Genomic DNA, 72,089 nt, shown 5'->3' on the forward strand with positions numbered 1-72,089 from the left:
CGTTCTTACGCTTTTGTTAAATTTTCGGATTTTTGCCTCGCAATAGACCCCGCTCGGCCATAAATATTTCGCTCCACTTACAGGTGTACCAAAAGTTAGGATTTGGGAAAGCACACACTGAGGGGATTATAAGACTTCCATAAAAAATTGAACTCATGTGGATTATTTGACACGCCGGCGCTGCAGTGTGTAGTAGTCGCGTCAAAAGGTGTGACTCGCGTTCATGAAGTCAAATTGCTTGTTTGTTGCCCTGCTCAACCACCAAGATATCCCCGATCTACCTTGATCCATTTCAGGCCTAAATATCTGGCCCCCAGACTAAAAAAATTCGATAATCCTTTGGGATTAATCGCGTCGACGGATTGAATCATTTGTTTCAGTTCAAGGGCGGAAAAGCGGGAAGCTACAGGTTCCAAAATTTCAGTATTATTGTAATTTTTTTTTTTATGTTTTTTTTTTCTGCATGTATGCCATGTATATAGTATTAGGAAAAATTTATGGATTATTATTTAAGTTTTAGCCTAGAATTATGCATGAATCAAGTTCGTATACCGGTAAATATTTATATACACGACATACGGATATGAATTGCATATTAATGTATATTTACATATTAATGGTACTGTTTTGCATGGGTATATGTCTTTCTAATGATAAATGTTTCTTGTTACATGTTTAATATTTCTCTACATATACGTACACGGTATTGTCTAATAAGTCGATTTTGTCAAGAAAGAGGAGAACATTCCAACGAAGGTTAAAATCTGAGTTGGGTAAGTTATTTCTAAACCCTACGGGGTAAAGTTGCTCTTTATATGACATTCGCAATCTCAATGAGTATTGTCGAAATCAAATTATTATGCAATACAAGAGTCGTATTTTAGTTTATATATAATACCTTGCATGTTTAGTTTTGTCGTATTTATCTGCGTATGTATACTATATCCGCATGCTTATGTATTTAGATACATATGAGTGATTCAAATTTGCCTGTTACTGTTGATATACGTTTACGTAATATCGATTTACAAATTAGCGCATATAATGATTATTCGATGTATATTTGCCTCAGACGCATGGAAATATTTATCGATGACACAAGCTTGCCTATTCGTGATAGCTATAATGCATGAGTAGAGTATCTTCACATGCTACTGCACCTAGTATTGTATGAGTAGATCGTATTTGCATGTTTGTATTTTCACCCGTGCATAAATCTTAAAAAAAAAAATAATAAATAAAATAAAATAAATTAAATTAAAATTAATACCGCCTTTCCATAAATTTTAATTCCATAAATTTTAATCATATTCCAATGGTGTCTAGGAAACTTGAAAGATTGAGGTTACTTAATTAGAACCGTGCTTGCACGAAAAGCCTCCCTCATATCTCTCTTGTGACCTGGCTGTTGGTTTATGCACACGTATTCCTAGCTTCACTGCTACGTTAACAGCAGCTTAGGCATATGTTGTTAAACTCTAATGCTTAAGATAATAATAAAATTCGAGTCCTACTAAATTTCTTCTGTAAGTTAGATCTAATTTTATGCTTGCATGAGATTAAGGTTTGGTTCCACTAAAGAAATTGAACATACCTATCGTCGAAAAAAATACGATAAGCAATTGCGTAAGCTCTCACCTAAAAATTGTTCTTCTTCTGCTAATTACCTTCATCACAATCCTTCGTCGCCATCAACTTCTGTCATTATGGCCGACGATCCTCCACCAGCAGAGAAGCCCCTCTCGGACTTCTATCTTCGTGACATGGGGAAGGACCTTCTTCCCCGTGATCAAACTTGAGGACATTGTCGGTGATTTCGTGATCCCACCAAACGTTTTTAGTTTGCTACCTATATATCATGGTTTGGAGCACGAAAAACATTACAATCATCTTCGTAGGCTTCAATAAGTGGCAACAACATTTAACCATCCAGCCATCTCTAAGGAACAACTCTTTGCTTCATTTGTTTCCATTCACTTTAGCGAAAAACGCCAATCGGCTAGGGGACAACAAGCCACAAATCCATAGATACATGGAATAAACTAGTTCAAGCTTTCATGCTTCAATTTTACACTCGAAGAAAAACAACCGAAATGCTTCGAGAAAATTCAATTCTTTCGTCAAAATCCTCATGAATCCTTTTACGTAAGCATGGAGTCGCTTTTATCGATCTTCGTTAGAATGTCCTCATCACCAACGGACAAAGCCGTCCTTGTTCGTTCATTCTTTAATGGTCTTTCCGATCATCAAAAAGAAACTCTTGATATAATGAACGGCGGTTGCTTCATGGACAAAGGAGCTATGAAGCTTATACTTTTCTCAAAAAACAAGCGAAAAAATGTACACACCGGGGTAACACCGAAGTCGCCTAGGTCATCAAAGGACAATGTTACAAAGGCCACATCTATTTTGAGGTAAAACCCGATCCCGAAATAAAAAGTTGATAGAATCCCTAACTAAAAAGTAGATGCCTTTGGTTCAAGTAAACGATCAACTACCAAAACCATGAACGTTGACACCGCCCTTATGTCCTTTGTCTTAGTCCCCGACCATCCCGATGCATATTGTCCCTTGTTATATGCTTCCCTTTACTAAACAATCGGAGGAGGCATGTGCATTCAACATTCCTAATGCACCGTGGAGACAACATCCGAATTTCGGGCTTTGGCCAAAATAACCAACAAATGGGGGCTCCTCCCGGTTTCGCTTAATCCAACTGCTCGACCTACCAACAATTTTATTCCATACCGCCAAGGAAATAATCAACAATACCAACAAGGTCAATTTCAAAATAATTCCAATGCTAATTATCAAACCAACCGCAGCCTTGTTCCAAATTTAATCCAGATCCCAACTATAATCAACAACTTCTCAAAGAATAATCGTGGAACTACTACTGTTGTAACAACCTCGCGAGAACCCGTTTCAGATAGGACAAACGAGACTTTCTTAGCTTACATGAACCAACAGTCTCAAATTTTAACGTCTATCCAACAATCACTTCAACAATTGGCGCAAGAAAAGAGTCAGAAAGGCGTGTTTCCTGCACAAGCAGTTCCAAACCCTAAACCAGCAAACACAGCCTTTGAACTCACCAATGCCCCTGGTACAAGCACCCCCAACCAAGGTGAGGTGCATGCAATCACTACTCTACGATCTGGAAAAACTATAGACAATCAAATACGTATGCCAGATGATCAACCAAAGGAAAAAGAGGGTTCCAAGGAATCTATTTCTAATAATGAACCTACGGAAGATTCCCCAGATTCAACAAAGTCAACACCTCCAAATGTAGGAAACAAGCAAGTAGACCCCTTTGCCAAATTCCGCCCTAAGGCACCGTTTCCTGCACGCTTGGCAAAGAATAAACCTGATGAGAATTTTCTTTGAAATTCGAGAGACTTTTCAAAATTTAACAATCAACTTACCTTTTCTCGATGCCTTAAAACTATTACCAAAACATGCAAAATTTCTAAAAGATATGTGCACCACAAAAAGGAGAACTAATGTTCCTCAACAAGCGTTCCTCACTGAACAGTTTCCCTCCATCACCGAACACAATGGTATAGTAAAATACAAGGACCCCCGGTAGACCAACGGTTCCATGCACCTTAGGTGACAAAACACACGGCCATCGCGACTACTAGACCTAGGAGCTAGTGTGAACTTACTTCCATATTATTTAATTAAACAACTAGGTCTTCATGAGCTCAAACCTACCACCATGACTCTACAGTTAGCCGATCGTTCCATAAAGTATCCAAAAGGAATTGTGGAAAACGTCCTTGTAAATGTCCATGATTTCTTCTATCCTATAGACTTTGTTATTTTGGATACAAAAGTTGCATGTGATTCCATTCCTATCATCTTAGGACGTCCGTTCCTTGCCACTGCTAATGCTCTTATTAACTGTAGAGATGGTTCCATGACCATGTCCTTCGGAAATCTTTCGGTCGAGGTGAATGTGTTCAAGTTGATGAAACAACTTCCAGAGCCTGACATTGATGGTGAGGTCAACAGGGTTGACAACATTCCGCAAGAGTATTTCACAAACTCTTTTCCTGAAGATGAAGTGTACCAATTTCTTTCCTTTAGCGAATCTGAGTTTGAGGACGATGATTATACACAAGAAGTAAATGAGTTATTAGAGTCAGTAATTATTTGACACTACAACAGTGATGTCAAGTAACTTGGATGATCATCAATCTGTTTACGGCATGGATGATGACCTTCCTCAAGAATCTTTAATACCCACTCCGCCCACCCCTGATTTAAAACATCTTCCTTCGGAATTAAAATACGTACAGCTTGATGCAGATGGTCGTCACCCAGTTATTATTTCTTCACAATTGACTGACGATCAGGAAGCTCGTTTAATTAATGTCATTCAACAGCATCGTTTTGCTATTGGATGGTCCCTCGATGACATTAAAGGCATTGAACCTAATGTGTGCACCCATCGCATACACCTGGAAGAAAATTCTAAGACGTCGCGTGAACCACAGGGTCGCCTAAACCCTACCATGAAAGATGTGGTCCGAGAGGAAGTGTTAAAATTACTAGATGTGGGTATTATTTACCCTATCTCCGATAGTGTTTGGGTGTGTCCTGCATTACGTGGTTCCAAAGAAATCTGGCATTACGGTTAAAGCGAAAATGATAAAGATGAATGCATTTCCGCCAGATCCCAATAAAATAGCTTAATATGCATTGACTATCGCGAAACTTAATGCCGCTCACTCGTAAGGATCACTTTCCACTTCCATTCATCGATCGATGCTCGAACGTTTAGCCGGTCATGCCTATTATTGTTTTCTTGATGGTTATTCAAAGTTATTTTCAGATAGTCATAGACCCCGCACGATCAAGAAAAGACAACGCTCAATCCGTCCATTTGGTACATTTGCATATAGATCTAATGCCATTCGGCCTTTGCAATGCACCGGTAGTTTCAACGCCGCATGCTTCATATTTTCAATTGATATGGTTGAACGGTTTATGGAAGTATTCATGGACGACTTCTCAATATATGGGGATTCTTTCGATAGTCTGTCTATCAAATCTTGAAAAGGTCTTTACACGCCAGAAGAGAAAACCTTGTTCTTAATTGGGAAAAATGTCATTTCATGGTTACTAAAGGAATAGTTTTAGGACACATCGTTTCAAAGGACGGAATCAAGCTTCGACAAAGCTAAGATAGAAAAAATTGCTTCACTTCCTATACCAAAAATAGTTCGAGACATTCAAGATTCTTAGGACACGCAGGTTTCTATAAGAGATTTATTCAAGATTTTCAAAGATTGCTAGACCTTTAACCAATCTTCTCGCTTTAAAGATGTCGCTTTTTATTTCAGCCAGGTTGCAAACAAGCCTTTGAGATATTAAAACCGCGATTAACTACCGCTCCCATAATTCAACCACCGATTGGTCTAAACCTTTTGAATTAATGTGTGATGCGAGTTTAACTATGATATAGGAGGAGTACTAGGGCAACGCCGAAGATAAGCCGCTTGTCATTTACTATGCGAAAGTAAAACCCTTAATGAAGCTCAACGTAACTATACCACCACCGGAGAAAGAGTTTCTCGCGTTATATATCGTTGGATAAATTTCGTCCTTACCTAGTGGGTTCTCCAACTATTGTCTACATCGACCACGCGCGACTTCGTTATCTATTAGCTTAAAAAAGATGCAAAACAAAGGTTGATCCGATGGATTCTCCTTTTGCAAGAGTTTACTCTCGAAATTAGAGATAAAAAGGTAGCTTAAAATGTGGTTGCAGACCATTTATCAAGACTTGTCGCTGATGTTGATATCGATACCGAACCTATCGCGGATTCCTTTCCCGATGAACACTTGTACTCTATTTTTTCGGCCCCTTGGTACCGACATAGTAAATTACTTAGTTACCGAGGAAGTCCCTTTATCTTGGTCTCGAATGACCGGAAAAAGTTTTTATCCACCGCGGAAATTCTATTTCTGGGATGATCCCTACCTCTTCAAGTATTGTTCGCACCAACTAATCCGCCCATTGCATTCCCGACCGGGAACACAATGATGTGGTTATCCTTCCGCCATGAACAATCTTGTGGTGGTCATTTTAGTGGTAAAAAAACTGCGGCCAAGGTTCTACAATGTGGTTTTTATTGGCCAACACTGTTTAGAGATGCACATGAGCATTGCAAATCATGCAATCGCTGCCAGCAGTTAGGTCGCATTACTCAACGCAATATGATGCCCTTAAATCCCATTCTAATTGTGGAAATCTTTGATGTATGGGGCATCGACTTCATGGGTCCATTTCCAAATTCTCATGGCTTCCTATACATACTTGTAGCAGTTGACTATGTGTTAAAATGGATTGAGGCATTGGCATGTCGTGCTAACGATCATAAAAGGGTCGTTTTGTTCGTAAAAGAAAATATTTTCTCTCGATTTGGTGTTCCAAAAGCTATAATTAGTGACGGGGAAAACATTTCGCAATAAAATTTTGAATCATTAGTAAAGAAATATGGAGTCACGCACAAAGTGGCAACTCCGTGATCATCCTCAAACCGTGGTCAAGTAGAAGTCTCTAATCGAGAAATCAAATCCATTTTGGAAAAACTGCCAATCCATCTAGGAAAGATCGGTTCTACGATTATCCGATGCCTTGTGGGCATACGTAACGCCTTTTAAGACACCTATAGGGATGTCTCCGTGATCGCCTCGCTTTTGGAAAACCTTGTCATTTGCCGGTTGAACTTGAGCACCGCGGCTCTATGGGCCATCAAAAGCCTCAATTATAACACTAACGCCGCAGCTTAAAAAGAGAAAATTGCAGTTAAATGAGCTTGAGGAAATTCGAGTGATGCCTATGATCTCGAAATCCTATAAAGCCAACATGAAAAGAGTGCATGACAAGCACATATTGAGAAAAGAATTCAAAGTCGGTCAAAAAGTTTTGATGTATAACTCAAGATTACACATTTTTCCGTGAAAATTAAAACTCGATGGTCCGGTCCTTTCATCGTCTCTGCTGTCCCCTTATGGGGCTATCTCGTGGAAAAATGTAAATGATGGTAGCTTAATTTCAAGTAAATGGCCAGCTTTAAACATTATCATGAGTTGCGCTTCCCGGATGTCAAAGAGACTCTTCTCAATGATCCGGTCTACGCAGACTAATAGATTCATTTGGTGTACTTCTTTCCATGTATTTAAACAGAAAAGTATACCATTAGGTAGCCAGGCCTCTTCTATTTTCTTTTCTAAAAATCCCTAGAGTGTGTGGTTGCAAGCCGAACCTTAGTCCACAAAACTCTACTTAACCGAAAGTATAAATGTCTTCCTCGATAATCGAAAGCAAACGCGTGCCTCCCGGAAAACAATGGGTACTAAAAATTTCAAATCCTTTTTCTCTTCCCTTTTCTATTCCCTTCCTCGCTAAGTCCAACTCATCATTTGGTGTAAATCTCACCCATCTCGAATTGGTAATGGTCATAGTACTTTTGCTCGAAAGCGACGTGCGCGAAGGATGGGGTGGTGTATGAACTGTCAAACTCCTTTCTGTCCAGGTCTTGATCTTCTATCCGAGATGAGCCGGTATAAGGTATATTATTGTCGACGACACCTCAGCCAGATAAATTTCGTCGTCGTCCGTTGCTCCCCACAAGGTGGGAATTCGCCTTGAGGATCTGACGTTAAAAGACTCACATTCGTCTTGTGGATCTGACATTAAAAGACTCACAATCGTCTTGAGGATCTGACGTTAAAAGACTCACATTCTTCTTGAGGATCTGACGTTAAAAGACACACATTCGTCTTGAGGATCTGACGTTAAAAGACTCACAATCGTCTTGAGGATCTGACGTTAAAAGACTCACATTCGTCTTGAGGATATGACGTAAAAAGACTCAACATGTATATACTCGTTTTTTTTAGCACCCAGCATGGTGCCCAAAGAGAGTCGTGATATGCACCATCGGACATTTCCCAGTTCGTACGGGCAATGGATTCCACCAGGCCAACCCCGATCAGTTTTCTATGTGACTATTTCGGGGCAGTTTGAGGCTATACCATATGTACTAAGGGTAATATTATTATTAGACCATTGCACATTAGTCAGGGATGGTACCGTCCTGAACCCTAGGCCCCCAAAACATAAAGGATAAGCCACAGTCTGGCTGGATTGGGTTCGCCCAGAGCCGACATGAAAGTTGCCTGAGTTAAGCTGTTTTGATGTGTTGTTTTATTTGGACTTCCGGTGTTGTTGACATGTTCTTCTCGACTTGTACATTTGTATATAAAAGTGTAAATAAATAAAAACCAAAGTTAAAAATGTTTAGTAAAAAATAAAAAATAAAAAATTGTTTGAATGTGATTTTTTTCATATTCTAGTGGATGGAAATTTTAATGCCGATCGTTTTGATATCTCATCCGTTCAATTTGGAGTTGAAACGAATCGAATTTACACGTTTGAAATTTCGAGACATAAGGGGAATTTCTGTTATTCATTTGGGCTTGGGCCAAAATTTTGACCCGACCCAAAAATCAAAAATCCGGTATTAAAGCCCACGCTGACGCAGGCACCCACGCCCACCCCTCTCATTTCTTCTTCCACAAAAACGGATCTTGGTCCCCCACACATCACTTGCGCGACTGACTAGGTGAATTTGACCCAAGACGCTGGGCCAAAGTCCACCAAACTCAACCCCTTCCTCCAAAGACCATCTCCTCCACCTCCTCTTGCTATTTGCACCCTCAAAAGATCATCTACACCGCTTATGGCAGCACGAAGGAGAATCACAGTTGAGCAAAATTTCGAAATCTCTACAATTAGGGATGTTTCACCCATTTTTCGATGACGAAATTGCTAGTAGAGAGTGGGAATATCTATTGCAACCAATTCCAGCTCAAGATACTCAAGATTTAGTGTTGAAATTTTACAACAATGGAGGTTTCCGGGGTGACGAATTTTGGATTACGGCGGATGGGTTGGAACGTGAACTCACGCTGGAGTTGATTTCGAATACCGCACAAATTCCGATAAACTCTGATAGTCCGACCCTGTTATTGTCAGAGTATCCGACCACGAGGGATTTGATGTTTGACACGCTTCTCGAGGGAGAGTACAACACTGGCTCGAACTGCATGTACCAACATTCGCTCAGACGTAACCAATTAGCCATCACTCAATGGTCGGGCGCATAACGCCATGGAACTTCAAAGACGCCCGACGTGAACAAGACTTTCTTGCACCTGCCGTGGATCCCTACAGAGAGGAAGACCACTTTCTCAGATGGTCCATTTCCGGGCCATATTCTTACGAACGCGCCAAACAAAGTCAGCTCCTCTTGTCAGACTTGTTACTAAGCTTATGCTTAACTTAGTGGTTCCAAATCCGCTACTCCTTTCATTGAAACAAGGTCTCTTTTGAGAATTTTGGAATTTTTGAGACTTGTGTTTTAGACCACTGGGACCCAGTAGCTAGAGATGACATTGAGCATGGTAACGTACCTCCTCCTCCTCCTTCACCACCCGACTGTTTTAATGAAGATACCATGCGCCGAATCAATACTCCTATGGACGCCTTGAGGCACATGAATACTAATATGCGCAGGATGTTTCTTCGCCAGGAAGAGATGCTTACTTCCCAGAATGACTTCCAGCAAGAAATGAGAAATCGCCAAGGCCGTTTCCAGAGAATGATGATGGCAACTCAGTAGCAATTCCAAGATCAGTTGCTACAGTCTATAGGCCACATTCCAGACCATTCAACTCAGCTTGAAGTTCGTCGTGGCAGAAAACGTTGAAACTCGGGTTCATCTTCTGCTAACCCGGAGGATTCCCAGTAGCTGTTTATTTCCCTTGGTTTAGAAATGACTATGTCATTTATTTCCCTTATGCATTGCATTTTTATTTTTTTAGTGCTAAAATTATTATATATCGGTTGATTTCTCATAATTTTGTATCTCCAGACGGTTTGAATGAGAAATTATTTATGTTATGCGAATATAGTACTTTCAAAAATATAAGTTTGCTCCTTGATTCATTGGGCCTACTCTCAAAGCCCAACGGACTGATCCAAACGGTCAGATGCCCAACGGTCAGAAATCTACTTATAAATACAACTCTCCTTTTCCACTTTCACTCAACCCCTTTCTCTCATTCTTCACAAATTCTTCTTCACAAATCCTCAATTTCTTGAACATAGTGAATCAAATAGACCGATGGGAAAAGGAGCAACGCAAATGGGCTATCACATTAATCGTGATAACAGTGTTTATCATTATTCTCTTGTCACTCATGCATAACATGATCCAGAACATCTAGATCTATTTTTTTTTTTTTTTTTTTTTTTTTTTTTTTTATATTAGTATGGTGTGTTAAATAATTCTCACACATTTGTATGGGTTACGATTAAATGGAGAAGTTTCAGTATTAAATATTTGTGTATATTAGTTGTCTTTTTCTCTCTAAAAAAAAAAAAAAAATAAAAAAATAAAAAATAAAAAAAATAAAAAAATAAAAGTTTGCATAAAAAATATATAAAAAATAAAAATAATAAAAAATAATAATAATAAGTAAATAAATAAACAAACCATAACAAAGAAAGGCCATCCAAAACTCACCAAAATAATTAATGGATACACATGGTGTGTTGGATAGAGAAAATCAAGACGCTTACAAGGTACACATATAACACTTGTCACAGATGCATTTCGATTATTCTATCCATATTCTATTACCGAAGTTATGATCATCATTTGAAATTACGTGTAAGTCTAACTACCTGTGAAACTTTCATCCGTATTTTCTAACATTAAACCATCTCATTAATTGTATTTGGATATCCGACATGACAAAGACTTCTTGTGGATCCCCTATGATGCTGTTCATAATCACATGGGTCATTAACTACACTTGGACTCCAGATTGGTATAGACTCATAGATTGGCTATAAATCTCTTCTTTTTCAGCCATTCTTATTCAAACAATTTTCACTATCCTTCCCTCAGTAATGGCTCAACCAAGAAAAAATAACGGCAGAGAAAGACTACCTGAAAACTTTCAAAGAGGGCCGGTTTTCTCCTTATTTTGACACCGAAATCATACGTCGCGGATGGACGCCTCTTCTATATCATTCAGCAGCTGGTTATTCCCGAGAATTGGTTTTGATGTTCTACCAATTTAGTGGATATGAAGATGGAAAATTCTATTTCAATTCCTATGGACAACGATTGGAATTGAATAAGGAAATGATCTCCGACATACTTCAAATCCCAATAAATACCTGTGAGTCCCTTTTTTCAAGAGTCATCATTTGATTGGTGGAATGAAAAACTTTACATGAACGCGACAAGTAGTAAGCTACCGTGATCTCATGGCAACGCCTTGTTAATTTATAAAAATACACATCACATTGTTCTTCAACGCTTATTTGAAATGTAATCAACGTGTTGTGCTCCACGGGTTGGGACATAATGTGGTAGGTACATCACACCAATCGAAGTCACAAAGCCTCAACTTCACCTACTTTGGATTTTGCAAACTCAAAGAGATGACTTTTGTCCGATCCAACACCTCGAACGTGAATCACCAAGAAAACAAGAAGGTCAAGACCCTACCCACTTTAGTAACGCTAGATTATGATGCGTTTGGGTTATCCAATAATTTCCAGACACACCCTTCAAAGAGCATATATAAAGGTACTCCAAACAGACTACTCGTTGGTTTTGGACCCCCCCGATACTCGATAGGTGAGCGTAACAACCCAAGCTCAAATTCGACCATTTATTTGATGAAAATGCCATGTCAATATTATTAATCCCATGGAAGGCATTAAACTTCTTCATCGTGGTTTGAGGGAACTACACGCGCTTCGTCAGAATATCATCATCACAACTCTCGAGATTTCCAAGATCGCCAAGCAACGATGATGTTGAACAGAGGAGATCTTGGAAAATCATTCTCAATCCTTGCAAAATCACGCCTCCTAATGGAAAATCAAACTCAGACTTCTCTCGCCCTACCTAAGGGGACATTCAGATGTCGTCCAACAAATAGAAGACCTAAACAGAAACGGTGCAAAATATGCATCTCCAAGATCAATATAAGAATCCATGATATTACTAAGTCAATAAATATATAATCATATATGTTATTACATTTTTCCCATCATACTATGTATTTTGTCTTATCTTTTTGTCTTCTTTTGTATGAAATGCTTAGTAGGATTGTCATCATTTCGTTGTGACTAATATAATTTTAACATGTGCTTCTGAGGGTCTATTTTCTTACATACTCATTTTTCCATCCAGTTGCCGGTATCGTTACCCATTTCTTTACTTCACCCACCATGGCATCTTCATCAAACATTGCATTTTCATCATCCATGGTACCTCCCAAACTCATTCCTGAGCAATCCTTTCAGTCTATGATGGATTCCAATGCCTATGGCTATCTCTTCCATGATTACATCACAAACATTGGGTGGTCTTCCCTAATTCTTCAACCTGACCAAACTTATTCTCCGAGTTTGGTTGCATACTTTTATGCTAATATGGAAGACACACCAAAGATTCAACCATGCGCATGGTTTCTACTTAGACGGGTTCACAACAATCCGAGTTGGTGACACACCTCATATCTTTTTCTGAACAACAACTTGCCCTAACTTTGGACCTTCCATACCACTTAACTCGCGTGATCTTGGCATTACATCTATCATAATTCTTATCGTTCCTTTCAGTGGCAAGCATTTCGCGACTCTTATGGTGATGGTCTTGAGATCAAACGAGAAGGAGATGGCCATGTGCCATGGCGCAACATCACCATTCCATTAGCAAGCATGACCATGAACATGGGGACTGCAATGTTATTTGTACTCCTGAACGTAATGGGAGATTGGCATTTTTCTACTGCCAATGAGGCTGCTTGCGTCGTATTTAGTGCACTAGCTCAGGGTCATGCATTATTTAACATTTTAGGTTGTGTTATCTACAGCTTGAAACGAGCTCGCAACTTTTAGGATCAGTATATACTTTTACCTACCACCGCCACGGATCATGAAGACACATTTCCCACAAATTTTGCAGCCACTTTTCATAACGGGGTCAAGGTGGATTCCATTTGCCCAAAGAAACGTAATCATTCGCCATTGAGGTTTTCATTAATAGAAGCGCCCCGCCGATACCGAGGCATGTTTGATGTTACCCAAAGGACTAAAAAGATGAAGACCAATTTGAGGGAATCTGAGACAAAGAATAGGCAGAAATTTGGCGGACTATTATCTATTTGATGCTAAGGAAATGCATTTCCTTAAAGAGGACGCCAGACCTTCACATCCTGCTGGATGGTAAACTTGAGTTTGCCATTGTACATATATCTAGCTAAACCTTATGTTTGGTGTACTATTGTTTTTCATGTTTCGTATGCTATGGTTTTTTATTTCGTGTGATATGTTTAGTGTGCTATTGAACATTTTCTTGTTCTTTCTGAATAATATATTATGATCTTCAACTTCTCTGTTCCAGCAATCTAGCCCTAATTTTGCTTACGGTTCTCAGGTACTTTCTCTCTTTAATTATTGATCCTTCGAGGACTAAGCATCATTCTGTTTGGGGGTGCTTTAAACCTGTAGCAAAAATTAGGCATCTTATAGCCCTCAGTATATAGTTTTATTTTCATATTAATAATTGTACTTAGTGACAAAGTCTTGTTTACTTTTCAATGATGAAAATTGTCTAGAAATCTCACATTAGTATCCGAATTAGGATTTGTTTTTAAGAAACTTTAGATAATACGTATGCAATAGTTTATACATCTTTTCATGAATATTCATGTACTGAGTATCATTGATTGTACATAGCAGTAAGTTTCTGGAACCAACGGTTAGTTATTTAAACTATAAATCCTGTGAGAATCTAACCAAAAACCTTGACACGAGTGATTTGTGTGTGATGACACCGAGGAGTAGTTTTTCTGATTAGAGAAATCACGCGTCTACTTACTTGATCACCATCCGAACCCTAGGCGAGAATTTAGGCCTTCTTTGGATCGACATAGCTAACAATTCTTACATGTTACAAATTTTACCGCTAGTCACTCCACTGAACCGTTCATCAAACCTTTCACTTTCACCAAAAAATTCCTTACCCATTTATTAAACCAAATAAAAGAACCTACCTAAGTGATGAGTATGAGAAATAGGATGAAATGTGGAAAGAATAAAGAGAAAGACTTGTCCCAAATAAAAGTCAGTTACTTGCTTCAGGAAAGAAAAATAGAATCATGTTTTTAAGCCATCTAAAAAAAAAAAAAAAAAAAATATAATAATAAAAATCCATTAGAGGCTTAAGAACAAGGTTATAAAACTCAGTTAGAAGAAGGAAAGAAAACAAAGATTTCTCTAGTGTAAATATATGAAGACCCTATTCTCTCATACTCATAAATTTTGATTATCCATTTCCATTTTCTTGTACACTATCCACCTAAGCCCCACAATACCTAATAAAGACCTCTAGCTCAATTAGGAGTAGGGTGGTGTGATAATAAGTAGTAGACGTGATTGATCGACATCGGCTCCTCCTCGATCGTCATGAGATGTAAGGAAACGCGGTGCCACTTTGACATTGGAGTTAACAAAACCCGAGTGGAAAATTTTTTGAGTGAATTTGTGTTTCGACACATACCTGAGGAGAACCCATTTAGGTACACTCTCCAAGGGATCCGTAAAACAACCCCGCTAGTATATTTCAATGAAAAGTTCACTGCATGAATAATCATATGTAGATGTTTTAATTATTGAATACATATTAACTCGAAGTTTCAAAGAAATCAATCCTCGTTCCTTGCTAAGGAGATGTATGGATATCCGAGATTAATTTAGGAAACGAAGTTTCTATCAATCGAAGTCGCCAGTAGTATAAATGAAGTTTGTGAGTATCTTTTCTGGAAAACTCTCACAAGGCTATAACTCGTCCACTAGGGAATTCCTAGTGGTTTAAGGCCTTGTTGCATATGGTCAATGCAACCGCATTCCGCGAAACGAGAATTAGTTTAGGACTACACATTTTTGGCCACTTATCTATTTTAGTGTCTCTTCTTTGCTTGAGGACAAACAAAGTACTGTTTGGGGGTAGTGTGATAAGCACCCAAAAGTGTATTATGAAACCCCATTGAGACATATAAATTTGGTTAATTATGTGTTTAATAATTGATAAAACATAAAATTGAATAGTTTACCTACGAAATGAACAATGAAACTCAAAACGTAAGTAAACTAAAACTATCTTATGTACCTATATTTATCAAAGATTTCTACTCTCAATCCTATGAGATATAGTGGAGTAGAGTGATTCGTTCCACTCCTAGTCCTTCCACATGCTGTGCTCTCTACGTATAAGTTCTCTTAACTCTAAAGTCTAATGAGAGATTTACAAAGTGGCAACTAGACTACGATGCAACTACCCACAAGATGCAACTAGTCGACTATTAGAACAACTATGGGAATGCTACATTGATTCTATGATAAGGAGTTAGAGGGGGATTGATTCCACCTTAACTCGACTTAATCCTACTATCCATTTAATCGTCAGAATCCGAATGAATTGAATCGCTTCGCAGAACAATATGGTTACTCCTAATCCCTAATTACACATGTCATTTCTACCAATTCATAACTAGTATGTGAACGATTAAACCCATTCTCATGGTGAACTAATCGTTTCTAGAGTGGAAAGGAAATTACAACGACTCTATGATAATCAGAATCAAACTTTCATCAAGGCTTCTCAATCCCCTCAATGGAGGTTTAGCCGAGAATCATCACGCTATCATTCCCAATGGAATTCAAACAAGACATGATAGAAAGATTGAAACTTTGCTTGTTTAAACCCAATTCAAAACTACTAATGCAATAATTGAATTAAACTAATAATGACAATTACTTAAATCTACGAATTGAAACTAAACAATTAATGGAAATGAAACTAACTTATGGAGAACACTATTTTATTAATCTAATGAATAATAAAACAATGATTCAAATACTAAATTAATAATCTAACTAATCTAAGTCTAGCTATCTACGTAATAAGGGAATTAGATCTAACAATTGTAAATGACAAGAATCGAAATTGACAAACTAGCTATTTTATTTATCAAACTAATTAAGAACAATGATTCAAAGACTTAATCTAAAACAAGAATTGAAAATGGAACTTAAACTTAATTACTCTACTGAAAACTAGATCTAGAATTCTATATAGTTTTAGGTCTAACTAGCTACCATTAACTATCTACCATTAACTAAGAGCTAAGCTTTTGTTTTTATACTTTCAGATCCAAAAATCGTGCATGGGCTTGGAGCCATGTTTTGGGCCAGAGAATCAGGCCCAAAACCCAATTCTTTCAGTCCAAAAAGGCCTCTTCAGCTGCAGTTGGCTTCAACAGACTTTTCATCCACTTCTGCTCCTCTGATTGGGTCATTGGAAAGCTCTTTCCGAGCCGGTCGTTTTGACATAAGGTAGGCCCCATTCCGAGGTCTGAGTCCAAAGATACGCCTTCCCGGAAGTTCTCACGACTTTTGTGCTATTTCGCCAAGCGTTGACTTTTCAGCTTTTGACCGGGCTTCAGAAAGGCTTTGTCTTCTTAAATCTTGGCCTTTAATCATGGAACTCCTTAGTAACCGACCTTTGCTCCTTTATCTCGCTAAAGTGGCACATTTCTGCATATAATGGACTTTGAAGACTGAAATGCATAAAAACACGTAATCAGTGTTAACTCTTAATTATTACTCACATAATTGGTCTAAAAGTATGACTGTTATAGGGTTAAGACTACAATTTTGGGCTCTTATCAATAATCATGAAATAAATATGTTTTCATACTTTTGCAGGTATTTGCAGTAAACATGGAAATATTGGTTAAACCTGCAATAAAGCACGAGGAACGGCGTATATATGAATTCTCCCAAATCCACACAGAAGCATCAAACTTCCAAAGCTCCTACCTCTCGAACCATGACTCCGAATGCGACAAGAGAGCTGCTCAGACAATCAGGGCGATGAACTCTACGCATAGGCGGGAAGTTGTAAAACTGCCCAAAAATACCGGACCGCCATCGATCGCATATGGACCCACTATGCGGGGCCACAAGATTGGATGAGTCATCAATCATGGAGCATATCAAGACAAAAATAACAAATTATTGGTGCAAAGTTTCCACCTTGCATGTAATAAATTAGATTAGGTGTTAATAGTGAAAAAAAGGCAAGATGTCACTTTGTTTTAATGTGGTGGATAAAAATGAATTAATGTGGTTTGATGATTCACGTGGGAGGAAATAAGATTTCTCTCAAATGGAGAAGAAATTAGACAAGTGTGGGGGACACTCCATTTACTCCCTTGACTTATTTTCCTTACATGGCATTATTTTAGTTCCTTAGTGAAAAAAACCATAAGTTAGTTTTAGTTTTATTAGAAAGCTTGTAATAGTTTTAATGGAGGAAACACTTGTTTTTTCTAGAAAATAAATAGAAGTGAGTTTGATTGTTTATCTTATTTCTTTTCTCTCTTTCTTTGTTTCTCTAGTTTAAATTCCTTGTCTCAAAGGATCATGAGCTAACTTCCTTTTGGGGAGTTAATCCAACTCATGTGAGGGAAAAACAATTGTTGTTGGTTTGGTAGGTTTTAGGAAGAACAACTAACTCTACATCCTATCCCAAAATGATAGTTGGTGTAGTGTCTAGTTAGGAATCAAGCAATGAGCTAGAGATAAGTCATTGCTTTGTTTTCATTTTGCTAGCATGTATGAGCTCTTTTTAGTGAGCCATACATGCTAGTGGATCAAATCTTTTTTTTCCATTAGGGACTTGTCTATGAGTCTAGGAAGAATCAATAAACCTTTTCAAATCAATAAACTAAATGTTAGTTTCACATGAGGAGGATTAACTCTCCACCTTTTTCTTAGTAATTTGTATTTTGTTTAAGTGCATGATTTCAAACTTTAATGTTTTTCTAAATGTTGTGTAGGAAAGAAAAACCTAGCATTAGTATTATAACCTTACTCCTTAGTTCCTTTATCAGGACAACCAATTTATAGTTGTCCTAGACTTTAGGTTGGTTGGTTCAATCCTTATTCCAACTCTACTTAAATCAAGATCGTGAGTAAGGACCTTGAGTTGCTTTTGCATCAATTTAGAGAGTTCAAACCTCTAAGTAGTAGTAAAGAAGCATATATCAATACGCCACGGTGAGATCTCAACAGATGTACTTTATGAGGGGTTGAAAGTGAGTGGTTGTGGACCTCGATAAATTGGCTGACGCTGTAACCCGACTTCAATTTATTCTTCAAAACTCCGACAATTTTGCCTTGCAAACCCTCACTTAACAATCCCCGTCGCCTTTTCTTTTTCTCTTATTTTTTGTTTAGGTTTCCCTTCTTTGAAACAACAAGATTCTTCCTAGTTATTTCATTGCTTTCTTTATCCTTCTTAGTATAATTACTTCGTATACTAAATCCAGCCACTTTTGCATAAGTGTTGTAAAATTCATAAGCTTCATCCAAAGAGTGAAATTCTTGTCCTATTTTCGGTTTGTAATCTTCTTTTACTTCAGGCATATAAATCATATCAGACTGTTCTTCTTCATCTGAGTCCAAATGTTCAAACTCCATATCCATTCAATAGATGCTACACATATCAATTTCAAAATATGAGCAACATTATAATTAGTTGGCATTTAATAATAATTCTTAAGAAATTAAATGTATATAAATTGAGCATACCACCCAATATGTTAAAAATGGAATATAATTAATTAACATTTAATAATAAAAAATTGAGAAAAAAAAAACAGTGAAAAAATTGAGCTTACTTGTGTACTGATGCTGAAAAGCAATAGTATAGTGTTGACTATTTTGTTCCATGTTGGAACACTCTTAAAATATAAAAAATAAATAAAAATGTGGTGGTGATATTGAGGTGAGAGTGTGAAGGTGGGGTTGGAAGTTGGGAAGTGTGGAAAAATAAATTAAAAGATAGAGAGGAGAGAAAAAATTGAGGAGAATGAAAAAAGCACGTGAAATTGTTAGATAAAGTAGAGAGAGAGAAGAGAGAAAGAGAGTGTGTGGGGTCAAAGAAAATCAATAAAGAGAGAGGAGAGAGAAAAGGTGGGGTTGAAGAAAAAAGTTGAGAGAAAGGAGAGAGAAAAAAAAGTAACTGAAATTGTTTGATAAAGTGGAGAGAGAGGAGAGAGAGAAAGAGAGTGTGTGGAGTCAAAAAAAATCAATAAAGTAGAGAGAGAGAGAAAAAGGTGGGGTTGGAGAGAAAAAGTGGAGGAGAGAAAAAAAGAAATTGTTTGATAAAAAAAAAAAAAATCAAAAAAATCAATAAGTAGAGAGAATTTGTTTAGTCAATGAATTGTTTTAGAAGATTTTTATTCGGAAAGTCCTAACTAGAGCAAATATATATATATATATATATATATATATATTTATTTATTTTTTTTTTCCTTCGATTCACTTTTGAGAAACTTTTCTTTATTGTCTATCTCCAATTTTGGGTATTTCTCTTTTATTTTATTTTTTTTTTATCAATAATAGATTAGAATATTAAAGATGTAGGATTAAAGTATTCCAGATATAACATAATTCATTCCTGAATTTTAATCCTTCTTATGAATTTTCAAAGATTAAGCATTCCGCGTATATTTTAGGGAATGTAATAAAGCTGCTTACTATATTGCAAAGTCGATCAGTAGACATGATGAGTCATAAGAATTAAGAATAACTCAGAATGTTTATATACACGTCTCACCATTGAAACACGGTTAGTGCGTGGTACACACTGAAGCTATTGGCATACATATTCCAAGTCATGCCAAAGCAATTCAAGAGGATACAAATTCGCTAATTCCATTAAACTAGGGTGGTCTAGGATTATATCATCATTTGAGAACCAACAAGAACTCAGAAAACATTCCCTAGGTGGAATCTCATTTGTGTTTGAGGTCTCAGCAACACTTTGAGAAAACTCATTCACTAGCAGTTCTACAGATCCACCATTACTATCATGACCTGAAACCATGAAATTTGAATCCTTTTCTTTCCTGTTGTCGTCATCTCCAGGGAGTCTTGATGAGGACGGCTTACCAACTTTTCTTTTTCTCTTATTGACACCGAGCTGCTTCTTGCTCAAATGCGTGTTCCAATGGTTCTTAACTTGGTTGTCTGTTCGCCCAGGTACTCGACCTGCTATTAGGGACCACCTACAAAGAAGGAATCACCAAATCACTAGTTTACAATCAGACAATTTCCATGACTGCCTCAACAAAGATCTACATCACTTATTAGGGACTACTGTACTGTTCAATAATCATTAATCTATAACCCGCAACATGTTACTGCGGTACTAATTAATCATAGTATATCTCGACACATCATAGTTAGACACATAGTTAAATGGACTCGAACTTTCAAAGTTTAGTTGAACAAATATGTAATATTTCAAAGAAAATAAAAGATAAGCGCAAGTGCTGAACCGGTTGCCAAGAAGCTTATGGAGTCTGGTTATGAGGTCTTCTTCTTCCTCTGTAAAATCACCTTTTTTCACATTTGGACTTAAGTAATTTATCCACCTTAACCTGCAACTCTTTCCACACCTCTTCAAACCTATAAGAAACAGATCGAGTGCAACACTTAATTAGTGCCAAAGAATAACATTATATTTTCACTATGAGGGTACATATAAATGTGTCTGTATCATCAAAATCTTATGTTAAGTTAGGTTGTTAGAGATAAACTTGTGAAATGCTACAAGCAGAAGTACATCTAATCTGCTTGGATAACATATATATTCCATAAATATAGTTAACATCGAACACCTGTCATCTTAGCTATACGATTCCATCTTCCTATACCATGCACTCTTATGTAATCCATGAGAATCTTGTCTTCTTCTTCTGTCCATAAACCTCTCTTATACTGGCCGCTGCCTTCCATTATTTGGAAAGAGAGATAGAAAGTTGAAGTTATTAGCTAGACTTTTGGAGGGTTTGGGCTATAGAGAAATAGAGAAATCTCTTGCAACGTTTAAATATAACTAACAAGTAGGAACGAAACAAAACATGTGCTTGTATGCCTTCCATGTGCATTATGCTAGTCGTTTTTTTATAGCAATCTCTCATGCATGAACCAAGTAATTAAGGGTATACATTTAAGACTCTGTGCCCTTTCTGAAAGGACGTACAAGGCTGTAGTTATTCTTATTTTTTCCACTCAATCGTCAACATTAACATGCAAAGCAAATCTGCAATCTTTGGCACATGACATCATCAAGTTGTTCATGTGCTATTCATACCCTTGCATAACCCTCCTCGTCATTTTTATTTAATTAATTGTTGTTGTGCCCTATTTGAACTGAAGAGCGACCTCACTAGATGCGTAAATCCTCACTAGGTCTGTGTTGTACTTGTATATGGGGATATATATGGTTCTTGGAACTATTAGAAGCCCTTCAATCACATTTCACTGTAGCATTTCAATCTTTTTTAATTTCCGATCCTTAAATAGAAACTTAACAAGAAAAAATAGAAATAAAATAAAAATTACAATAAATTGGCCAAAAAAGCCAATTTCGGGTTAAAATACTCTCTAGGACAGTCCAGTTTCAAAATCATTCAAAAAGGCCCATTTCAAATGCAAATAACTCAAAAGGGCACACTTTGAGTGAAAAATAACTTGCCCAAGGACAAATAACCCACTTTTGAAATATATTATCCTTAGGTCGTTTTGGTTTTGGTATGACAGAATGTGTTGTGCATACCCGGTATGCACATTTCATTTGCATATCTACATTTGGATTTAAAAATGGTTACCAATCAGCATTTATTGGCTATCTTGCTTGCATGCACAGTACATTGTTTACGCAGACCAGGTGCATATCTGGTATGCAGATTGTATATGCATATATGCATATGGGTCATTTTGGTTGGGCAGCTGTTTTTTATTCGGAAAATTACTTATGGTGGAACTTTTGAATTTCTATGACCAAAAACCAGGTGGTCTAATTTTTAGGACCATCAAATGGTAATCTACAATTTTTGTGACCAAAAACCAAACTAACTAGGAAGAGCCGAGTAAGACTAACTAAGAGAGCATAAATTCACACTTTTTTCCAAAAATACACTTCTTCAAATATTTTTTCCAATATTTTATTTTTGGTAACAACTAATAACTTTACTCATTTTCAAATCAAAGAATCCGGAAAGGTGATTCACTAAAATATTTTACCTCTACGTCCATTCTCTTCCATCTTTCTCTCTTAGTCAATCATCTCTTCTTCATTTCACCATTCTCCTTTTCTCCTATTCACCAAACCAATAAACACTCTAGTTAAAGGTATTTTCTCCAATTAAAATATTACTTTAAAATTTCCTCACAAACTCCAATTTTATTTTATTTTTATTAAAGATTTTGAAGTTATAGAACATGTTTACGTATAAGTAAAAAAATATCTAACGTGTAGGATGTCTTCCACCAGTACAAAGTCACTTATGTGTTATTGCTTGCTTTTTTGGAGGTTGGGTGACTCGCTCTCCAAATGGTACATACACGTACTTACGAAGGAAGTTCAACTGAGGAATTTCTTATTGATCCACTCATGAATTATGATTTATTTGCGAGTGAGGTTTGTGATTGCACAAAGATTGGGAGAGATAGAATTGTTATTAGGTACTCTATACAAAACCATCAACGCCCACCAATTATCATGCGAACGGAAATTGACTACAACAACTTTATCCGTTGTAATGAGGATGCAGTAGATATATATGTCTTTGAAATTGGCGACTGTTCAGATTATATCCATGCCACGATTAGGTACGATTGCATTTATTTATTGATACTTTAGTATCTAATGTTCCTTCTGTTCGTCTAATTGTCATTAGTTTTGGTTGTTGCAGGTCATCTCAAATTGCGGATCCTTCAACTAATGGTGTTCTTAACCAGTCAAGATCTCAAACCATTTCCTCGCATCTTCCACTAGAATTTGTAAGTACGTCGAGTTCTATTGCTAAGGGCAAAACGCTTTTATTGTCATCCATTTAGGCTAAATCACTGACTAAGGTTGGACAATTGTTCTTAACTGGGGTCGAATTTCGATTAAGTTTGAGAAAATTTGCTTTATCACACAAATTTTGTTTTCAATACAAAGATAATGACAAAATTTACATTAGGGCTTGGTGTGACATTGTTGAGTGCAAATGGAAAGCCAGTGCCAGTAGAATTGGAGATACAGATTAGTTTATGATGTACAAATTTGTAGAAGAGCATACACATACTGCAGCAGATAATTTCAATATCGATATGGGCATTTCCAAAAAACTTATTGCAGATATTATTTTAGAAAAAATCCGGGTGACACCTAGTTATTCTCCCTGCCAAATTGTGAAGGATTTCATGCATGACTACGATATAGAATTGCCTTACAAGCAAGCTTGGCGTGCTAAGGAATTAGCGAAGGAGCTAATTAATGGCTATATGGGTGATTCCTACAAGTGGTTGCCCTGGTATTGTGAAAGGAATAAGGAAAGCAATGCTAGGAGTGTTGCAAAAGTTACTTGGGACGAGCAGAACAGGTTTACACAGTGTTTTATTTCATTTTATACATCATTGCATGGGTTTTGAACTGGGTGTTAACCAATATTAGTTATAGATGGTACTTTCTTAAAGGATGGGTTCAAGGGCACTCTTTTATCTGCCATTGCAATAGATGCTGGTAATGGCATGTTTCCAATGGTTTTTGCAGTTGTTGTTGGTGAGACTTATCGTGATTGGCATTGGTTTTTAACAAATTTTATGTTTGCTCTTCAGTATCAGCATGATGATTTTATAATTGTGTTCGATAGACATCAAAACATAATTAGTACTAGTAGTGATGTATTTGGAAGTGTATATATTGCACGCTCATTGTTTTCGACATTTGGAACAAAATGTGTTAGCGCATATTAGAGGTGATCGTTTGGGGCCGCGTATGAAAGATGCTTTAAAGACTGCTCTATGGAAAACAACTTGTGCAAGGTTAGGTGTTGATTACGACCGAGGTTTGAATGAAGTGAATTGCATATCGAGTAACGCATATAGTTATTTGATTGATTAGAAACTGGAGCATTAGGTCGTTTCAAAGTTTCCACAAAGAAGGTTTAACTTGATGACTTCTAACCATGCTGAGTCTTTTAATATAGTTAGATTAGGGAGGCTCGTGACATGCCGATCCTTGCTATGATTGACACCATTAGGATGAAGATGATGAAACTACTAGATGATCGTCGTAAATGTGAATGGGAATACCCTGTGGGACTTTTGATAGATGAAGATCTTCAAGCGAAATTGGATCATTTAGTGGGTTTAACATATACACATTCCTCCACAACTGAATACGAGGTTCGTGGTGGAGAGGTAAACCATTGTGTTAACACGCAAACTAGATCATGCACATGCATGGATTGGCATCACAGTGGATTAATGCGTGCATGCATGCGCAGTACTGAAACGACAAAACTTAGACCCTTACTCCTATGTGGATGATTACTTCAAGAGAGAAGCACAAGAGAAGATATACTCTGAGGGTATTCGACCAATAGTGACTTAGGACATGCCATCTCTTACAGGTGATGAATTTTTAGAACAAGGTGCAAAGTTGAGTCCACAAGTAACTCATTTTTGCCCTGGACGTCGCAAGAAGAGACGTATTGAGTCACAAGATATAGAAAAGAGGCCTCTTCATTGTGGTCGATGTGGATTGGTTGGTCACAATCGCGCAACGTGCATGGCGGCCTTAAATTAGTAATCTTGAAACTAGTTCAATCATTGTTATTTTCATGCTTTAATAAATATTCCCACTCTTTTTGTTGGATTATGGGAGATTCATGTTTCATGTATGTGAATGGTGTAACTAGTTGTTGGTCCTTTGTGGCTGGAGATATGGTACTGGAATTTTATTGCTAGCTATTCTTAGTTTTTGCTTGATGAATATTATAATATTTGAGTACCCATTTATCTATTTTCATTAGGTAGTGGGATTGTTTAATAAATTAAGCAGACAGTACTAAGCTGCCTACTTCGTAAACTAGATTTACCGTCTCTGGAATATTGTAGAGGTACATTTTAGTCACGACCTTACAATCTCGGAGAATAGGGTTTGTATAAGATGTTTGACTGAACTCAGGTTGGTGTTCTGAGCTGCCTACGTATCCAGTTCTCTGATGAACTGGAATCAAGTCAGACGTAGTTCATCTTGAGTGATTGAGTTGGAGATGGAGAGAATGTGAGTCTCCTCTTGAGAATAGAGAAGACACTTCCTTTTGCGCTGTCTTGATGATTGTTTTTACTCCTTCTGTTACGAAGTAATGATTTGTCATTAATAATGTTGTTGACTAGCTTGCAGTGGTTATGTTTCCTAGGTTGTTTGGATGACCTGACCTTAGGTCGTATGCACGACCTACTTGTAGTCTGGACACGTGGTCTACCACGAGTGGTTGAGAGTGGAGGGTATTGACATAGCCCCTTTCTTTATATCATTATTTGTAGAATAGTGGTGTAAAGAAAGATAATAAAGGAGATTGCGTGTCTTACTTGGTTGAAAATGGAGATTGTTGCGAATTGAATTTTCTATGTTTGTAGGTTGGATGTCATTTGTTGCTTAGAGCTTTGTTGGGAGTTGATATAGTAGGTCCTACGTCGTAGTGCGCAAATCATAGCTCGTAGTACGTAGATCGTAAATCGTATGTCGTAGCTCGTAGTTCGTAGATTGGATTTGACTGATAATTAGCCTTTGAGTGGTAATTACAGTTGAATCAAGCTTAACCCTATCAGAGGTTTTAAGTTGATTTGTGGTCCTTTTTGGGGTATCGTGGATTGGATTTGACTGATAATTAGCTTTTGAGTGGTAATTACAGTTGAATCAAGCTTAAGCATGGCGTTGGTGTTAAGTTGATTTGTTCGCCTTTTGGGAGTGTTTTTGTTGATAGTTAGCCTTTTGGGAGGCGTCAATATGGTTGATAGCTAGTCTTTTGGGGGCGTCACTATGGTTGTTTCTCGTTGAGTGTCCTTGATTGCGATCTGACATCATAGTGCGTGGTTCGAACTTGATCCTTAGTAGGGCGTCAAGCTGATTAGTTGATAGCTAGCCTTTTGGGGGCGCTATTATTGTCGTAGATGCCATTTGAGTTGGCTGAATAGTAAGCCTTTTGGGGGCGTTACTATGATCATAGATGCCAATTTGGTTAGCTGATAGTAAGCCTTTTGGGGGAATTACTATATTGATAGTTAGCCTTGAGCTGTCGTGCTTATAGCTAGCCCCCAGTTCGTAGTAGAATCAGCCCTTTGTGAGGGTGTTAATGTTGTTTAGCCCCAATGTTGGAGCTTGGTTGACATGTTTAGATGGCAATAGCTTGTCTCAGTTCGGAGATGTCTATAGCTAGCCCCCATCTTGATTGACTTGTAATAAACTACAAGGAAGAGAGCTTCCATTTTGCAATTCGAGCAACTCACTAGTTTGTAGTATATGCAAATTGTCGAGGAGGAACTGCGTGCTTTGAATTGTTAATTATATCTTGTTCGGGAACACTTAGATGCTTCTCAGTTGGGAATTGTTGATTCCTTAATTCGACAAAGTATTGCTTCCCCTTGATTTGTTATTTCAATTGATGATGGATATGCTGGCAACTTTTTGTGTGTAGTATAACTCCATGGCGAGCGAGCTTTTTTAGATTGATTGACATCATCGACGCGAGTTTTGCGGTGTGGTTAGTCTGGGACAACCTGGAATATTGATGTTCGTTCAAGGTCCAGTGAACTGATGACAACCTGTGTACAAGCTGAACTGACAGTGATTGTGTTTGAGTTGAACTGATAGTTGGAATATTGGTTGCTTCTTCTAGGTTGTAGACCTACTTTGACCTGACTTGAGGATGACTTAATCTGAGGACGACCTAACCTGAGGATGACCTGAGCTGAGGACAACCTAATCAAAGGATGAACTGATATGAGGATAAGCTAATCTTAGGATGACCTGACTTGAGGACGACTTGACTTGAGGACGACTTGAGCTAAGGATGAGCTGATATGAGGACGACCTGTCTTGAGGACCTGAGTTGAGGACGACCTGATCAAAGGATGATCTGATCTGAGGATGACCTAACTTGAGGATGAGCTGATCTGAGGACGACCTGACTTGAGGATGATCTGAGCTGAGGACTACCTAACTTGATGATGACTTGAGCTGAGGATGACCTGATCTGAGGATAACCTGGCTAAGTGATGCAGGAGGATCTGAGCCAGATGATGCTGAGTTGTCAGATTGCACATTGATGGTACTAAAGTATCATGAGTTGGCGGATCAGCGCAAAGATGGCAAGTAATCGTGATATTTAGCTAATCGGAGTAAGTTTAGATGCGTTTTGGTATTTTGGCCATAACTTTGGCTACAGTTGTCAGAATCACGTGTGCGACCCAAATTTGGAAAGCTCTCGGCGGCGCGCATACTGTCACCATCCAGCTATGCTCTATGGTAGCCATTTTCGATGTCAAAATCCACTATTTTCTCTTGCAAATTCATTTTTTTCTATTTTTGTCTGACCTGAGCTGATGATGTGCTAATCTGATGGACGACTTGGCTGAAGATGACTTGGAGGAGGACAAACTAGAGAAGGATGACCTGGCTAAGGACGACTTGGCTGAGGACAACATGACTGATGACGACCTGGCTGATGGACGACTTGGCAGAGGTCTTTGCATGAGATCTGGCTGAGGTTTTAAATATAGCTCTATGATGAGTTGTGTTAGTGTGCACTTCTCCTCATTGATATAGGTCCATAGATTAACATGCTCTGAAATTTATGTTTGAGATTGGTTGAACCAACACTTTAGTTGACCTGGTAAGGAGCGACCTGTAAGTTGGATTCCTGGATCTATATTGTCACCGATTCGCCGTAAAGGAACGTGTGACATGGTAGTAGTTGCAACCCTTGGGTTGGTACTAGATCGACTGCAAGTGATCTGTAAGTATGAAGTATATCTTGCAACATAGAAGTGTGCACAGATTATCTGAACTGATCCAAAGATTAAAGATTAATATAAATGAAAGATAGTTGAATGTAGACTTATCTCTTAGAACGTTGACTTTTCGCTTGCTGCCATTGATAGTTGAATGGAAGAATGCTGATTGTTCTTCTCTGGTGGTTTTACCAAGTTTCGTGGGCTTGAGAAAATAGTGTGAATGCTTTTTCAAGAAAACGAACCGGCAGACGGCGCCAATGTAGAGGTACATTTTAGTCACGACCTTACAATCTCGAATAATAGGGTTTGTATAAGATGTTTGACTGAACTCAATTCGGTATTCTGAGCTGTCTACGTATCCAGTTCTCTTATGTACTATTGGAATCAAGTTAGACATAGTTCATCTTGAGTGATTGAGTTGGAGATGGAGAGAATGTGAACCTCCTCTTGAGAATGGAGAAGATGCTTCCTTTTATAGGCGTAGATCCCCACTTTTGCGCTGTATTGATGATTGCTTTTACTCCTTCAATTACGAAGTAATGATCTGTCATTAATGATGTTGTTGACTAGCTTACAGCGGTTACGTTTCCTAGGTCGTTTGGACGACCTGACCTCAGGTCGTATGCACGACATGCTTGTAGTTTGAACATGTGGTCTGCCACGAGTGGTTGAGAGTGGAGGGTACTGACAAATATCATGGCATCAAACAATATTATAATATAAATTTTGAACAAATTTGGTTGATCTGCACAGAGCTGTTACACGTTACCCCGTTGGTTATCCTTGCTCGTTAGTTACATTAATCCTTGTGTCATTGAACAGTACCACTTGTAGAATGTCTTTTGCTTGATATATTGTGCAATGGTACAGGACTATATGGCCAAGGAGCAAATAGTTTTTGTGAACTTCTGCAAAATCGTGTGAGTCAATGTGAAAATAGATCTCTGTAATATTACATGCATGTCTTGAATGCTGGAGTTTAACCTCTATGATAGTAGCGAAAATTTGCCTCCGATTCCGTGAGCCGCCACGATATTTTGTGCTTCTATCCTTCTATCAGCACTCAACATATCCGTAGTCTAAAAGTTGCCAATTATGCAGCTTCTTTTTGTTTATAGCAATTCTAGAGTACGCCTGCTGCACCGGTACGCATGAATTTGGGCCCTTGCATAGTACTTCGTGATGCAATACACATGCACCTTTTGCTGTGATGAGTGACCTACATTAACTATACCACTCTCTCTCCTGCGCACACTAGATTTTCTCTTTTGGTTATACGTGGCTATAGTAACCAAATCGGGCTAAGGAAATGGATAATATATATTAGGTATAAATGATGCAGCATTTATTATGTGGAGGGTATTTTTGGGAAAAAAACAATAATAAACACTTCATTGCATTAATATAACTGGGATCCTTGGTTAGTTTGGTTTTTGGTAACGAAAATTGTATATTACCATTTGACTGGTCATAAAAGTTAGACCACCTGGTTTTTGGTCATAGAAATTTGACAGTTCAGCCTATAGGTAATTTTCCGTTTTTTATTTAGCGTAAGGGGTAAACTTGACATTTTACGTCCCTGTCTGGCCTTTTCGGTAATTTTGAAATTAGGTTGCTTTTTCAAGTCATTTAAAGTAAACATTTGTCCTCACCGCTTGTTCTCATTACAAATTATACAAATTCAAACTTTAAGTGACATGTGTGCTCACTTTTACATATTCAAATTATTCATCACATCCCATTAGGTTGAGTCTAATGGTTGTCCACTTTCTATCTTCATTCCTCAAAAAAAGGGTCGCGGTATTGACACCCCATAAAATGGAACTAGCATCCCTTTCCCTAAATCTGTGGTACTAGCACCCCTCCATTTAATAAGACATTATTTTCCATACACCCCACCATCCAAAGCACCCCCACCCCACTTTTTGGAAATGACCACAACACAAAACAAAAAAGAAAAAAAAGAAAAGAAAAAGGAACTGGTGACTACTTCTTCTTCAAAATAGAAAACATTGGCGCTCTCTCCCGCTCCTCTTAATTTGCACCTTTCATCTTCTTTTTCAATTTCAATTTGGACATTTCGGTATTCATATACTCCTCTTGTCATTCATTCAATTTCTTTTTCAATTTCGACTTTTATTCTTCGCAATTTGTTATGTAAATTAAGTTGGGTAATTGTTCTTATGGTTTCTTGTAAATTAAATTGGATAAATTTGAAAAAACTAATTTGTATATTTGAAAAAACTTTAATTGTTTATTTTTAGTTTACAGTTTAGTTAGAGATTTACAGTATCGCCAGTTTCATAAAAATTTGTATTAATTGTTACTCTGCAATGGGGTTTGAATTTTTAGTGTTTGAATTTTTAGATATTCTTGGTTTAATGTTGATTTAAATTATTGTAAAGTGCATTGTTGTTTTTGATTAAATGCGTAAAAGAACTTCGAGCGATTGCGTAGATGAATTTGTTGATTATTTTGGATTGAAATGAAGTTGGTTTTGGTTGTATGAAATATAAGTTGGATAAAGTGCGTTAGATGTTTGATGAAATGCCTAAAATGATGTTTTTCTTGTAATTTTTTTTTGAGTTTGGTTTTATTGAAACTAAATAGATGTTGCATTTTTTGCTAAATATATATCGAATGTTTGAATTTTTTTATTTCATTTTAAATAATTGTAATGATGTTGTTTATACTGCATATCATTTCAAATCTGTTAAAGAATAAACTATGATTAGTTGTATGATTTTTGTAGTGATGCCTCCTAAAACTAGAGGTGCAAAGGCTTCCCAAGTACAACCTAGTGCTACAAAGTTGTCAAGAGCCAACAAGCAACCTCAAACTGCTTCTTTCTGTAAAAACCACAATCGAAGAAAGCGGGATAAGAATGTTATTGAAGAAGAAATTCCAAGTGTTTCTTTTTTTGAGGAAGAAAATTTTGAAGAAAGCAATTCCATAGACTCTCAAGAAGGGGTTCAAGAATACTCTGACAAAACTTTTATACTTTCTTTGAAAAAGAAGAAGGAAAAAGCCAAGGGTCCCGATGTAAGAGAAGAATATCCCAAAGAGGGTTCATTCCCTGGAGGCCCAACGACAATGATAGATGATAGAGATTCTATTTTGAGGTGGTATTATGAGCATGTATATTTCCTTGTATGGTTGGGAAAGGTGTGTTACTTATGCAATAAGGTATTTGTTTTATTATATATAACTCATTTGTGTTCGTTGTAATGAGAAAATACGTGTTTTGTAAGAGCGCGGAGTATTGAAAACTCACCAACACACAATGAAGATGTTGGCATGGGTTGTGGAGGGAAAATGCACAACATTTTGGCAAAAGGTTAAAGATTTAGACCTTTCCCCTTTGTTGCTCACCTATAGGTATGTTAACAGAGTCATTCTTTGTGCTTTCATCGAGAGATGGCATTGTGAGACAAACAACTTTCATCTCCCATTTTGAGAAATGACAATCACTCTGGACGATATTAAACAACTTTCTGGGTTTCAATTAGGGGTGAAGCGTTGGTTGGGAAAGTCAATATTAAAAAGGCATATGCTAAACAATTACTAGTGCAAGGGTTATCTCTAGCAGTAACAGAAGCTGAGATAGATGAAAAGTTAGACGATTGCGGTGGTGCTGGTAAGGCTATGTCTTTGGGTTGGCTTAGTTCTAAGTTGGCGGGAAAGGAAAATAGTAAAGATAGCGAAATAATTGATAATTGTGTGAGGGGTTATTTCTTATTATTGCTTGGATGTGTACTCTTCCCAAATAAGTCTGGTGATAAAATATTTGTGGCATACATGAAGTTTTTGTTGAATTTGGAAAAAGTGAAAGATTATGCTTGGGGTATGTCTGGCGGAGTGTATTTGTACAAGCAACTAAGCCTTGCTTCTTAGCATGACGTAAGACAATTTTGTGGTATTGCAGCTTTGGTTGAGGTATGTGTTAAAATGTTTTCTATTTTTATTTTTTTGATATTTTGTAGCAGTGGTTGTGGTATGACTTAAATATTTTCAGGCATGGGTGTATGAGCATTTTCCTTGCTTCTGGCCCCCTTATAATTCTAAATGTACTATAGACATGCCACTCATGAAAAGGTGGCTCGTTGGGATCAGTACAGGTGATATCATGACAAGTTTGGTTTCAGTTCGAGAGGAGCTTGATGAGTTGGAAGCAAGAGATGTAAGATTTAAATTCCATATATATTAAAAATCATGTTGGATTGTATAGATGTGCCTTTTTAAATATCAATTGTGATTTTCTTTTGTAGGTAACTTGGGATCCTTATAGAGACGTGCGGGCATCTTTTTCTTTTGATGAGGTTTTGTTCTTTAGTGGATACCTTTGTTGTCTTGATGATTTGGCGGCTTATCACCTAGATCAGGTATTGCGCCAATTTGGTAGGGTTCAAGGTATTCCACTCAAGCAACTTATATAGGAGCTTGACACGAGTACTCCTCATAATTAAAAAATCATTTACCCAAACATTCACTGGTCACAGTGGTTTAACCATGTCTTAAACGAGACAATGCGTGGAACGGATGTTGTTGATTCTTCATACTGCAATCCCAAATATATCGAGTTGTATTACAGTGTTAACCACCCTCGTGTTCAAAATCCTGTTAGGTGCTCTGGATTGTTCAAACGCGTTTCAATGGTTGCTCGACCTACCTATGATGAGTTGGTATGTGTTGTTTTTTTTTTTTTTTTTTTACCTCTGTGTTTCGTGTGAAATTTCTCTTTCATTACTTTTTTTTTCATGTTTGCTTAACATGTGAATGCAATCAAGTAGTAATGGACCATGTTCATTTTGGGTGTATATTATTCTTGCTTGCTTGTCAAATCGGTTTCGGCGAAACTCTATTCAGATGAGTGGATTCTTTTGTTTTATTTGCTAAAATTGAATTGGGGTTAATAAAAAGTTCCTAAAAATTTAGGAACTTGGGTTTGTAGAGTTTGATGTTATGATATAGGAGTTGATGTTATGATAAATAGAATGAGTTAGTTTTGTTTGTCTCTCATTCTGTGGCCTTTAGAATGAGTTAGCTGATGTTATGGAAAGAAGTCAATTTAAAGCACTAATTTTGTTCTTTGATCGGAGGTCTTATAGATCTTCTTCAGTGCCATCTCACTTAATGCTAACCGAGCATTCAAGCAATAGCGCTCATCAGGGTGGGTTGCTTGGGTTAGCCAATAAAGTCTTAGCGCGCAAAGGCATAGAGCTTACACACATGCTTAGTTACATAACAAATTCAAAGAGTGTAGTTAGCAGCCCTCGCTATGGGGATTCGGCTTAGTAACCATCTCCGTCCACCTTTTCGGCTTAGGTTACTCAGTCAACAGACTCAGCTTAGGGTTCCAAACCAGCCCTATGGTTTAAGAAGAGCTTCCAAAAGGAGTTGGTGATGTTAAACACCGATAAGAATTCATTCTAACTAGTAGCTAATCATTACACACAAGAAAGTAAGAGTTCCGGTTTCCATTTAGTCTACGGTCTCCCCACCGGCATTAGTACAGTGAGGAATGAACGGACTCAAATACAGTTGTCAGGTCCGACTTCTAAGGAATGAGAATCGGCATTGTTCCTGCCGTGAGAGCTTGACTGATGCTATTCTACCTTGCCTTTTTATTTACTGATGTAAAGTAGGAACACCCACTTAGAGGTTTTCGAACGGTCACGCTTTACCACGATGTGTCATTGGTAGGGGGCTATGAGCTAAGCTATACTTGTAATCAAAGGCTGACCCTGCAGAGAACCATCTAATGTTGTACTAGACTAGCTACTGTATGACACAAAAAAAAGCACTTAAAGGGAGTGCTTGGTGAATCCAAACGCTTGCGTGAAGCATCTGTTCCGCTTTATCCTTAACTCATTTTATGTAAAAAAATCATTTATCCATTGGTTATACTTAGGTTTTGAATCATTGTTGGAATCCTTAGGTTATACTTTGATTTTGAATATTTTTGGTATTTCATATATACTATGGTTTTAGGAAGTGAACTATTTGCTTTATTCTCAATCTGCCATGCCGACATACAACAGCTAGTTGACTGACTTTCCCATATTCAAATGATTCGAAATTTTTATGGTAGATATAAGACATGTAGACGAAACACATATCCAAAAATCATATCATTTGGGTGTGGGTGGAGAAAGATATGAGCTCCATAAGTCTACGCGTCAAAAATTTGCGCTTCAGGAACAGTTTCTGTGCACTGTATTACAGTCTAGTTTTTATATAGTTTGGATGAGAGTTTGGTGTTCAGGAAAACATAAAAAAGTAAGGTTTGCGAGTATGCTTTCCATCCCAATTGGCCTCATTGCATTCTGAGGCCTATAGAATTAGTTATGATGTCTAGAAGTTTGGATGGCAGAAAACAGTGCGTCAAAAATCAGTTTCTGCGTTATGTGTTCGAGCCTAGTTTTAATATATTTAGAATGAGATTGAGAGTTTTTGTAAAACATAAGCAAGTAAGTTATATGTGTTAGCTTTTCAACGCAAAAAGCCTCGTTTCTTTTGGATACATGTGGAAAGAGTTGTACCATTTGGAAAATAGCTCTTCAGAAATCAAGTTTGCTGAAAATCAAGATTTTTACCATTTTTGACTTAAGTTTTCTTCTAGATGGGGCTGAGATTTTGTCGTAAGTTAAATCGTGTTATGAAGATTTTTTGAGTGGGAATCCGCTTTGGAAATCTAAACAGGAACTATAATATTTTGAGTCTAGATTCTAATATAATTTGTCCCCATGCAATTGTGAGTTACAGAGATAAATTTGAATTTAAAGAAAGTTTCATGTCTTTTTTTTGGAAGTTGGCTTACGGACAACTTTTACCTTTTTGTGTTTTGAGAAATATATGTTTGGCCTAGACTTTTAGCTTGTCTTTATTTTATTGATCATATATTCAAATTTTTGTCTACTTTTAGATCCTATTCTTGTCATGGTTTATTTTTTCTTCTAAAGTATATGAATTGATGAAATTGCAGATTTCTCGTATATCAAAAGCAAAGAGCATTTTCAAGACTGTGATGGATGGGGAAGTGCTATTGCGCAAATAACTGAAGCATACCAAATACTTAAGATTGATGATTCTTCTGCGTCTTCTGCATCCAAAGATCCGGTTTATGGTTCTTCTGCGTCTTCTATATCCAAAGATCCGGTTCATGATTCTTCTGTGTCTTTGTATCTACAGATCTGGTTGGTGGTCCTAAGTATGAAGGTTGTGCTGCGGTTGTTTAGAATGATGGCAGTCCTGTGAATGTGATGAAAAGAAAGACTACAGGTCCAGGTCCAACGAACTCAAGGTCGAGGGTGAGGTCGAGGTCGAGGTTGAAGTTGAGGTAGTAGAAAGAAAAAGTTCTGATGAGTGTTGGAATATGTAATGGTGCACAAAACTTGGGCTCTTCAAATATTTGCGAAACTTGTTTTCACGTATGATAGATTTTATGATTTAATGTTAAAAATATAGACGAAACTCTGCTAAAATTTGTTCTTGATATGAAAAGTGTTGGAATATTGTGCAGTTCCTTTTAAAGTGTTTGAAGCGTAAATACCAAACATAACAAATTCTAATCCGCCATGAAAAATTCTAATCCAAACTCTCAATTTAATAAACCAAGGATAAGCTTCTTGATTTAAGAATGTCTTAAAAAAGTTGGGATCTTATTCTGCTTACGGAAAACTAGCCTCAAGTCTTTTGGATTAGGAGCTTGCTATTTTGAGTAAAAAATGAGCTACGGCAGTTGATTGTCGTCCATGTGGTCTTTAGGCGGCACCCTTATGTCGCAGGTTTGTTCTGTTGGCGGCATCTGGTTGCCGTGGCATTATAATAGGGGTTCGATCATTTTCAAGTTAAAAATGAGCTACAACAGTTCATTATCGCCCATGTGGTCTTTTGGCGGAACACTTGTGCTGTGGGTTTGTTCTGCTAGAGACACCTTGTTGCCGTGGCATTCTAGTAGGGGTTCGATCATTTTCAAGTAAAAAATGAGCTACAACAGTTGATTGCCGTCCATGTGGTCTTTTGGCGGCACACTTGTGTCGTGGGTTTGTTTTGCTAGTGGCACTTGGCTGCCGTGGCATTCCAACAAAGGTTCGATCATTTTCAAATTAAAAACGAGCTACGACAGTTGATTGCCGTTCATGTGGTCTTTTGGCTGCACCCTTGTGCCGTGGGTTTGTTCTGCTGCCAGCACCTGGCTGCGTGGCATTCCAACAAAGGTTCGATCATTTTCAAGTTAAAAAGTGAGCTACGACGGTTGATGGCCGTCAGTGTGGTCTTTTAGCGGCACCCTTGTGCTGCGGGTTTGTTCTGTTGGCGGCATTTGGCTGTCGTGGCATTCCACTAGGGGTTCGATCATTTTCAAGTAAAAAATGAGCTACGACAGTTGATTGTCGTCAGTTTTCCACGTTTATGAGTTGCCGTGAGATTCAATCTTCTTCGGTAGGTGCCTGTTGTCAATTAATCTATCTCACAGTAGGTACCTGTCATGAGTGCTTGTTTTGATACATTTTAAAGTGTTAATTTTTTATACTCTTAAACTTAACAAGGTAGAGATATACAAGTGTTTTCCTTCAAATTTCATAGTTAATAAACAAAGTAAAGATGATTAACATTTGAATATATTCATAAACACACTCGATCTCTTCTGCATTTAACATTTGAATCCATAAACATGCGTGCAATCTTAAAATCGAGTATCACTTGGTCATTTGGTCATTTATATTGTTCCATTTCGATAATTCATATGGGGTTTGCTTGGTACAATTCAATCTTAGCGAGGTGAAAGACATTAAATCTGTGACATTTGCAAACACATGCACACTATATTTTTTGATACTCTTAAACTTAACAACATAAAGATATGTAAGTGTTTTCCTTAAAATTCAACGTTTAATCAACAAAGTAAAGATGATTAACATTTGATCTTCACTTTTTCATTACATTCTCGTCATTCCAAAAAATTACAAGTAACCACCATTTACACAAAATTATAAGTAACCACCATTTACACAAAATTACAAGTAGCCACCATTCAAAAAACGTTACAAGTAAACATCATTTTACAAAAGTTTAGCCTTACATTCACTGAAAAACTACATCAAATCGTCATCATCATCATCAATGTCAGATAGGATAATTGCATAGTGTTCAACTCCAACATCTGTCAGAAGTTGAAGGTTCCTAAAAGCCTCCGTGTATGCATCGACTCTAGGTAATGCCCAATCTCTCCATTCACCACCTCCTTGAAAAACAAAATCTCTCCATGAAGTCACAGGTCTAGGGAATAGACAATTCTGGTAGAGTTTTACATTGACATAATGGTTATTGTCTTTGTCGCACAAAACAATAACCATTATGTCAATGTAAAACTCTACCAGAATTGTCTATTTCCTAGACCTGTGACTTCATGGAGAGATTATTGTCTTTGTCGCACAAAACACCAATTATTTTAGGATTACGTGAAGGACTTGGGTGCAATGGAAGGAAAGAATGTATGCCACTATGGGGGATAAAAAACTAAAACCACGTTATACTTACTAGCAATTAAATAACTGGTTTCGGGCATCAACATATATTTCGAGGAATAACACGGGCTTTTATACCAATCGATGATGTACGAAGTTTTGAGGCTCCATCATCGTGCCACATTTTATCATATAAATCGTGCCTCCATGTGTCAATCTCTTCAACCAAGTCTTGCCTCACTTGTATCCACCCCATCTCCTTATCAAATCCCATACCAACTGCAACTACCCGAAAACCACATTTTCCATCACCGCTCACAATTTCAAAATCTTCTACATATTGGCGAAAAGATTTATGCACAAGTGGAAGATATTTTTCTTTCGTACTTATCGGAGCAACATGATTCTTTGGAGCTTTTTCAAAGCAACAACCTTTTTCGGAGCAACAATATTTTGTGAAGCCTTCTTCAGAGATTCCTTAGGAGCTTTCTGCACTGAAGATATTTTTCACTTTTTCGGAGCATGTTGCACAGAAGCAACTGATTCATTGGTTGGTACTATAAGAGGTATCAATCTCTCCCAAGCCGAAGGATATCTTTTTGTTGAGTCTTCATCTTTACTTTCATTTTTCGTTGACCCTTTAGTTTTTTTGCCAAGACTACCAACCGGTCTTCCCGTTGGTTTCACTTTTCTTTGAGGAGGGATCAACAAAGTATTTTGCGAACAACTTATTTCCCTCAATCTTTGCAACAATTTTTTTTTTCTGATCCACAAAAGAATTTTGGTAATGGTCAACAAACAAAGCAAATTCATCTTTGTAGTCTAGGTCACCTCAATCAATTGGGTTAGGTGTTGCACTTAGCTTCTCCCAAAATGGGTGAATCAGATTCATAGTAAGCTTTTCCCCCCTCTTAGAAAGACCATTCAATGAATGGGCACATGGTAACCCATGTGTGCGACGGAGAACACAACCACACTTTTTTGCAGAACTTCCTACATTTTCACATCTTTCTCTTTCTTCAAGCAATAGATCCATCGCTTTCCTTGACACAAAGCCTCAAATTTCACTAAACAAAGCAATCATATGTGCATGCTTAATGTTGTTTATGCTTTGCTAAAATGAAGCTCTAATTTTGATAACTTGAGCAACGACATTAGGATGGATCAATTCCCACATGTCAAGGAATGTATGATTTTTTCTTCCATTCAAGTTTTGCTTTAGTAAAGCTTGTGCACCTTCGGCTCGGTTTGTGGTTTTCTCACCAAAGTTCACGCAACGATTTGACCAAGCATAAAAAATCTCTGCAAGACATCCATGTGTTTTGAAGATAATCAATCAAATCTGGAAACTCCTTGAACTTCTCGACAATATAATTTTATTGCCACTCCACCTCCGCATCAGTTGTAGAACTTACTAATACGATCCCATAAACTAGAAATTTTTTGGCACGATTCCACATTAGGAAGCTCTTTTCTTGTCCTATGTGCAACATTCATATTTATGTAAAATCGGCACACCAATTTAGTAACTTGAGGGAAAACAACTTCCAAAGCTTTCATTAAAGCAGCATCAGCACAGTTAGCATTACCAAAGGTGTCAAGCCATCTAACATTAACTTAAATTTCTCTAGTGTCCAACTAAAGTCATATGTAGTTTCTCTCTGCATTAGACAATAAAATGCCGAAAAAGTCTTGTGAGTAGGGGTGACACCTACTATCTCGAATAGTGGGTAGTCATGCATATTCATCTTGTAGGTGGCATCCATGATGAAGACATATGGGAAACACTTGGACAAAGATATGTTGTCTGGATGCACCCAACACAAATCCCTAACCTCATTTGTACTGTCTACACATCTAACATGGTGAATATAGCCTTCCTGAGAAATCAAATGTAAAAGCTGTTGCATTTCTGTTCTACCTGCCATGACTTCTACTTTGTTTTTCTTGCGAAAGTTGTATGAAGTTTGTACGGTTGATGTATTATCTGGAAAATTTTCATTAAGGTTCTTAAGAGTATTCTTGGGTCTCATCCCTGCTTTCATCAAATCAGCGACTAAAGCTTTCTCTTCAACTCTTAATCTATTGGCATATGAGTGGCCCTCTAGCTGTACAGCAACAGAATGATTGTGACGACCAAAAACCACCTCAATTTTCCAACAATCTTTTGAATAAGGAACAAAAACTCCTCTTATTTTTAATCAACAACCACACTGTCTCGTTCCCGCATTTCTCTTCCTCTTGCTTGATTTTCTTTACCATTTTTTTTTCACATGCACTCGATACTCACCAGAGCGCTGACATTCCAAAAAAATTCTTGGAGTCCTTCCACTGGTATTTAGATCCGACCTCCCAGTAACAATAATCATGCCCAAACCTCTCCCCACTTGTTGGACCCAATTCACCATTTCTTTATGAGATGGGAACACCTAAATTCGCCAAACAAAAAATCACATGTAATAATATCATTAACTCAGATAAAGCAAACATTTCTTTGATTAATAAACTAAAATTTTATGGCTTACCACATCTGTAACAAATGAATCACTAAAATCTGGGTATTCCATCCCGCTACTTTGATCATGGAGCTCATCATTCGAAACATCTTGTTAATTCGATAAAATATAGAAATAAAGAAAGTGATACATTGGCAAATAAAAAAAAACAATTATGACCAAACTTGAGAAACTAGCAAATCCTCTTCAATCTTCATAAATTCACTTGTATACTCATTCGCTGGTAACTAAAAAGCAATAAAATAAAAATGATTAAAAAAGTTATAAATTCACATGTTTTGTGCTTGTCACGCCCCGAGACCCAACACACATCCCGAGGACGTGGAATGAATCTCGAGGCAGACACCTATCCCGATTCTACCGAAATTTCGGCAGAGTTTCCTTTGTTTGATCGACGTTCGTAAACCCTAAAAACCTGTCATAACCTGTCATAAACCCTGGACATCTTATAATTCCCTTCCAACAACCATACATACATCCAACAACCATATATACTACACTTAACTCTAACTACTACAGGGATATGACGATATAACTACAACACAAGGAGAACCGTTGCCAAATACGATTATTACATCAAAATGACCTAGCTCTCTATATATACAACAAAAGAAACTAGTCTCTTTCTATACAACCAAAGGAAAAGAGCTAGGCTCATTATATACAGCAAAAGAATAACCTAGGTCATCTCTATACAGTCCAAATATAACCTTGACTCTGCCTCTCGTCAAGCATAAGGGAATCCTCCCAAATCCCCATAACCCTCCTCGCTAGGGTTAGGAAAAGCCTCCTCCGCAACTGGCTCGTCTGAAATGTTAGGTAGGATGAGCAAACAACTATGCCCAGTAGAAACGCACATAACCAATAATAGTTTACTTATAGAAAACATTTAAAACATGCAGGGTTTCTATAATAGTATTCAAATATTGTGACTATGTATATATACATCACTAACTAGCATAAATCACATCGGCATGCTTCATTGATATACAAAATATAGTTTTCACAATCAGCATACAACTATCGTGGGCATTTGTGATCCTATTAGAATGGTGAGGGTACGACCGGTACTTTTCGGCCACAGTAAGGCAATCTCGTTCAAGATTTCCCAAAGGTGAACCATGCACCGATTGTTTTCCTGATTTTTTACCGAGGAGCTGAAATGCCGTTGTTGTGTTTCAGACACACAAAATCCCCAAAGCTTTTAGGGCTCGGGTGGGCCTCGTGACCACGACCCCCATACGGCTGTCACCTAACTTTACGGTGGTCAACCGCTCGACGACCGCAGATCGCTTTCGGGATCGACACATATCCGTGGAGTGGACTAAACTCTCACTCCTCGCGTCTAAACCTCATCGAGGTAACATGTAACCCCACTCAAGCTAATCACCATACAGCGTGACACTACAAGCATGGTTATCTAGAAAAGTAGAAAAGGAATTCCCGGACTACATCCAGTGATGCATCCCTTTAAAGGTGGCCCACCACCTCGAAAGGTGTACACCACGTTTGAATCCTAGAGTTTAATCGCCGTCTCCGAAATGCGACAACAGTTCCTTCTTTATAGGAATTCACGGTTCCTTTTCTAAATCCCTCGTGATAAACATAGTAATATCTATATATATATATACTGTATGATACCGATTGTTTTCAAATACTCTAGTTACATATCTAGTTTTTCTTTTAAAACCGTTGATTATATAGGTGTGAGTTCCCGGATTTTAAATCGAAAGGTAACAAACCTATGACTCCCAAACGGGCGGCCATAATAAATAACAACCGATGATTCCTAAACGGCTTAATCATCGTGAAATAATATTCGACCATCCGGGACCAATCGTAACTTCGCGACCTAGTTACAAACAACGGGTAATCCTTACCGCGATTACAAAATCCATCTCTCGCCTCCTTACCGAGACAAGAGACGCTTAACCTTTCCCCAAAACCAGTTTTTCACTTTTAACCAGAAAACAATCCCTCGCTACCCCCGATTTTAGAAAACCATTTTCACGAAAAGCTATCCATATACTTAATTCATATCGAGGAAAACTACAATGCAAAAAACATGAATATCATATATACATGCATGGTTGATAATGCAAACTATTTCTTAACATTTTAAACAACTCAAATCATGCATGAAAATAAGCAGACTATATATTGGTATGTAGGTTCCTACCTTAGCAAGCTCCGTTCTCCTCAAGCCCACTTAACCGAATTGAGCCCGCTTTAACCGAATCCCCTCAGATTTACTCCTACACATCATATATATATATCGTCGACCATTAGAAGTTATCAAACTAACGAGAATTTTTATATATCTAAGCGTCGAAAAGAATCTCGACGCATTTAAGCATTTGGTTTCGTAATTTTTTATCTAACTAAGTTATCAGAGCTCTGAGGCCATTTTCGGCCTTTGTTACTCGACGGTGTCTCTACGGCTATTTCGACCATGGCAGGCCCTCATATCGACGCCAATCCTATCCATCCCTCAATTCAAATTCCAAATTTTAACTACAAACAAATTCCACTCTTCAATTCAGATTTAATCCTATTCTACTAAAGTGGGTGTTCTTTTTATCCCTCACTCGATACTCAAAGTCTTAAACAAGTGTGAACTAACATCAATGCTCTAAATTAGATTGAATATTTAAAATTCTTACCGAAGTCAAGAACCAAAAATCGCTCCTAGCTTGTCGCTTCCACCGAAAATCGCTTCAACTCATTCCTCTCCAAACCGAAGCATTGCCGACATTCAACACCCAATTCCAATTATTATTATCATTTTTTTCCAATACATCACAATCCCATCCAAATTTCAACACTCCAACCATAATAACTTCATCAAACAGAGTATAGAACTAGAGAATATCAAAATCTCTTACCAAATTAGTAAGAATGCTTCATTCCGCTTTCTTCTCGGCTGATTTCGTCAAGCCATTCCTCTCCAAATAGCTACTGTCGACCTAACAACCACCCAATTTTAATCATCCTTCATCAATACAACCAAATAGAACGAAATCGAGTTCAAATTATTTGATTGAGGCAAAACTAACTCACCTCTTATCTCGATTTCGCTTCGGTATGCTCGAATTCACTTCTACTCCAACTGCTACTGCTGAAGTATACACCCACCCCATTCAATATCTTCAGTAACACATCCAATCCATCAAAACGAGTTTAAACTATCGATTGAAGCAATTTAAACTCACCCCGGCGGCGGTAAATACGACGACACAATCCAATAATTTTTGAATTCCCACGCTTGGTTGAGTGTTGCTAAGGTTTGGGGTTTCAATTCCTTGTTTGAATCACTGAATTTGGGGAAGAAGAGAGTTTCTCTCCCTAGGTTTTAGAAAGGGCTTAAAAATGGGGAAGAAGAGGTCGCGTTTTTTCGTTTAGCGATTTTCGGTTTTGCGTTTTTCGATTTTTCAGTTTCAGCGATTTTGGGTTCAATTTGGGTCGATATATTTGGGCCCAAGCCCAATATATCATAATTAGCCTTAACGCCCTACTTAGACTCCTAACCCCACTAATTTCGACTTAGCGTCTTGATTATTTTTCGCCCATCCCGCTAAATTTAGTCTTCTATATTCTATCTCACCGTGCTATACAATAACCCACTCCCGCGCAGAATCGGTAACTCGTGCCTTTCAAGACGCAGAACAACCGCTTAACCGGCATTTTATCAAATCTTTTGCATATGGGTCGCTACCTAACGCGGACTTATGAGTCGGAGTTAAGTTTCCTTAAGTTACGACGCTTGAAAAATAAACCCGACAACCAATTTACATAACCTAACCCTAGAGTTGATATGAAATTTACAAAATTACCCTTAATAATAATTTCGTGCCTTTACATCCTACCCTCCTTAAAAGAAAATTTCGATCCCTCGAAATTAAATCATACCTTAGTCCTCGAACAATTCTCGATATTGTTGCCTCATATCGGCTTCTTTCTCCCATGTTGCTTCCTCCACGCCAGGATTTCTCCATAAGACCTTTACCAATGGAATGACCTTGGACCTCAATCTCTTCTCTCGATCTAGGATCTGAACCGGCCCCTTCCGATAGGTAATGTCTTCTTCCAACTCCAACGATTCCAAATCGACAACATGTAGTGGATCCGCTCATACTTGCGTAGCATCGAGATATGGAACACGTTATGAACACGCGATAACCTTTTCGGTAGCTCGAGCTTATAAGCTAGCTCGTAGATCTTCCTCAATAATCAGGAATGGTCCCACATATCTAGGTGCAAGTTTCCTTTCATCCCGAACCTCTCAATACCCTTCTTCGAGATACTTTCAAGAATACCCCGTCACCTTCATAAAATTCCAAGGGACGCTTCTACGCCTATCCGTGATAGCTTTTCTCGACGACTGGGCTGGAGCAACCGATTCAGATCACTCTGATCTTCTCGGTGGTGTCACTAACCATCTCGCCCCAACATAATACTATCTCCGGTTTCACAAAACAGAGAGGTGTTCTCGCAAGGTCCGCCATACAACGCTTCAAACGGAGCCATACCAATACTAGATTGGTAATCGTTATTGTAGGCAAACTCAGCCAATGCCAAATGAGTCTTCCAACTACCCCCAAAATCAAGCACGCAAGCCAAGCATATCCTCTATGATTTGATGACTCTTTCCGATTGCCCATCGGTTCATGGATGAAATGTCAGATCAATTTCAGTTTGGTCCCCAATTCCCTTTGAAGACTTCTCCAAAATGAACCGTAAATTGAGTACCTCTATCTGAAATTATAGAGAGTGGTGCCCCATGCAACCTCAAGACATCCGACACGTAGATCCTACTTAGCTTTTCAGCAGAGTAAGTAGTTTTAATGTGTATAAAATGGGCGGACTTGGTTAGTCTATCAACAATGACCCATATAGAATCCATTCCCTCATCGGGGTCCGGTAACCCGGATACAAAATCCATGGTTATATTCTCCCACTTCCATTCCGAATCTCCAGAGGTTTAAGAAGACTGTGTGGTCTATGGTGTTCGGCTTTCACTGTTGGCATGTGGCACACTTCTTAACATATTCGCGAATGTGTCGCTTCATGCCCGCCACCAAAACCGACGACGTAGATCTCGACATTTTGGTACCGCCAGGATGAATGGTATACTTCGATCTATGGGCTTCACTCAAGATATTATTCCGCAAAGAGTGATCAAACGGTACCCAAATTCTTCCTCTGAATCTGATGCTTCCATCCCCGGATTTTTCCCAATCAACATCCTCAGGATTATCCACATATCCTCGGTATTTCTAGGTCCATCCCTCGATGTATTCGAAAGCATCTACAATCTCCCCGAACCAAGGTGTTTTCTGTCACACCGCTATCATCCGTAGGCTAAATAACAAGACTTATGAGGATCTCCACCTCCATTTCCCGCGGATCTCAAAACCATAAGAAGCAACAGACTCCAAAGAATTGCCAATTCTTCATCATCATCCCGAGCACGGACATGTTCTCGCTTCCTACTCAATGCATCGCAACTACATTTGCTTTTACCGGATGGTATTGCAATGTGAATGTATAGTCCTCCATGTACTCAACCCATCTCCTCTCGCCTCATATTCAAATCTTTCATGAGAACAAGTACTTGAGACTCTTGTGATCGAGAATATCTCAAACTTCTCACCATACACATAATGCCTCCATATCTTTAGAGCATGAATGATCGCCGCTAACTCCAAGTCATGAGTAGGATAATTCTTCTCATGGGCATTCAATTGCCTAGAAGCATACGCTATCACTTGGCCTTCTTGCATTAAGACACATCCTAACCCGTGTTAGAGGCATCGAGATAAATCACATAGCTCTTCTCCGGATCCGAATAGTCAAACCGGCATTTGTTACCAATCGCGTCTTTAGCTCTTGGAAAGCTTTCTCACATGCTTCTGTCCATTCAAACTTCACATCCTTCTGTGTCAATCTAGTTAAGGACGATGCTATGCTAGAGAATCCTTCTACAAAACGACGGTAATAACCCTGCCAATCCCAAGAAACTTCGATTTTCGCCGACGCCGGGTCTCGCCAATTATTCATCTGCTTCTATCTTTGAACGATCAACTTTGATTCCATTCTCCGATACAACATGCCCTAAGAATCTCATTTCATTCAACCGTAACTCACACTTGCTGAACTTGGCATAAAGCCGATGATCAACTAATGTTTGGAAGACAATCCTCAAGTGTTCCTTGTGTTCCGCCTAGTCTTGAATAAATCAAGATGTCATCTATGAATACGATAACAAATTGATCTAGGTATTTCCACATCACTCGGTGCATGAGATCCATAAATGCAGCCGGAGCATTGGTCAATCCAAATGGTAACACCAAAAACTCAAAATGCCCTAGCCGGTAAAGCGGAAAGTCGGTTTCTCAGATATCTTCTTCTCGAATTCTCATCTGATGGTAGCCTGTTCTGAGATCTATCTTCGAGAAATACTTGGCACCCCTTAACTGATCAAACAGGTCATTAATCCTAGGCAACGGATATTTGTTCTTGATAGTCACATTATTCAAATTAGATAATCCACACATAGCCTAAAATGACCCATCTTTCTTCTTCACAAACAACACCGTGCTCCCTAAGGTGATCGGCTTTCCCTTATAAACCCCAATCTTTTCAATTCATCTAATTGGGACTTGAGTTCTCTCATTTCGAGAGGAGCCATTCGATAAGGAATCATCGAAATAGGCGACGCCCCCGCATTAGATCTATTACAAAATCTATCTCACGCCTGTGGAGGCAATCCCGCAATGCATCCGGGGAACATCACAAGAAACTCACTAACTACAGGAACAAGCTCGGAAGATTCAAACTTCGCCCTCGAGACTAAGACCAGCTAACAATCCAGATCTATCATACTTGAAGTCGACTTGGCCTTCACCACTCGAGATACCGTGTATTTCTAATCCCTCAAACACAACCTCAGTCCGTCCCTGCACTCTAAGCGCCACCGCCTTTGGCAAAACAATCTACATGGGCATGATACTTCCCTAACAAATCCATCCCTACGATGATATCGAAATCTTTTAGGTCCATCACCGTTAGATCGACTATCATCTCCCCTATCACCTATCTTTATCACACAATGGTGACAAACTTCAAAGAACATAGTTTCTTTCCTAGAGGAGTAGATAGAATAAGCTTCCTCCCGTATTAACTACATCCAAACCAAGAATCTCCACCATATTTTTAGCAATAAAAGAATGAGTAGCACCAGATCAAACCAAACATGCACCTTATGAGTAAACAAACATATCATACCTTCCACCACTTGATCGGTAAAGACTGATATCTGCCCCCATAGCATTATATACCGCGGGCTTCCTCTTGACCGATGCGGGATCCACAACTTCTTCCTCCGCACTAGATAATACACCTTGCCTCGGTGGTCTCTGCTCCACCCCTGAAGTGGACTTGGGACAAAACCGCTTGATATGCCCAAACTTCACCCGCAACCATAGCAAACCACACTCTCTCCCCGACCGTGGTAATTCGGGGTATTACAGATTGCAATCTAGCTCTCTCGAACCCCGAGGCCTCAAATTCTCGTGACGGGTGCTCGGGTCCGAGAAGGAGCAGGTACCCTCGGTGGCCTCTCGCGGATCCACTCATCGGTCTCGCGAGGTGGTAGACTCTCGGTGGCCGGGCCTAACCACATTCAAAACCCCGTGTATGCCTGGTGCCCTCCACATCGTGGTGCCTCGCCGAATGACCGCCTATACATCCGTTGTGACCCCGAACCACCACCCTTTGGTAAACCCGCCTCTTTCCCCGTGATCCCGCCTACTCGAGATGCCGACCGCCTTACCCTTCCAACCTCTTGCCCTCAGAGAGCAATAACTCGATCATCAACTCTTTCAATTCCTTTTGAGCTCTTTCTCACAGCCTCAAAGATAAGTATCGACCAAGGACCGACATCTTGCTCTGATATACGGTTTCAAACCGTCAATGAATTTCCGAGCCTTTAGCTTTTTTTCGCGGAAATCATCTCCTTCCCCAGATCGTGGAAAGAACAGTGAATCTCTTCATATCGTCCCCACGGTCATGTTTCCTTGTTCTAACTTGAGGAATTTCATTCGCTTCTTATCTCTCGCTTCGGTGACATACCTCAAAAGGAAGAGTTCCTCAAACTTAGCCCAACTCATAGGAAACGTCTCCACATCCTTAACATCGATCCACAGGTGTTTGGCTTCACCTCTAAGCATGAAGGCAGCCAAAGTAACCCGCTCCACATCAAGACACATCATGGAGTCCAAAGATACTAGACATATCTAGCAACCAGTCTTGGCTACTTTAACCTCGAAGACCCCACAAATTCAGGTGGACGAATCTCGATGAAATTTGCCGCCAGAAACCCCGATTGACTTTGCATCGGTGGCCTGAACTCCTCAACTCTCACGCGGGTGGGGATGCTACCCTCCGTGTTACACCGTGTGGAATAACAAATGGATGCTAGAAGAGGTTGGGGCTCGTTCCGACTAGCCCTCAAACTTTCGATCTCAGCTCTCATCTCATTTTGTGCTTGAGCCATTTGATTCATCATAGCAAGGAGCCTATCCATTCGGTCCTCTCGACCACGATCCATAGTATCATCACCACTAGTACTTTCCGGATCCATGGTAACAATTCTGCACATATACACAGAGCCAATTCAGTGTATGATAAATGAGAGAGAATTTCTCAAAATTATGCAAGAGCATAGGCCGCGCCCTATTGAATTCACATGCATAGAATGAGCGTGAGTAGAATTTCAAAGAGATGAAGGCAGCCGCTACCTACCGCACCTCGAAATGAAAAATTCTCTCGACCTAATGGTGTCCGATTCACAAATTCCTCCCACACGGTCCACACTCGACATTGCTAAACTAGTATTAACGCTCGACATTTAACGCATAACTAGGGTAGTGTATCTAGGGTTTATCGGGTTCCGATGAAACTTTAGAACGCTGTCATGATCGAAGTCCCCACTACAGCCTCCCCTGACGGATCTAATAGTGGACGCCTCGATAATTATCGTTTTTTGTCACTCCGAGACCCAACACACATCCCGAGCGTGGAATGAATCTCGAGGCGCATAACACCTATCCCGATTCTACCAAATTTTCGCAGAGTTTCCTTTGTTTGATCGACGCTCAGTAAACCCTAAAACTCTGTCATAACTGTCATAAACCCCCGACATCTTATAATTCCTTCCAACAACCATACATACATCCAACAACCATATATACTACACTTAACTCTAACTACTACAGTGGATATGACGATATAACTACAAAACAAGGAGAACCGGATTTGCCAAATACGATTATTACATCAAAATGACCTAGCTCTCTATATATACAACAAAAGAAACTAGTCTCTTTCTATACAACCAAAGGAAAAGAGCTAGGCTCATTATATACAGAAAAGAATAACCTAGGTCATCTCTATACAAGGTCAAATATAACCTTGACTGCGCCTCTCGTCAAGCATAAGGGAATCCTCCCAAATCCCATAACCCTCCATCACTAGGGTTAGGAAACCCTCCTCCAAGAATCGCTCGTCTGAAATGTTAGGTAGGATGAGCAAACAACTATGCCCAGAGAAACGACATAACCAATAAATAGTTTACTTATAGAAAACATTTAAAACATGTGGTTTCTATAATAGTATTCAAATATTGTGACTATGTATATATACATCACTAACTAGCATAAATCACATCGGCATGCTTCATTGATATACAAAATATAGTTTTCACAATCAGCATACAACTACTGTGGGTCACGTGATCCTATTAGAATGGTGAGGGTACGACCGGTACTTCAGCCCCACCACAGTAATCTCGGTTCAAGATTCCCAAAGGTGAACCATGCACCGTTGTTTTCCCTGATTTTACCGGGCAGGAGATGAAATGCCGTTGTTGTTCAGCATACACACAAAATCCCCAAAGCTTTTAGGGCTCTGGGTGGGCCCGCGGACCACTAATTCCCCATACGGCCGCCACCTAACTTACGGTGGTCAACCGCTCGACGATCGCAGACCGCCAGATCCCCGACACATCCAGAGTGGACTAAACTCTCACTCCTCGCCTAAACCTCATCGAGGTAACATGTAACCCCACTCAAGCTAATCACCATACAAAGGACACTACAAGCATGGTTATCTAGAAAAGTAGAAAAGGAATTCCCTCGGACTACATCCAGTTGATGCATCCCTTTAAAGGTGGCCCACCACCTCGAAAAGGTGTACACCACATTGAATCCTAGAAATAACCGCCTCCGAAATGCGACAACAGGTTCCTTCTTTATAGGAATTACAGTTCCTTTTCTAAATCCCCTCGTGATAAACATAGTAATATCTATATATATATATACTCAGATACCGATTATTTTCAAATACTCTAGTTACATATCTAGTTTTTCTTTTAAAACTGTTGATTATATAGGTGTGAGTTCCTGGATTTCCAAATCGAAAGGTAACAACCTATGACTCCTAAACGGGCTACCATAATAAATATCAACCGATGATTCCTAAACGGCTAATCATCGTAAATAAACACCCACCATCCAGGGACCAATCTTAACTTCGCACCTAGTAGTTAAAACAACCGGGTAATCCTTACCAAGAGATATACAAAATCCATCTCTCGCTCCTTATCGAGACAAGAGATTTAACCTTTCCCCAAAACCAGTTTTTCACTTTTAACCGAAAACAATCCCTCGCTACCCCCCGATTTTTTACAGAAAACCATTTCACGCGAAAAGCTATCCATATACTTAATTCATATCGAGGAAAACTACAATGCAAAAACATGAATATCATATATACATGCATGGTTGATAATGCTAAACTATTTCTTAACATTTTAAACAACTCAAATCATGCATGAAAATAAGCAGACTATATATTGGTATGTAGGTTCCTACCTTAGCAAGCTCCGTTCTCCTCAAGCCCACTTAACGTAATCAAGCCTCGCTTAACCCAATCCCCTCAGATTTACTCCTACACATCATATATATATACGCCGACCATTAGAAGTTATCAAACTAACGAGAATTTTATATCTAAGTCCGAAAAAGAATCTCGACACTACTTAATTTGGTTTCGGTAATTTTTTATCTAACTACAAGCATCAGAGCTACTGTGCCATTTCGCATCGTTACATTCGACGGTCTCTACGGCTATTTCGCCATGGCAGGCCCTCATATCGACGCCAATCCTATCCATCCTCAATTCAAATTCCAAATTTTAACTACAAACAAATTCCACTCTTCAATTCACATTTAATCTCTAATTCTACTAAGTGGGTGTTCTTTTTCCTCACTCGATTACTCATTCAAGTCTTAAACAAGTGTGAACTAACATCAATGCTCTAAATTAGATTGAATATTTAAAATTTTTACCGAAGTCAAGAACCAAAAATCGCTTCCTAGCTTGTCGCTCCACCAAAATCATTTCAACTCATTCCTCTCCAAACCGAACCCGCCTTACATCAAACACCCAATTCCAATTATTATTATCATTTTTTCCAATACATCACAATCCCATCCAAATTTCAACTATCCAACCATAATAACTTCATCAAACAGAGTATAGAACTAGAGAATATCAAAATCTCTTACCAAATTAGTAAGAATGCTTCATTCGCTTTCTTCTACACTTGATTTCGATCAAGCCATTCCTCTCCAAATAGCTATCACCTTCTAACCTAACAACCACCCTAATTTTAATCATCCTTCATCAATACAACCAAATAGAACGAAATCGAAGTTCAAATTATTTGATTGAGGCAAAACTAAACTCACCTCTTATCTCGATTTGGCTTTCCCCGATGCCTTCAAATTCACTTCTACTCAATTAAAATCAAGATATCGATACACCCACCCCATTCAATATCTTCAAGAACACATCCAATCCATCAAAACGAAGTTTAAACTATCGATTGAAGCAATTTAAACTCAAGAAATTCAAAAGAGTCACGACACATTCCAATAATTTTTGAATTCCCACTTGGCTTGGTTGAGTGTTCTAAGGTTTGGGGGTTTAAATTCCTTGTTTGAATCACTGAATTTGGGGAAGAAGAGAGTTTTCTCTCCTAGGTTTTAGAAAGGGCTTAAAATTGGGGAAGAAGAGGTGTTTTTTTCGTTTTCAGCGATTTGGGTTGGTGCGTTTTTTTCGATTTTTCAGTTTTCAAGCGATTTCGTGGGTTCAATTTGGGTCGATATATTTGGGCCCAAGCCCAATATATCATAATTAGCCTTTAACGCCCTACTTAGACTTAACCCCTAACTAATTTGACTTAGCGCCTTGATTATTTTTCCGCCCATCCCGCTAAATTTAGTCTTCTATATTCTATCTCACCGCATGCTATAACAATAACCCACTCCTCACAGAAGCCGGTAACTCGCGGCCGTTTTCAAGACGCAGAGAAACCGCTTAACCGCATTTTATCAAATTTTTTGCATATGGGTCGCTTACCTAACGCGGACTTATGAGTCGGAGTTAAGTTTCCTTAAGTTACGACGCTTGAAAAATAAACCCGACAACCAATTTACATAACCGAACCCTAGAGTTGATATGAAATTTACAAAATTACCCTTAATAATATTTCAGGCCTTTACATCCTACCCTCCTTAAAAGAAAATTTCGGCCCTCGAAATTAAATCATACCTTAGTCCTCGAACAATTCTCGATATTGTTGCCTCATCATCGGCTTTTCTCCCATGTTGCTTCCTCCACATTGTGATTTCTCCATAAGACCTTTACCAATGGAATGACCTTGGACCTCAATCTCTTCTCTCTCGTGATCTAGGATCTGAACCGCCCTTCCGATAGGTAATGTCTTCTTCCAACTCCAACGATTCCAAATCGACAACATGTAGTGGATCCGCTCATACTTGCGTAGCATCGAGATATGGAACACGTTATGAACACGCGATAACCTTTTCGTAGCTCGAGCTTATAAGCTAGCTCGTAGATCTTCTCAATAATCAGGAATGGTCCCACATATCTAGGTGCAAGTTTCCTTTCATCCCGAACCTCTGAATACCCTTCTTCGAGATACTTTCAAGAATACCTCGTCACCTTCATAAAATTCCAAGGGACGCCTACCTATCCGCGATAGCTTTTTCGACAACTGGCTGGAGCAACCGATTCCAGATCACTGATCTTCTCGGTGGTGTCACTAACCATCTCTCGCCCCAACATAATACTATCTCCGGTTTCAAACCAACAGAGGTGTTCTGCAAGGTCTGCCATACAACGCTTCAACGGAGCCATACCAATACTAGATTGGTAATCGTTATTGTAGGCAAACTCAGCCAATGCCAAATGAGTCTTCCAACTACCCCCAAAATCAAGCACGCAAGCCCAAGCATATCCTCTATGATTTGATGACTTTTCCGATTGCCCATCGGTTCATGGATGAAATGTCAGATCAATTTCAGTTTGGTCCCCAATTCCCTTTGAAGACTTCTCCAAAATGAACCGTAAATTGAAACCTCTATCTGAAATTATAGAGAGTGGTGCCCCATGCAACCTCAAGACATCTCGACACGTAGATCCTACTTAGCTTTTCAGCAGAGTAAGTAGTTTTAATGTGTATAAAATGGGCAGACTTGGTTAGTCTATCAACAATGACCCATATAGAATCCATTCCCTCATCGGGTCCTCTGTAACCCGGATACAAAATCCATGGTTATATTCTCCCACTTCCATTCCGAATCTCCAGAGGTTTAAGAAGACAGTGTGGTCTATGGTGTCAGCTTTTCACTGCTGGCATGTGGCACACTTCTTAACATATTCGCAATGTGTCGCTTCATGCCCGCCACCAAAACCGACGACGTAGATCTCTCAGACATTTTGGTACCACCAGATGAATGGTATACTTCGATCTATGGGCTTCTCCTTCAAGATATTATTCCAAGAAAGAGTGATCAAACGGTACCCAAATTCTTTCCTTCGAATCGATGCTTCCATCCCCGGATTTTTCCCAATCAACATCCTCAAAGATTATCCACATATCCTCTGGTACCTAGGTCCATCCCTCGATGTATTCTCGAAAGCATCCACAATCTCTTGAACCAAGGTGTTTTCGTCACACTGGCTATCCGTGCTAAATAACAAGACTTATGAGGATCTCCACCTCCATTTCCGTGATCTCAAAACCATAAGAAGCAACAGACTCCAAAGAATTGCCACTCCTTCATCATCATCCGAAAGCACGTACATGTTCTCGCTTCCTACTCAATGCATCTAAGAACTACATTTGCTTTACCCGGATGGTATTGCAATGTGAATGTATAGTCCTCCATGTACTCAACCCATCTCCTCTGCCTCATATTCAAATCTTTTCTCATGAGAACAAGTACTTGAGACTCTTGTGATCCGAGAATATCTCAAACTTCTCACCATACACATAATGCCTCCATATCTTTAGAGCATGAATGATCGCCGCTTAACTCCAAGTCATGAGTAGGATAATTTTTTCTCATGGGCATTCAATTGCCTAGAAGCATACGCTTATCACTTGGCCTTCTTGCATTAAGACACATCCTAACCCGTGTTAGAGGCATCGAAGATAAATCACATAACTCTTTCTCCGGATCTCGAATAGTCAAAACCGGTGCTGTATCAATCAATCGTCTTTAGCTCTTGGAAAGCTTTCTCACATGCTTCCGCCCATTCAAACTTCACATCCTTCTCAGGTCAATCTAGTTAAGGACGATGCTATGCTAGAGAATCCTTCTACAAAACGACGGTAATAATTCGCCAATCCCAAGAAACTCCTGATTTCCGTCGCTGACGTCGGTCTCGGCCAATTATTCACTGCCTCTATCTTTGAACGATCCACTTTGATTCCATTCTCCGATACAACATGCCCTAAGAATCTCATTTCATTCAACCAGAACTCACACTTGCTGAACTTGGCATAAAGCTGATGATCAACTAATGTTTGGAAGACAATCCTCAAGTGTTCCTTGTGTTCCAATTCCTAGTCTTGGAATAAATCAAGATGTCATCTATGAATACGATAACAAATTGATCTAGGTATTTCCACATCACTCGGTGCATGAGATCCATAAATGCAGCCGGAGCATTGGTCAATCCAAATGGTAACACCAAAAACTCAAAATGCCCTAGCCGTGTGCGGAAAGCTGTCTTCTGTATATCTTCTTCTCGAATTCTCATCTGATGGTAGCCCTGCTCGAGATCTATCTTGAGAAATACTTGGCACCCCTTTAACCGATCAAACAGGTCATTAATCCTAGGCAACGGATATTTGTTCTTGATAGTCACATTATTCAAATTCCGATAATCCACACATAAATTTAAAAGACCCATCTTTCTTCTTCACAAATAACACCGGTGCTCCCTAAGGTGATCGGCTTTCCCTTATAAACCCCAATCTTTTCAATTCATCTAATTGGGACTTGAGTTCTCTCATTTCGAGAGGAGCCATTCGATAAGGAATCATCGAATAGGCGACGCTCCCCGCATTAGATCTATTACAAAATCTATCTCACGCCAGTGGAGGTAATCCCCGCAATGCATCCGGGAACATCGCCAAGAAACTCACTAACTACGTGAACAAGCTCGAAGATTCAAACTTCGCCCTTGGAGACTAAGACCAGCTAGCAATCCCAGATCTATCATACTTGAAGTCAGACTTGGCCTTCACCACTCGAGATACCGTGATTTTAATCCCTCAAACACAACCTCAGTCGTCCCAGACTCTAAGCCGCCACTGCCTTGGCAAAACAATCTACATGGGCATGATACTTCCCTAACAAATCCATCCCTACGATGATATCGAAATCTTTTAGGTCCATCACCGTTAGATCGACTATCATCTCCCTATCACCTATCTTTATCACACAATGGTGACAAACTTCAAAGAACATAGTTTTCTTTCCTAGAGGAGTAGATAGAATAAGCTTCCTCCCGTATTAACTACATCCAAACCAAGAATCTCCACCATATTTTTAGCAATGAAAGAATGAGTAGCACCCAGATCAAACCAAACATGCACCTTATGAGTAAAACAAACATATCATACCTTCCACCACTTGATCGGTAGTACCGATATCTGCCCCCATAGCATTATATACCGCGGGTTTCCTCTTTGACTGATGCAGGATCCACAACTTCTTCCTCCGCGCACTAGATAATACACCTTTGGCCTCGCGTGGTCTCTCGCTCCACCCCCTCGAAGTGGACTTGGGACAAAACCGCTTTGATATGCCCAAATTTCACCGCGAACCATAGCAAACCACACTCTCTCCGACCGTGGTACTCGGGTATTACAGATTGCAATCTAGCTCTCTCACCTCGGAGGCCTCAAATTCTCAGACCGGTGCTCGGGTCCGAGAAGGAGCAGGTACCCTCGTGGCCTCGCGGATCCACTCATCGGTCTCAAGAATGGTAGACTCAGGTGGCGGGCCTAACCACATTCAAACCCTGTACATATACCTGGTGCCCTCCACCGTGGTGCCTCGCTGAATGATCGCCTATACATCCGTTGTGGGACTCTCAACCACTACCCTTGGTAAACCTCGCCTTTCCCCAGATCCCGCCTACCCCTCGAGATGCCGAATCGCCTTACCCTTCCAACCTCTTGCCTCTCAGAGCAATAATCGATCATCAACTCTTTTTCAATTCCTTGAGCTCTTCACAGCCTCAAAGATAAGTATCGATCCGAAGGACCGACATCTTGCTCAGATATACGGTTTCAAACCACAATGAATTTCCGAGCCTTAGCTTTTTCCGTGGAAATCATCTCCTTCCCAGATCGCGGAAAGAACAGTGAATCTCTCTTCATATCGCCCCACGGTCATGTTTCCTTTGTTCTAACTTGAGGAATTTCCATTCGCTTTTATCTCACGGCTTCGGTGACATACCTCAAAAGGAAGAGTTCCTCAAACTTAGCCCAACTCATAGGAAACGCCTCCACATCCTTAACACCGATCCACCGGTGTTTGGCTTCACCTCTAAGCATGAAGGCAGCCAAAGTAACCCGCTCCACATCAAGACACACATCATGGAGTCCAAAGATACTAGACATATCTAGCAACCAGTCTCTGGCTACTTTAACCTCGAAGACCCCACAAATTCAGGTGGACGAATCTCGATGAAATTTGCCGCCAGAAAACCCCGATTGACTTTGCACCGGTGCCCCGAACTCCTCAACCCTCACCGTGGGTGGGGATGCTACCCCGTGTTACACCGGGTGGAATAAACAGGGATGCTAGAAGAGGGTTGGGGCTCGTTCCGACTAGCCCTCAAACTTTCGATCTCATCATCTCATCTCATTTTGTGCTTGAGCCATTTGATTCATCATAGCAAGGAGCCTATCCATTCGGTCCTCCCGACCACGATCCATAAGATCATCACCACTAGTACTTTCCGGATCCATGGTAACTATTTGCGCATATATACACAAAGAGCCAATTCAGTGTATGATAAATGAGAGAGAATTTCTCAAAATTATGCAAGAGCATAGGTCGCTACTCTATTGAATTCACATGCATAGAATGAGCGTGAGTAGAATTTCAAGAGATGAGCGCAGTCGGCCTACCGCACCTCGAAATGAAAATTCACTTATGGTGACCTAATGGTGTCCGATTCACAAATTCCTCCGACACGGTCCACACTCTCGACATTGCTAAACTAGTATTAACGCTTTAACGCATTAACTAGGGGTAGTGTATCTAGGGTTTATCGGGTTCCGATGAAACTTTAGAACGCTGCCGCATGACCGAAGTCCCCACTACTCCTGGACGGATCTAATAGTGGACGCCTCGATAATTATCGCCACATCACGCTCGAGACCCAACACACATCCCGAGGACGGAATGAATCTCGAGGGCATTAACCTATCCCGATTCTACCAAATTTCGGCAGAGTTTCCTTTGTTTGATCGACGTTCAGAACCCTAAAACCCGCTATAACCTCGTCATAAACCCCCGACATCTTATAATTCCCTTCCAACAACCATACATACATCCAACAACCATATATACTACACTTAACTCTAACTACTACAGTGGATATGACGATATAACTACAAAACAAGGAGAACCGCTTGCCAAACGATTATTACATCAAAATGACCTAGCTCTCTATATATACAAAACAAAAGAAACTAGTCTCTTTCTATACAAACCAAAGGAAAAGAGCTAGGCTCATTATATACAAAGAAAAGAATAACCTAGGTCATCTCTATACAGTCCCAAATATAACCTTGACTCGCCTTCGGCCAAGCATAAGGGAATCCTCCCAAATCCCCATAACCCTCCTCGCTAGGGTTAGGAAAAGCCTCCTCCAAGAACCGCTCGCCTCGAAATGTTAGGTAGGATGAGCAAACAACTATGCCCAAGAGAAACGCACATAACCAATAAATAGTTTACTTATAGAAAACATTTAAAACATGCGGGGTTTCTATAATAGTATTCAAATATTGTGACTATGTATATATACATCACTAACTAGCATAAATCACATCGCATGCTTCATCGATATACAAAATATAGTTTTCACAATCATCATACAACTATTGGGTCACGTGATCCTATTAGAATGGTGAGGGTACGACGGGTACTCAGCCAAATCCACCACAGGCAATCTCGGTTCAAGATTCCCAAAGGTGAACCATGCAACCGTTGTTTTCCGATTTTACCGGCAGGAGATGAAATGCCGTTGTTGTGTCGTCAGACACACAAAATCCCCAAAGCTTTTAGTGGCTCGTGTGGCCCCTCAGGACTACTCTAATTCCCCATAATGGCCGCCACCTAACTTACGGTGGTCAACCGCTCGACGATCGCAGATCGCCAGATCCCGACACATCCAGAGTGGACTAAACTCTCACTCGCCTAAAACCTCATCGAGGTAACATGTAACCCCACTCAAGCTAATCACCATACAAAATGGACACTACAAGCATGGTTATCTAGAAAAGTAGAAAAGGAATTCCTGACTACATCCAGTGATGCATCCCTTTAAAGGTGGCCCACCACCTCGAAGGTGTACACCACGCTTGAATCCTAGAGCTTAACCGCCGCCTCCGAAATGCGACAAAGTTCCTTCTTTATATGAATTCACAGTTCCTTTCTAAATCCCCTCGTGATAAACATAGTAATATCTATATATATATATACTGTATTAACATTATTTTCAAATACTCTAGTTACATATCTAGTTTTTCTTTTAAAACTGTTGATTATATAGGTGTGAGTTCCTCGATTTCCAAATCGAAAGCGTAACAACCTATGACTCCTAAACGGGCTACCATAATAAATAACAACCGATGATTCCTAAACGGCTAATCATCGTGAAATAACACCACCATCCCGACCAATCCTAACTTCGCACCTAGTTACAAACAACCGGGTAATCCTTACCCAAGATTACAAAATCCATCTCTCTCGCCTCCATCGAGACAAGAGATTTAACCTTTCCCCAAAACCAGTTTTTCACTTTTAACCAGAAAACAATCCCTCGCTTACCCGATTTTCTTAGAAAACCATTTCACGCAAAAAGCTATCCATATACTTAATTCATATCGAGGAAAACTACAATGCAAAAACATGAATATCATATATACATGCATGGTTGATACGCAAACTATTTCTTAACATTTTAAACAACTCAAATCATGCATGAAAATAAGCAGACTATATATTGGTATGTAGGTTCCTACCTTAGCAAGCTCCGTTCTCCTCAAGCCCACTTAATGTAATCAAGGCCGCTTTAACCTAATCCCCTCAGATTTACTCCTACACATCATATATATATATCGCCGACCATTAGAAGTTATCAAACTAACGAGAATTCTTATATAACTTAACGTCGAAAAAGAATCTCGACGCTAAGTATTTGGTTTCGGTAAATTTTTATCTAACTATCAGCATCAGAGCTACAGCCATTTCTCGCATCAGCATTCGACGGTCTCTACGGGCTATTTCGACCATGGCAGGCCCTCATATCGACGCCAATCCTATCACGCCTCAATTCAAATTCCAAATTTTAACTACAAACAAATTCCACTCTTCAATTCGTGATTTAATCCTATTCTACTAAGCTGGTGTTCTTTTTATCACTCACTCGATACTCAACAAGTTTCGTAAACAAGTGTGAACTAACATCAATGCTCTAAATTAGATTGAATATTTAAAATTCTTACCGAAGTCAAGAACCAAAATCGCTTCCTAGCTTGTCGCTTCCACCAAAATCGCTCAACTCATTCCTCTCCAAACCAAATCATTTACATTCAACACCCAATTCCAATTATTATTATCATTTTTTCCAATACATCACAATCCCATCCAAATTTCAACACTCCAACCATAATAACTTCATCAAACAGAGTATAGAACTAGAGAATATCAAAATCTCTTACCAAATTAGTAAGAATGCTTCATTCGATTAATTTTCTACTGATTTAGATCAAGCCATTCCTCTCCAAATAGCTACCATCGACCTAACAACCACCCAATTTTAATCATCCTTCATCAATACAACCAAATAGAACTTAAATCGAAGTTCAAATTATTTGATTGAGGCAAAACTAACTCACCTCTTATCTCGATTTCGGCTTCGGTATGCTCGAATTCACTTCTACTCCAATCGCATCACGGAAGTATACACCCACCCCATTCAATATCTTAAGAAAGACATCCAATCCATCAAAACGAAGTTTAAACTATCGATTGAACAATTTAAACTCACCCGCAGCGGGCAATGCGACGCATGACAAACAAATCCAATAATTTTGAATTCCCACGCTTTGGTTGAGTGTTCTAAGGTTTGGGGGTTTCAATTTGTTTGTTTGAATCACTGAATTTGGGGAAGAAGAGAGTTTTCTCTCCTAGGTTTTGAAAGGGCTAAAATTGGGGAAGAAGAGGTGTTTTTTCCTGTTTCAAGGATTTCGGTTGGTGCGCTTTTTCGATTTTTCAGTTTTCGCGATTTGTGGGTTCAATTTGGGTCGATATATTTGGGCCCAAGCCCAATATATCATAATTAGCCTTAACGCCCTACTTAGACTCCTAACCCCCACTAATTCGACTTAGCGCCTTGATTATTTTTCGCCCATCCCGGGCTAAATTTAGTCTTCTATATTCTATCTCACCGCAGCTATACAATAACCCACTCGCCAGAACCGGTAACTCGTTTCAAGACGCAGATAAACCGCTAACCGCATTTTATCAAATTTTTGCATATGGGTCGCTACCTAACGCGACTTATGAGTCGGAGTTAAGTTTCCTTAAGTTACGCGACGCTTGAAAAATAAACCCGACAACCAATTTACATAACCTAACCCTAGAGTTGATATGAAATTTACAAAATTACCCTTAATAATATTTCAGCCTTTACAGTGCTATTCTTATGGTTCGATATAAGGTCATTTTATTCATTTTCCTGATTCTGCTTTCTTACTACCTTCAAGGAAATGGTAAACTTTATCCTCACACACTACTCACTTGCCCTCAGTATTTTTTTCATTCACACGCTTGTATACAATTTTACTATTTTTAGTCATTGATGTGAAATTAGTCTCACAAACTTGTCTCTAAAGCTTCAACTTATTTTTGCTAGTCCGCTAATACAAGCTTCAACTTGAACGACTTTTTATCGAATACTATTATTCCATTCAAGTTTTAACAATGGAAATCGTGGGATACCCTTGATTTGTTTTATTTCATATGTTAATGGGAATAACTTACTACCAAATCCATTAGATGAGAAAATGTTGTGAAAAAAATTAAATTTTAAAGAAAGAAAACTCATCGGTGATTGTTGCTCTTCATTTATGAAAGATGTGTGGTAATGAAGGTCATTGTCATTCTCAACTTAACTCATACATCGAATTCTCCAAAATCCCTAACATGAAACTTGTAATCATTGAGTCTTCTTTAATTTCATTAGGCCATTCATTTGGGGTTTATAGAAGGGAGTGTGGTACTTTCATCACTCATATTTGAAGGAAGTAAATTTTGGTGGAATTGAGAATGGTTGGAGTTTGGTTTCGCTTAGGACAAGAGAAATAGAGGGAAAGTGTGGATGAGAATGAGAAATATAAGGCTTGGTTTTCTTTTTTCCAAACTTGGGGTGCTTATTTGGACAAACAAAGTGTTGTAAAAGGGACATAGATGGAATAACCATTATTCCACTACCCTTTACCAAAAAGGTGCTAGTCCCGCTTTTATAGAATGTCAATACCCGACCCAAAAAAATGGTCTTTTAAGGATACAGAGTTTCATATAAGCATGCAATAATGGTTGCACATACCATCGTTAAAGAGTAATAAATAGGTGGGGACACTTACCATTTCGTGCCATTTGAACCAAGGCCTAAAATATTGCCGATATATATGATATATCGCTTTTTGGTACACTAACATGGATATATTTGATATATCTCAACCTAATATTGAATCCTTTTTTCCCGATATATATTGCAATTTCCGATATAATGATATATTTCGAACCGATATATACTATATATCCGATATAAATCGTTGACTTTGACCGATATTGACTTTGACAAAATATTGTTGACTTTGATCGATATATTGACGATATTTATGATATAATCGATTTATATTTTCGATATATCGACATACAAAACAAAATTTTGATCGGTCAACAAAAATAGATATCTCCGATATTCGTATATATATCGGTTTTTGGGTACATCAAATATTCACCTAATTCGATATTTTAGGCCTTGATTTGAGCAAGAGCCAAATGAAGAATGATTGTTTTTCTGCACCACTTCAACGCGGCTCAATTTGGTTTTGTAGACATGGAGGCAAATCATGACGTGATAATTTACCCTCTATTCCTCGATAATACTTGGTATATATACGAGTGATTTTCGGATAGAGAGTGATTTGCCAACTTTGTCTCCACTTTTAAGAGGATAGGAGCTATTGGACTAGTCTTTAGAAAAGAGTCATCATTTGGAATTACGTCCGGACACATAATCAATTGAAGATGCCTAATGTTTAATACGATATATATTCCCAGAAAAACTAAAAAAGAGAGATAATGACAAAAAAAAAAAAAAAAGGGATTTTTAGACTTGCCCTTTCAAAGATGAATTAGACTTGCCCCCCCAAACTGGAAATTAGACTTGTCCCCAAAGTCAATGCAGTTTGACCGTTATCTCCTTGTGAAATGTCCAAACTACCCTTTTGAATATAAAATTACCTAAATAGCCCTTTGACTTCATTAAAGACCAAGTTTTATTTTGAAAAATAAAAGGACACGGTAAACATCTTGTTCACTCCGATCAATGATCCATATTCCATCCCTAAAATTTTCTCTCTCTCATTTTTTGAGGCGGAAAATGTACTCTAGCTTTCATTGTTCGTGGTTGAGTCATGGTGTTAGGTCGTGGTTTGATAAATTCATGTTGTTTTAGTGTTAGTCTTCATAGCAAGTGCTATTTGTTATTATTTTCAACCATCAACTGTTGTAACTTGAAGAGGAGAAGCAAGGACAAATTTTTTTTGCAATTTGTAGGTAATTATGTTACGTTTTTAAAGTTGTTTTAAGTATTTTTGGTGGAATATGTTGATTTGGTACCGGGAAATCGAGAAAGATAACAATTTTATGCATGCAGTTTAAATTTGTATATAATTTTGACAATTTCGATTCAACCCAAGATATAATTTTGGTTTTTATGAATGGAAGTGGGGTTAACATTTATGTTTGTATTACGTAAAATGGGTGATAGAAAAATTTGAAGATACATTATCTTTGGGTCGCTTTTCAAAAAGAAGAAATGGAGAGGAATTGTCACATTTGGATTACGATCAAAATATCCAGCTTAAGGAAATGCTTGATGTTGATAGTGATGAGTTGAATATGATAGACTTTCTGCTGCAGATGTTAGTCTACCTAGTCACATGTCAAAGTTGGATTATATAAACATTAAGTTGTTCTATCTTGTTAGTGGTAAACAAGTGTATGTAAACATGATAGTGGTCTTTTAGGAATGTTTGATTTGTTAGTTGTTGATGATGAAGGGTATTGTCATGTATTTGTGGAGAATGATATGGATGAGTGTTGTTCCACCATCTCAAGAATATGATGAAACAATGTGTACACTAATGGATTTAAAAAATTGATTAAGAAGAGGGCTTTGAATGCAAATGACAAGGGATTTCCATGCAAAAGAAGAAGAAGAGTTTTAATGACAAGGATTTGGTAGTAAGCAAAATAAGAAGAGTGGTAAGGACAAGGCGTAAGCAAAGGAAAGAAGAAAAGTACAACACATATGAAGGGTAAAGGCGCATTTTAGTTGATGGGGAAGATAGCTTCCGGGTTGAACTTAGTAAGTTTTCTCGATGAAGAAATGGATAATCGAAATGCCAGAGTATGTGGATGTACCAAGACCGCAACAAATGATCCAAAGAGAGATCGATGATGTTGAGGTTGGGTTTAGAAACCCACCTAGACAACCCGATTGATCGTCCTTTGATCCCGATGAGGGATACCACAAAGATAAACTCATCGATGAAGAAATAGAGTGGCAAAGAAACCAAGGAGTGATGAGTTTTACAATTTTGTATATGAAACCTCCAATGTGTATGTGGATGAAGGAGAGATAGTTATGCCAACATGTTCTCGATGAATGGAAAGTTGGCATGGAGTGGCCTCGACATTGAAACTCTAAGGCATGAAATTTCAGATTATTGCATAAAGAATAGATTTGAAGTTGATATGAGGATCGCCAATGAAAGGTACAGATTAGAGCTTAAATGTAAGGGTAGCTACAAGTGGTAAAGATGCCCTTTGGCACGCTTTATTGGAGATCGAGGCCCGATGCCTTCACAATGAGATTAAATACATTTGTAAATGAACATATATGTTCTCATTGATCCGTGAATCTGAAGAATGGGATGGCTGATGCAAATTGGGTTGCAAGAAAGATTATTAAAGATTGATGAAGGTACATTACAAGACCATGCCTCCAAGATTTATCATGGCTGAAGTCATGAGAGGAGATTTCTATATTAGTATTAGCTATTGGATCGCTTGGCATGCAAGGTTGAAATGTTTGCAAGATATTCATGGTGACTATGGAGCAAGTTATAACATGTTGCCTCGTGCTTATATGATCAAGTATGTTATTTATACCCTTATTTATTTTTGTAAATAATTTGGTTGTTTATCATAATGGTGTTTGAACTATTTCAAATGTTTACTTGATACAGATTTTGAAAAGCAACCCGTGATCCGAGCATGTTATTCTAGAACCGATGGTACTTTGACATTCGAGGATATGTGTGTTTGTTTTCCCGCTTCTTTGCATGGTTTCTTGAATGGTTGTAGGCCTATCATAGGACTAGATGGATGTTTCATGAAGCGGGAAGTATGGAGGGCAATGCTTAAGCATGGTGGCCTTGGAAGGAAACAATGGCTTGTTTTCGTGGCCATTTATATAACTAGGTCCGAGAATAAAGATAGTTGGATGGGTTTTTGAATATAATGAAGAAGTATGGAATAGATGAACATATGGAACTAGGACATTCATTTCAGATAGACGAAATGATTGGTTGAGGCTTTGGCACATGAATTTCCTAGGAATCCCCATAGGTTTTGCTTTTAGGTATATGTTCAAGAATTTCAAAAAGTACTTTTAAAGCCAAATACTTAGAGACTATAGTTTGGGGTGCAGCCTAAGAGGTTATAAGAAGCTAGAGTTTGAAAAGTTAATGGAGAAGCTAGGAAGAGAATGTACCGAAGCCAAGGCATGGTTGCTACAATAGGATGTGGAATGTTGGGCTAGGTCACACTTTGATCTTACCGCAAAGTGTGATCATATTAGCAACAACTTCTCTCGAAGTCTTTTAACAATTGGATATTGAACCGAGGGATAAGCCAATAGTTCCTTTGTTGATAAGTATCATACATTGTTAATGTCTTTTCTGTACAAGAGGAGAGAAAAGGCCAAGGAATGGGATGAGGATGGTCTAGTTCCACAAGTGGAAAAGAGAATCAAAGAACCGATAAAAAAGTCCATTGGTATCATGTGGAATTAAGCAATGAGGTGGTGATAAGTGTTAAAACCTGAAAATGGAACTAGATTTCAGGTGAACTTAGTTGACTATGAGTGTAGTTGTATGAGGTGGCAGTTATCTAGTATAGTTTGTGTACATGCAAAGGGAGTGTTGTATCCAAGGAGAGTGTATTGGAAAGAATATTGTAGTAGCTATTATTGGGTGTCAACCTACAAGCTTGCTTAGATGGGACACATCATGCCAATGCTTGATATGCGGTGAAGTGGCCTATGAATTGTGTAAGTTGTAGTCTATCCATAATTAATGATTGTGTAGTTTCCTAATCTCAAAAGGACTAACATATATTATGTATGTAGGATCTTGAAAGACAAATCATGCCACCTCCATATGTCGAGGTATTGGGAGGCCCAAAAGGCAAGGACTAGAGGAGCAGATGAAGAAGTTAATCCCAACAAGCAAATTAGACTTTTGTTCTAAATGCAAACAACCAAGACACAATGCCAAGACTTGTAAAGGTCTACCTCGCAAAGAAAGATAAGCATGGCAAAAAATCCCAAGAGGAAAACTCAAGCTTCAGCCTGTTCCGTGATGAAGCTCTAGAATCCATCAAGCATCATCTCCTACTCAAGCATCATCATCAAAAGCAAAGAGGGTTTGTTCTAAGTCCAATCACCCAGACACACCCAGTGACACAATACCAAGACTTGTAAAGGTCTTCCTACCGCAAAGAAAGATAAGCATGGCAAAAATCTCAAGAGAAAACTCAAGCATCACAAGCTTCTGTTCCAGATGAAGCTAAAAAATCCACTCAAGCATCACAAGTATCGGCTCCTATTCCCGAGGAAGCTCTAGAATCCACTCAATCAAAATCACCAAAAGCAAATACAGAGGGTATGTAAGAAGAAGTATGTAGAATCAACTTATGAAGGACCGCTCAACCTAAGCATCCAAAGCAAAGTCCGCAACAAAGTCAACTATGAAGCAAGGCCTCCAAAATCAAGTTTGCAAGCATCTCAGCTTCATCGTGAACTCCTTAATCAACAAATTTCAGCCTGCAACTCTGACTTTTGGACCACCAAGAGTAAGAAGATAAAACTACTCAAGCTCAAGTTTTTTTAAGGTATATTTTGTAATTGTTTTAAGTTACAATATGCTCCCTATGTCGTAACCCTAGTTGATTAGCTTAAAATTATGTTATGTTCTCTGTTATCGTGCACCGTAACAAAGGCACACATTTGGTGATATCTTGTCTAAGCAACCCCAGGCAAGTCATCCACTAGTGTGTTTGAAGCACCGAGCTAACATTTACTACCGGGGAACCGTCGAGGGCACCAATAGCAACCAAAAGGCCAAGGCCACATCGACCGTGATCAACTCCATTTATGCCACAAAGATCTCAGCCTTGGGTGCCACCAGACGAAAGGGGGTTGCACCATTCAAAGCAACTAAGAAAAATACTGCCTCCTCTTGCTCCCCCCTTTGCCAACATCAAGGAAGAAGTTTCAAGTTGTCGGACTCCAAGTGATGTGGGTCCAGATAGAGTGGAGGAATTGTTTTGTTAGTAACTCATGTCGGACATTTGGTTAAGGTTATGCTCAAGGTTTTTTTGTTAGTAACTCGGCGTCGAAATGGTTAAGGTTATATTGTTGATTTTTGTTCATAATGAGCACATGAAAACACAACTATTATGGCTATGGCTATTCAAGATTGTAAATCAAGGATATCGTGTTTGAAAATTTATGTTTGATTGTATGCGGTTTCTCCTGGTTTGAGGATTGGTTTTTATTCAGACTGTTTCTCCTGGTTTTTATATTTGCTTGTACTTGTGTTTTCTGGGTTTAACTAATAAGCCTTATCACCACAATAGTAGTGATAATCGATAACAATATAAACATGGGTACCCTATAAACATCCACTTTCAGACTTGGCACGCAAGCATGATAACCAACATTATGTATACTAATAAAATGTGTTATAAGAAAGTGGGTACCCTAAGAAAGTCAAACATACAGGTACCCAATCGACAACTCAAGGTACCCAAACGACAAAATGGCAAAGAAGAAACAGATTGCATAACATTTCAAAACACAAAATCAAGTTCACACGTAACTTTAACAACATTTCCATTTCCATTTCTATTTTCTGAGTGCTCAAAAACACAAAACACAACATTACAACATCAAAACAAAATATTACAACATCAAAATAAAACATTACAACATCACTTCATCCTTTCTAACAAAGATCAAAACAAAACATTACTCCCTAACTTCTTAACAACATTACAACATCACTTCATCACTCTTAAGCTTCGCAGGGCACACCAAAGAAAAACAAGTGCTTGAACCACTTCCTTAAGTTGCTGCCTTTGTTGAGGTGTGCTTTTGTGGGATTGAGCTGTAAATTGGCAAGACCCTTTGTAGATCTCCTAACAAATCCACGAGCCGGAGCTGAATTGAGCCGAGCTGAACTGTAGATACATTTCTCCCTCGGCTGATTTGACCGAGATGTTCAAAACCTGGTGGTGGAGCATGCCTTCTAGAGTGGACCTCGAAATGGAGCTACAAGTGCATTTTTTCCCTCGAGCCGATCGCACTGGATGTTCAAAACCCGGTGGTGGAGACCGCTTCTCAGAAATGGACTCCTCGCCGAGCTACAAGTACATTTTTCCCTCGAGATGATCTCTCCACATGCTCATAACCCGTGGTGGCCAATCTATTTCCGGATGCTCATGATTTCCACTTCCATCTCCACCACTTCCATCTCCATGTTCCATCTCTACTAAACAAAGTTCCCTACACTTACTTTACATGAAGTCATCCTCAACTTATCATTTTTCAACACCACCTCCATGAAAACCCTACTATTCACCCTTGCTTTCAACATAGTTATGACAGCAGCATAAGATTCCTCTATATTGTCATGATCCACCTCCATCGAGCATAACTTGGCCTTCACCATTTCTACACTTTTTGTCATACCACTCAATTTGAAAATGAATCGAAAACCACCAACGAAAGTAGCTTTTTATAGAAGTCTTTACTCTTTTTTGGAACCTGTTAGGAAAGATTTTTATAGAATAATAGAAAACAATACAACACCTGTCTCAATCTTTACCTTTAATCTACTAACAAAGATTCATTCTTACCTAAAAGTAACTTCATAACTCCATCCCATTAATGAAAAAGTAACTTCATAACTTTATAACATATTAATTCCCAAGTCAAAAGTCAATGAAAGTCTAAGAAATAGTTCTAACTCAAAGTTTTAGTTGTTATTTTTTAGTAAAGAAATAGTTCTAGTAACTCAAAGTTCTAGTCTAAGAAATAGTTCTAACTACAACTAGAGGAATTACACCAAGTACAACTAACTAGACAACTATAATAATTAACCCTAATAACTAACAAGTATGTGAAGTACAACTAATTTTTACATCACCGATATGTTGAAGTACATGCATGCATTCCTAATCTAAACATATAGTTAGAGAAACAACCCCAAGAATACTATTTTTTTAATTTAGACTTGCCTCCCCAATATAAACCTATAACTAGATAAACACCCCATTCTAAGATAACCATAAACTCTAATTTCAAAAAGTAGAATAAACCATAAGATAACCATAATGCAAACAACCAACAACCATTTGACTTTGATTTTCTTCACCTCCAACTCCAATTGACGATTCACCATCTTCGGGGTTTACGATTTTTTGCTTTTAAAGCTTCAACTCTTGCCTCCAATGTTTCTTCCTTTGTTCGTTGACGATTTGGATTTTATCAACCCAAACTTTTTAAAAAGTGGCAAGAAAATTGGTTGTTCTTGTTGTAATGTTATGCATCCATAGAACAATCGACACGGGTTCGTGGTTCATGATGGACCTTTTAACGAGATACGGGATCTCCATGATAACAAGTTCTTTGGGATGAACAAAAAGCGAGAAGACATTTTAGTAATTGAAGATGAGAGCGTAAATTTTAGGGTTCAAATTTAGGGTGAAAAAGTGAACAAGATGTTTTACACGGTCGCTTTTATTTTTCAAAATAAAACTCGGTCTTGTGAGAAGTCAAGGGCTATTTAGGTAATTTTATATTCAAAGGGTAGTTTGGACATTTCACAAGGAGATAACGGTCAAATTGCATTGACTTAGACGGAGTCCGAAGTTTGGGGGCAAGTCTAATTTCTGAATTTGGGGGAGGGGGCAAGTCTAATTCATCTTTGAAATGGGGCAAGTCTAAAACCCAAAAAAATACAATAAACTTTGTATGTTGTTTCAAAAAAAAAAATAAAAACAATTATGCAAAAGTTTGTTATATTTATTTTTGGTCAATATGTTAAAAGTTAAACTAAAACTGCCAAATGAGAAGAAAAAAATTAGGATGTGTGTGGCTAAAGCTAAAACAAAATATATTCGCTAACACTTATGAGTGCAAGTGTGCAACCTAATATCAATTATACTTTCAGATTCCATTCCGGAACCTTTGCTATCACAGGCGGGGAACTTCTTGTAACAACATAATGTACAGCCTCAGCTGTGGTAATTCCGTAAGGTACGTACACCATATTAATGGGAAGCTCAGCGCACACGTGAGTAAGTTAACAGCTAGTACAATAGCACTTAAACCATCAGCGCGCAGTAATTGTACGTGGATGATTTTCACGTCGTCACAACTCACAAGTCACAAGGCAAGTTATGAAGATATGATAAACAAGCAAATAAAAGCTTTAGTAGACTATCTGGATCCTCTAGTGATATAGAAAGCATGAGTGGCATTAAATTTTAATATGGCTTATGACATGACGAGGTGGTGGTGAACGGGGTTCAGAAAGAGATAATAACTTCTTTCTCTGACTCTCTGAGTGATTCAGTGAATGAGTATGTGCTATGATCACTTTTTTAGCAAAACATAAAGAATGTGCTATGATCACTGATTCACTGCTATGAACATGGTAAGCTAGATAATGACCACTGCACCAGGAAAATACAAGGCCAGGGTATAAAATTTGGATGGTGGGAAACCAAGAAACAAAAAGCAATTAATACACTGAAGAATGAGTGGAGAGCTTCCGCTTGCGCCTTGCAAGCCGGATAGTGAAATACTGGCCGATAGGACGTATTGTGGTTAATGTTCGTGGGTAGGGTATTCAATGCATATCAATCTTATCAGTTGTGAATAACATTTATATGATGAATATGTTTTTCAACTTTGCATGTTACTTGGATGATTTGGATCCGATTCAAATTGGGCTCTGTTTCATATATATAGTACAAAAAATATCACGATATATCGCGAATATCATGATAAATATTGAAATTTCAATAAAGATATATAAAATGTCGCGATAAGTTTAGAGATATATACAGCTACAAATATCGACGATATTTATAATATTTTCGATATTTTTAGATATATTATGATATTTAGCGATATTTTTGTTTAGTTAACAATTTTATTTAATATTTACTATTATATTTCAAATAAATATAATAATATATCGATATATATTAAATATATCTATGATATTGTTGATATTTTAGATATATATATGATATTTGCATATCAAACAATATAAAATATCCCCAAAGAAAATGATATAATATCAAGAAATTGAATATCGATAAACACTCATATCCGATATTTTGTACTATGCTCTCATAGCTATAGTTATCTAAGGGTTTCATATTGACACCAACTTGTTTTACCAAGAGCTTTACCCAACTATTAAGTGGACCACAACTTAAAAACAAACTATGATTAAAGTTACTAAGGGCTACCATCCCTCCCCCAAACCCAATTTGAGTATGTATTTCCTCAAGGAGGGGGGGAAGGATACTCGCTAACCCTAACAATTAACAAGCGGGGAGTTCTCAACTTTTTCTCTTTATTCTTCTCAAAGGAAACCCACTTAGATCGCCCGCCTAAGCCATTAGAGTATGTAGGCAATGCAATTTTTTTTTTTTTTTCCCCACAGAAACAAGACCGATATATAATTTGATTATTTATGAGAAAATCCAAAATCTTTTATAGACA

General features: G+C 38.5%; 2 protein-coding genes across 7 annotated transcripts; one reads left to right on the top strand and one right to left on the bottom strand.

Annotated features, from left to right (window-relative positions):
* Positions 1 to 19,765: 19,765 nt before the first annotated feature.
* LOC147523417 (transcription factor MYB114-like) lies at positions 19,766 to 21,124 on the bottom strand. The gene is made up of 3 exons (XM_086562134.1): positions 20,866 to 21,124; positions 20,524 to 20,653; positions 19,766 to 20,250 (listed from the first exon to the last, which is right to left on the bottom strand). Exons 1-3 carry the CDS (start codon positions 20,981 to 20,983, stop codon positions 19,836 to 19,838), a joined length of 663 nt encoding a protein of 220 aa, XP_086418260.1. The 5' UTR covers positions 20,984 to 21,124; the 3' UTR covers positions 19,766 to 19,835.
* A 1,119-nt stretch (positions 21,125 to 22,243) lies between these two features.
* Positions 22,244 to 35,553, top strand: LOC147523418 (uncharacterized). 6 transcript variants are annotated; one of them, XM_086598506.1, is made up of 7 exons: positions 22,244 to 22,381; positions 22,563 to 22,861; positions 22,945 to 23,032; positions 30,792 to 32,219; positions 32,308 to 32,421; positions 32,664 to 32,721; positions 35,025 to 35,553. In XM_086598506.1, exons 4-6 carry the CDS (start codon positions 32,118 to 32,120, stop codon positions 32,712 to 32,714), a joined length of 267 nt encoding a protein of 88 aa, XP_086454632.1. In that variant the 5' UTR covers positions 22,244 to 22,381; positions 22,563 to 22,861; positions 22,945 to 23,032; positions 30,792 to 32,117; the 3' UTR covers positions 32,715 to 32,721; positions 35,025 to 35,553. The 6 variants fall into 6 exon arrangements, 5 of the variants coding, with proteins under 5 accessions (XP_086454632.1, XP_086454627.1, XP_086454621.1 ...); XM_086598510.1 differs by lacking the exons at positions 22,244 to 22,381; positions 22,563 to 22,861; positions 22,945 to 23,032 and adding an exon at positions 23,460 to 23,619 and having other exon boundaries at positions 30,792 to 31,975; positions 32,055 to 32,219; XM_086598501.1 differs by lacking the exons at positions 32,308 to 32,421; positions 32,664 to 32,721; positions 35,025 to 35,553 and adding an exon at positions 23,435 to 23,619 and having other exon boundaries at positions 30,792 to 31,289.
* The last annotated feature ends 36,536 nt before the right edge of the window (positions 35,554 to 72,089 follow it).

The sequence above is a fragment of the Coptis chinensis genome, chromosome 1, assembly GCF_015680905.1.
Source record: "Coptis chinensis isolate HL-2020 chromosome 1, ASM1568090v1, whole genome shotgun sequence".
Taxonomy (NCBI): Eukaryota; Viridiplantae; Streptophyta; class Magnoliopsida; order Ranunculales; family Ranunculaceae; genus Coptis; species Coptis chinensis.

Bases quoted from the DNA above. Each gene is read 5' to 3' on its own strand.
- LOC147523417 (XM_086562134.1), bottom strand. From the start codon at position 20,983: ATGGAAGGCAGCGGCCAGTATAAGAGAGGTTTATGGACAGAAGAAGAA. The intron at 20,654-20,865 runs GTGTTCGATGTT...TGTTTCTTATAG, and splicing joins TCGTATAGCTAAGATGACAG to GTTTGAAGAGGTGTGGAAAG. The intron at 20,251-20,523 runs GTTCAGCACTTG...CCTTCTTTGTAG, and splicing joins CATAAGCTTCTTGGCAACCG to GTGGTCCCTAATAGCAGGTC.
- LOC147523418 (XM_086598495.1), top strand. From the start codon at position 22,584: ATGGTACATACACGTACTTACGAAGGAAGTTCAACTGAGGAATTTCTT. The intron at 22,862-22,944 runs GTACGATTGCAT...TGGTTGTTGCAG, and splicing joins TATATCCATGCCACGATTAG to GTCATCTCAAATTGCGGATC. The intron at 23,037-30,791 runs GTACGTCGAGTT...TGATTTTTGTAG, and splicing joins TCTTCCACTAGAATTTGTAA to TGATGCCTCCTAAAACTAGA.